A 72,089-nucleotide genomic window follows, 5' to 3' on the forward strand; every position below is an offset into this window, starting at 1 on the left:
ACAAAATTGCACTATTGAAAAAAGGTTATGTTATTATCTGCAGGGATTTCAATTGCACATTGAACCCAGAACTAGACATTAATTGAGAACTAAATAAGAACCCCAGTCATATTTAAACTTTATTAGCAAAGAGATTAGCAAAATTATTTTATATGCATGATTTATATGACACCTGGCGCAGTTTATACCCAACAGCAAGCGAGTTCTCGTTTTTTTCTCCGGTCCACCTAACATATTCACGTATTGATATATGCGTGGTGGATGAAAACACAATTAAAATATATCATTAACGTCAATATAGGCAGTAGAACCTGGTCAGATCATGCGCTGATAAAAAATTTAAATCACTTTATTCATCTCGTGGGAGAGGTAAATGGCGCCTAAACGAGGCACTACGAGATGATCTAATAAATCATCAAAGAACAAAAGGAAATGATAGAACTATACTTTCAGAAAAATTTAATAAGCCCAATCTCAGTAACGCCGCAGTGGATAGCTCATAATACTGTAATTAGAGGCATTTTGATTCAAATTGGTTCCTTGAATAAAAGGAAAATAGAAACGGCTCGGTCACGACTGTTGCAAGAATTTTCCATCTGAGAATCTCAAAATAAATTGAATACCTCAAAAAAAAAAAAAAAAAAGCTATCTAAAAGGATAGGAAATATTAAAAAACAATTACAGATATTTTTCTTTACAAGACACTGAGAAACACATGCAGTCTTTAAAACAAACACATTACAGCTATGATAACAAAGTGGGAATTATTCTAGCTTTAGTGACCGAATAATCTAAATTTTATTAACGACAGGAGGCGAATATTTGCTTGTCTTTCTTTACTGAACCTCCCAACAGCAAAGAAATCGTTAACAATGTAAAAAGATTAACCAATCAGAGTGTACAACAATATCATAATGTCATCAAGCTCCTCCCAAATCCTCTTTCTTGCTGTAGCCGAGTGTGGCAGAGATCAACCATGTAAACAGTATAACCACATGAACAATGGACGAAACTGCAGGTCCTGCGCTTTGGTCAACCGAGAACTGAGTTGCCGACTCACTTTATAACAACCGTAGATGTTCTTCACACTAAAAGGAAACGCATATAGTGAACAGAAATCCCCAGGATAGTTCATATTAAATATTAATGAGAGCGTGGTAAATTCTTGGACATAATACTAGAGTGTCTATGGCAGATGGTGTGTATATTTCACGTTGGAATAGAGAAACTATAATTTACCTAATAACTTACCTCAAAGGGCAGGAGTAAACTATACAAAGAAAAGAGGGGGGGGGGGGATATTCCCCTCCTGGTGTTAATAAAATTTGATTCTTTAGTCACTAAAGCTAGAATAACCCTAGGCTTCATATTTGCTGTTTTAACGCTCCTGTATGATAGATGATACAGCATGTGGCATATGTTTAAAATAGAAGGTACGAAATGTTGATTCTCGGGACCAATCCGCAGATAATAGGATGTCGGAGAGGGAACTGCCTGCATGCAAGGCAGAGGATGCAGCTGCTTGGGCAAGTATCCACCTGATCCACCGTGCAACCAGCAGGGGTCCCGTAGAGGAACGCAGTGTAGCCGTATTTATATAGGGTCGAACACAGCGCGCCACGCAAAGTGACGGTCTGTTTGGAAAGTAAGGGTAGAAAACTGAGGAGGAATTAGTCTTTGTACGTCTGGTGATATTAAATGTAACTCCCCCGGGCATGAAAACTACAGCATAGTAATCAAACACTCAGATATCGGAAACCCTACAGAAGGATACCAGACAGAGAAGTAATGCCAGCTTGGCAGAAAGTTGTCGTAACGTCAAAGTCTCATTAGAAGGCCAAGATTCCAAACAGGAAAAAACCTGGATGACATCCCAGAAGTTGGAATATTTTGGTTGAGGGGGTCTGTCCAAGCGAATCCCCCATAAGAGTTGACAAACAGAAGGGTGTTTCTATTGATGAACTGTCAATAGAGTTGTGAGCTGTGGAAATAGAGGATTGAAACACATTAATCGACCTATAGGATTTGCCTTGATCAAAAAGGGTAAATAGAAAATTTAGGATGGCTGTGAGAGGTGCTGAAAAGGGATCGATATCCCTTTCCAAACACCAGCTGACCCATGTCTGCTATGCAGAGAGGTAAGCGCGTCTAGTGCCTGGTGCCCAGGAATCCAATATGAGAGCCTGAGCTGTTGTCGGAAGTCCTGAGACATTCCAAGATCCCCTGAAACAGTCCAAGTTACCAGCTGGAGCCGTTCTAGAAGGGCGAGTGGATGACAGTCCACCGGTGGATTCTTGAGGATGTCAGGGAATTGAGGCAATAGAATTGGGTAATTCACTGATAGTTCCAGAAGAGTTGGAAACCAGGTCTGGGCCCTCCATAAAGGGGTTACAATGACGTCACTACCAGAGCTTTGACCCGATAAAGGGTGCGTTGGATCATGGAGAAGCTCCTGTCTCTGGCCAAGGGTGTAGAAAAATATTGACTGCCCGGGATTGGGGATCTGGGAGCCAGCTGAAAAAGGCCTCCATCTGGCGGTTCAACCAAGACGCGAAGAGATCTAGCGTTAGGGGTCCACGAAGGCAATGAATCTGATGAAACAGAAGGGGGTCTAGTTGCCAGTCGCAGACGTCCCTCCAATGGCGGGAGAACCAATGGCGGGAGAATTTGCGACTAGATTGTCCGTACCCGGAAGATAGTCCGCTCGTATGGATAGATTCCTCTCTAGGCAGAATTGATAGAGGTCCTTCGTAAGGTCTGGCAGCAATTTGGATCGGGATCCTCCCAACCGATTCACATGGCGTACTACAGAGACAGTACCAGTGAACAATTGAAGAAGTCTTTTGCGAAACTGCGGATTGCAAAGGATCCTGCGATTAATTCTAGGCAGTTGATGTGTTAGGCCTGTTCCGAGGGGGACCATAGTCCCCCGGCGGACTTATCCTAACTCGTTGCGCCCCACCCGAGGAGGTTGGCATCGGATTCTAGAACGAAGTCTGGCTGCGATCCGAATAGTTGCCATTCCAGGCTTCCATGTTGTGAAGCTACCAGTGGAGTTCTATATGGACTTCGTCTGCAAGATAAATCAACTGGTCGTAGGAAGTGGACCAGTTTAGGTAATACGTTTTAAGCCGTTGTATGGCTCAGTAGTGTAAGGGTCCTAGATAAATAGCTTGGATAGAGGCTGACAGGAGACCTATAGTGTGTGCCAGATCATGTAAGCAAATCTGTTGGGCTGACAGCAATTTTCGAATGTCTCTCTTTATAGATTTGATCTTTGTGGAAGGTAATTGTAAAATCGCCTGTTTCGAATTTATTATAAATACAAGGAATTTAACCGTCTGAGAGGGTTCCAAATCCGATTTCTGGAAAAGCTCTCCTTTGTTGAGTAAAAATAAAGTGTACAACAGATTGGTATTTAGTTTGATCTGGAAAGGAACAGATAAGGTAAAATGAGTGAGAACTCTAAGAGAATAGTAGCACAATAAATGTACTAAAAAAAGTAAATTAGTACTTACCAAATCCGGTGGGAAAGCCTGGGGAATTCTGCTGAATTCCGTGTACCGAAAAGGCGGGAAAAAGACAGTCGGAAGATGGCCGCCGTCACTCAGAAGGGCGGGAATGGAAACGCGTCACAGAAGAGACGCGAGTGGGCGGGAAGCCGAAAAGGGAGGGAAATGGTTATTAGCCGCGGGCTCATGGGAAATAGAGTCCGCGGCGATTAAGGGAGTGAATGAGGAGGGATGGGCCGCAGTCTCTTACTGAGGAGAGAGCCGCGGCCACTAAATATAAGAAAACGTCCGTGTGAAAAAAACGGTGGTCGCGCTTAAAGAGATAGTTTCACTTAAAATTATTTGGAATTAAAGCAATAAAAGTTTTAAACATTGTGACAAAGGGTTTATAGAGAAATATAAAGGAGTGAGAAAAGGCAGGAAATATCAATATAAAATTGATACATCCACTTAGAAAGTTACATAGTTACATAGACGAAAAGAGACTTGCGTCCATCAAGTTCAGCCTTCCTTACAAAGTTAATATAGGATGAGTAATAGATCTAGTAAAATATAATATTAATTGTTGATAGATAATACAGTTAATATATTTATCAAAAAGGTAATATAATTGGAATAGACTCGCCTGGGAGGCAAGCAGCAAATAGAAATTATATGATATTGTTGTACACTCTGATTGTTAATCCTTTTACATCATTGTTAAAGGAACACTATAGTCACCTAAATGACTTTTGCTAAATAAAGCAGTTTTAGTGTATAGATCATTCCCCTGCAATTTCACTGCTCAATTCACTGTCATTTAGGAGTTAAATCACTTTGTTTCTGTTTATGCAGCCCTAGTCACACCTCCCCTGGCTATGATTGACAGAGCCTGCATGAAAAAAATAAACTGGTTTCACTTTCAAACAGATGTAATTTACCTTAATAATTGTATCTCAATCTCTAAATTGAACTTTAATCACATACAGGAGGCTCTTGCAGGGGCTAGCAAGCTATTAACATAGCAGGGGATAAGAAAATCGTAATTAAACAGAACTTGCAATAAAGAAAGCCTAAATAGGGCTCTTTACAGGAAGTGTTTTTGGAAGGCTGTGCAAGTCACATGCAGGGAGGTGTGACTAGGGTTCATAAACAAAGGGATTTAACTCCTAAATGGCAGAGGATTGAGCAGTGAGGCTGCAGGGGCATGTTCTATACACCAAAACTGCTCCATTAAGCTAGTCAGGTGACTATAGTGTCCCTTTAACTATTTATTTGCGGCTGGGTAGTTCAGTAAAGAAAGATAAGCAAATACGAAGCCTCCTGTCTTGCCATAAAATTAAAAGCTAACTATTTACAAACTAAAATCCCATAAATTATTTCTGCCTAGAATGTGAAACTTTACAACCCAAAGGATATTGTAGAGGGGTTAGCTTTGTACTATAGTAAACTGTATATTTTAAAAGGGTATGTAGAAACATCGCCTACACCAGAGGAAATGAACGGTTTTCTAGATGAAGTTCCTTTGTCGGAAATAAATTTGGAACAAAAAAGGTCTTTAAAAAATCAATTTACAGAAGAGTAAAGAGAAGTGCGCAAGGCAATCTTTTATCTATATATCTTATATTAAAATGGAATCCATTCTAACACCTCACCTTACTGTACTTTTTAATTTTATAAAGAAAATATACCAAAAGAAACGCTGGAAGCATATGTAGTGACGTTGCCGAAACCAGGGAAACCATCCATTGAGGGTGCAAACTTAAGGCGTATAGCGCTTTTAAATGTGGATATAAAACGATATGCCAAATTATTAGCTATGAGCATTAAACCCTTATTAGATGACTTAGTTTCCATAGAACAAGCTGGGTTTGTGCCAAATATGCAGGTAGGTGATAACACTAGATATTTAATTGATCGAATTGAATGGGCACATAAGAGTAAACAGCAAATTATAATTATTGCATTAGACGTTGAAAAAGCGTTTGATCGTTTACATTGGAAGTATATGACTATACCCTGAGCAAGTTGGGGGTTCCCTATAGAGTTTATGAAAAGCACGTTAGCATTTTACTCAAATCCTTCAGCAAAGGTATTTCATATGGGCTTTTTATCTAGCCTGTGATATTAAGGTAAATAGGGTACTTACAAACCCAGAGCCATCCACATCGGCTCTGATCCAATAGCATATGTGGTTAAAGACCACAATCCTTCTTTAAAAATAGCAGGAAAATGCCAATAGTGATTATAAAAGATATATAAACTTTATTGTACTATTATCAATAAAATATAAAAAAAATATATCAAATAACACTATATAGGCATAAAAGTCCAGTATTCCAAAGTCTGTTCCTCACAGTATTCCCAGGACGCGTTTCGCTGTGAAGGCTTCCTCAGCTGGATGTGAAAAAGACTCTCTCTGGGTCTGTAAGTACCCTATTAACCTTACTTATCCCAAGACATAAGACCTACGTTATTGTACCATATGTGCTCTTCCTTATCTATTATAGAATACAAGAGAGAGAAGAACACATATTAAATAAGGGATAAGGGTCGCCTTTACGAACCCCGAAAGAGATTCTATTGAGCTATATATATATTTAGCTCCTAAAAGTGTGAGTGGGAAATTTATATTCTCCTTTGTATATACCTACCTTTGTACCATAGTTTGCACTGTTTTGTTTTTTTTGTTCATGTTTTTTTAGGGAACTGCATATGAACCATTGTGATTTATAGGAGACAAGTTAAGGTATTTTTGAATTATCTCTCTGCTCTTCACTGCACGGAACACTTTCTATTTTTGGTTTTACCCATATAAAATATAGCGCTTCACCTTCACACTGGCTATACTTTGTTGTTGAAAGATAAGACCTAGGTGATCTAGCAACTGACCATTAGTTGGATTATTATACTGTTGAATTTGAATATTGTCAGAATATTAGAGCTGGTACCTTCCCCTGTTTTTAAATAATTATTTTAAGTTTAGAACCTTTAGTGAGGAAGATTAAAGGAACACTATAGTCACCTAAATTACTTTAGCTAAATAAAGCAGTTTTAGTGTATAGATCATTCCCCTGCAATTTCACTGCTCAATTCACTGTCATTTAGGAGTTAAATCACTTTGTTTCTGTTTATGCAGCCCTAGCTCACTCACCTGGCTATGATTGACAGAGCCTGCATGAAAACAAAAAACTGGATTCACTTTCAAACAGATGTAATTTACCTTAAATAATTGTATCTCAATCTCTAAATTGAACTTGAATCACATACAGGAGGCTCTTGCAGGGTCTAGCAAGCTATTAACATAGCAGGGGATAAGAAAATCTTAATTAAACAGAACTTGCAATAAAGAAAGCCTAAATAGGGCTCTCTTTACAGGAAGTGTTTATGGAAGGCTGTGCAAGTCACATGCAGGGAGGTGTGACTGGGGTTCATAAACAAAGGGATTTTACTCCTAAATGGCAGAGGATTGAGCAGTGAGGCTGCAGGGACATGTTCTATACATCAAAACCGCTTCATTAAGCTAAAGTTGTTCAGGTGACTATAGTGTCCCTTTAAGTAAAATTGAGATATTTGTTGCTTGGCTACACCTGCAGGAGAACAGAAATTAGCCCTATTTGCGGATGGTGTGTTGTTATTTCTAACTCAGCCAGTAAAGGCTATTGCTTCTTTGATCACATTCCTTGAAAGATATGGTCGAATCTCATATTCTAAATTCTTTTTTAAAAAAAAGGTTTTACCAAATCAGAAAGTACAACTTTTAAAGGAGATATATAAATATGACTGGCATAAAACATCTCAAGTACTTCGGTATTAACCTGGCTAAAACCAATAGCCTCCTAATTCAGGAAAATCATAAGAAAATTAAGTATAAATCAGAACAACAAATGGAGAAATGGAGGGGTAGGGAGTTGACATTATTAGGCAGCGTAAATGTAGATGAAGATACCATATATGCTATATCTTTTTCGCACAATATCCATAACATTACCTAATAGTATAGTAAGAAAATTTCAGTTCATTATAAATAACTACATTTGGAAAAAGAGACCTCCACGGATAGCTTATTATTCAGCAAGGAAACCCTATGCTCAGGGAGAGTTAGTTATACAAACGTATTACAAAGCATTAATACGTACACAGGGATTAACATCTGTTTTAAGTTCTAAACCACCAATATGGCTTATTTTGGAAAAAGCTAATATGGCCTACCTTTTCCAGGCATGCAGCCACCATTGAAGTTTGAATTTCAGCGTTGAGAGGTATCCGTAGGTCTTAGGACAGGCCTGAGCAGAGATAGTGCTCTTTCAGACGGTGCATGGGGCTGTAGTGTAAGGGATCTGGTAAATGGTCTGGATCGATGCAGTCAGGAGACCTACCACTCGAGCGATGAGACGGAGTGGGATGCTATCCATCCAAAGTATCTTCCAGATCTTCTTCAGGATGGCCACAATCTTCTAGAGTGGCATGCATGAGAATGAGTCTGTCTCGAACCCCAGGAACTTAACAGTCTTAGAGTGTTTGAGTGCTCACTTCTCTCTGTTCACCACAAATCCCAGGGATTCGAGGAAGCCTACGACAAAGTTTGTCTGAGACATAAGCAGAGCCGAAGAAGATAAGCAAGTTATCTAGGTAGAACAAACATGCCCAGGGACAAATTTGCATTTTTCAATGAGTCAATAGGTCACGACCCACCACCATCTCTGCCAAGAACCACACTATGTACTCCAAGGTGCTTCTCACCTTCGATTTAAAGGACTCATTCAAAGTAAAAATGTATAATCTCCAAGTCAACAGAATGTTTTTGGCAATGATTTCATTGCTTAAAGTTGTTAGCCAATCCATTTTAAATAGAAACTGAAGTTTAGTGTAAGGTGGGAGCTCCAGGCTGGTTCCAGACCTGGAGGATAGTTGTTAGCCAATCGATAGCAATCGTAAGTTCAACCCTCCACTGGTCACTCATCACAGCCACCAGCGCCCTACGAACTCCCGCTTGCCTACCTCGCACATATACAGCAAAGCACTATCACTTTAATGGTTTAGTTTTGAAACTTGTTTAATTGCATTTATCATATTCATTTTGCATTCTATAGATTCACAACGCTCTTACAACAAATTATGTAAATCTACTTCACCTTATTTAGCACTAGCACTATTTGATTTGTCTCACACATTGGAATTAGTTTGGGATACTGCAAAGTACTGATGGGCTTAACATAATATAGCCATATAGTAGAACTGAATCCCCATATTTATTTGCGGAGATGGGCAATTTTAAGTAGCCTTAAAGAATTTAGAAATGTATTTTTAGGAGTGTGCTGTTCATTAATCTGTATTTTCACTCTATACACCGTGTCACGAGCGCACCCTACTTTAAGAGTGCGTGATGTAGTTGTGGTGGTGAAAGGGTTAAAGTCCACTATGTCTGCACTAGACCGGAAATAATAATAAAATCCCCCTTAACACCACCCACACTTAAGCATAATAATATAACTATTACTATTTTAACACTGCCACCACCAAGACAATTTATAAATGGGGTGCCTTGGTTCCCCGGGTAACTTAATAATAGGAAACCCACCAAATGTAACTTATCTATGTAATTGTAAAATACTAATTAGTCTCTTCAGGTAACGTGATTCTGCACCAGACAAAAGGCATACCTTAATAAAGGAATATTTATTATGAGCAAAAAATAGTCACAGTGCATACAAAAATATAGATGACAATCAAATTAGTTACACCAACTACAGATAACAAAAAAAAAAGGATACAACAACAGAAGTCCTAATCATTTACTCATATTTTCAAAGTAAAACTTCTGCCCCAGGGGCTCTCTGGTAAGAAAGATGGTGACTCACTTAGAATAAGATCCTGGCCCCTCAAGCAAGTACCAAGACACATTTCAGAATCATTTGACATATACCCTGTGGATTACCAAGCCCCGCCCAGAGGTGGAGATAAGGCTAAGTGACCACCCCCTTGTGCTCCAGACCAACATCAATCCAAATGAAAACATTTGGCTCTATCTCCTCTTTTGTACTTGTCACAGAAATAATAATTGCATCTATGAATTGGTTACCATTTTCCCAATCCATAGATATGTCACACTTCTTACTTGTGACCCAATACAGCAGACATCATAATCCCTTCCCCTATGGTTAAGTTACACAAATCATGTTTGGGCTTGATTAGAAGATTGTGCTGGTAACATTCCAAATAGAACAAAAATGAGGCTTAATTATTATTCTGTGGGAAAATATTAATGTTTCTTTCTTTTATATATGATACTGGAACACAAGGCTTGTTTTCTTGAAAGCTAATGATCATTAACATATCAAAGAAACCCACTCATCAATTAAAAGGCAGATGCCATATGGCTGAAGTCAGCTAGTTTACATTGGAGATAGACTTCCAGGCCACTTATGTGGGACTTCTCACACCTTACAGAAATGATTAATCAAAGGATCAATGCATATGTTAAACCATCTGCTCCCTTTCACATTCCTATGCAATTCACACTACCCCTTCTGTCATCTGATCTTTACCAAGTGGTCAAATCATATATGCACTACACAAATTACATTAATAATCTATTGTGCAACAATGAATTATGCACCCTTGGCGTGACACACTGGACAAGTGGCTCATCTGTTGTCCTTTAACATGTCTTGGAATAGTCAGGTTTAAACTTACTTTTCCTGTAGTAAGAACAAGTAAACATAGCAGAACATAAGTGTTTCAATTTAAACAAATAAGAACCATTTATTTTGTTTTCGATCAACAAACTTTAATATTTCAAATATCAATTGTAAAAACACACGGATTAAACCCTTTACCCTGTAAACCAAGTAACTTTTCACATTTTGTTCAAGCTGGTTTTAGTATCAAACAAACAATTTCAAAATATTTTTAACAGAGAAAAGCTATTTGAAAGAAACAAGTTGACATGTTTACACATATCTGCTGCAATGTAGGTGAGAAATAGTTTTCTTTATATTTCTTATATATTACTGGATTTTAAAAATAGATTTATTTATTTTTAAATCAAATATAGAAAAATAAATGTAAATAACTTTATCTAGGTAGTTCTCGTGTGCATTACTGTATATAATCTCAAAAGGGAATCTACCATAAAATAGAGTAGCCATACAGATAACAGATTTTTCTTACACATCATAAAAATAAAAAACATGCACACTTTTTAGGGCTTTCCGGTGACAATTTCTGCAGTCAGGTTTGAAACAATTAGGGGAAGTTTTTAATCTTTCTTGTTATAACTGCAAAGCCACAGATTTGCTAGTCATCATTAGCAGATTACAATAACACATGGTAAGCATGATGGAACCACTTTAAGGGACACATCTGAATTAAGTTGTTATGGTGCCAGGTGTCCCCCAGGCGCTCTCTTACCATAAAGGGTTAAACCATTCACTAATCCAATCAGTAACTTTCCACTCGTAAGAGTGCGCCAGGGGGCCTCCTGGAACCATAACTTAATTTAGATTAAGTTGTTATGGTGACCGAAATGTACCTTTAAAATACTACAATTAAAATCAACAACAGAAGATAGACATACAATCAAAATACATTAAACCTCAGTCTATAAAACATTAATTTCAATGTGTGAAAAAGCTAACAATATATGGCTCATAAACAGGTATCACATTGTCAACCCAGAAACAGCACCTAATACAATGTAAAGAATACAAATTCTCGCACTATAAACTTTCTTTATTCCACACTATCTTTACTAGCTATTATTGGTGATGTGTAATAAAAACAATGGGCGATAATTATCAAAACAAAAGCTGTTTGGCAGCTGGTAAGGTAGTGGCTCATTCCCTTTTACTTTTTTTGCACCACTTTTTAGCACAGAACACGTGCATAAATCACCCCATTGTGCGCATCCCTCAAATGCTGGTGCTTTTGTTTTTAATGCCTACTATGGAGGCTTGTGAAACTCCTTGACAGTAGCAACATGTATATGATTACACTGTATCAGATTGTAATACAACAATTAGTCAAATCCAATAGCAGTAAATTCTCAGTAAATGGCAATTAAAAGGGCACTATAGTCACCAAAACAACTTCAACTTAATGAAGCCGTTTTAGTGTGTAGATCATGCCCCTGCAGTCTGGTTGCTCAATTTTCTGCCATTTAGTAGTTAATTCACTTTGTTTATACAGTCCTACTCACACATCCCTACAGATGACTGGCACAGCCTTCCTAAATACTTCCTGTAAAGTGAGATCTACACTTACTTTATTGCAAATTATGTTTAATTTTGAATGTATTATCTCCTGCACTGTTAACAGCTTGCTAGACCCTGCAGGAGGCTCCTGTATGTGACTAAAGTTCAATTTACAGAGCAGGAGATAAAAACTTTTAAAGCAACATCTGATTGAAAATGAAACCATTTTGTTTTCATACAAGCTGTGCCTGTCACTGCCACGGGAGGTGTGGCTAAGGCTGCATTGGCAGAAACAAAAGTGCTTTAACTCCTAAATGGCAGGGAATAAAGTAGTGAGCTCTATACACAAATTGCTCCATTAAGTTAAAGATAAATTGGTGACTATAGTATAATTTTAAGTAATCAATCTTTTACAAAATTATTTTATAGAGCTTCTTTGGAGAGAGAAAGAAAAGAAAAAAAAACATATATAAATCACCAGACGAACAATGCACAGCAATATGCTCTGTATGGTTATTCTAATTATATTAAAATGTTATATTTGCTTTCCTTAAATATATTATAATTTATCCCAATAAATGTGAAATTACAGTCACAGGTGTGCTCTAAAAGTGAATGACATCAAATTACAAATTATTTTACTTTTGGATATACTGTATTGTTTGGCTCAATCGCTTTTTTTAGCCTCTGTTTTTTGCGCACGTTCACTGATCTTGGCACTGAGCTTCTCTACTGGTTTCTTGGAAGTCTCTGCTTTGGCATCTGCAGAGGTGGTGACCTTTTCGTTTACTGGAGTTTGAGCCTGATGACAAGAGAACAGCAGGCGACACAGTGCAGCCTCAATAGGTTGGAATGGAGAAGTTGAGGAATGTGTCAGCATCATTTGGACCTAGACAGAGTGAAGATGGAAAGAAGACATTTAGTTACACCCAAAAATAACCCAATATTCAGTTTAACCTATAGGGTATATAAAGTAAACAAAAAATGAATAAAATCCTAGCAATGACAAAACTGAAGAGACACAAATGAAGCAACCATTTAAAGGGACAGTATAGTCATCAAAACAACTTTAGCTTATCAGGGCAGTTTTGGTGTATAGATCATGCTCCCGCAGACTCACTACTCAATTCACTGCCATTTAGGAGTTAAATATCTTTGTTTATGTAGCCCAAGGCACACTCCCTGCATTTAACTTGTACAAACTTCCTAAACACTTTCAGTAAAGGGAGATCTAATGTTTATACTTCCTTTATTGCACAATCTGTTTCATTTTGGAATTTCTTATCTCCTACACGGTTAACAGCTTGCTAGACCTTGCAGTATTCTCCGGTGTGTATTTAGAATTTAATTCACATAGCAGAAGATTAAAAGGTAAGTTAATGTCTGAAAATGAAGCCATTTTCATGCAGTCTGTGTGAGTCACATGCAGGGGAGGTGTGGATATTGTTGCAAAACAGAAACAAAGGTGATTTAACTCCTAAATGGCAGAGAATTGTACAGTGAGACTTCAGAGACAGGTTCTTTATAGAAAAACTGCTTTATTAAACTAAAGTGGTTTTTGTGACTATAGTGTGCCTTTAATTATTTCAACTAAAATGTGTAAGCCAAAAGGAAAACTGTAGAGCCAGAAAAACAACGTTTTTTTTTCTTGGCACTATCTCTCTCCCCCCCGCCTCCCTGTGGTGCAGAACGGGTTAAAAACTATTTCTGTCACTTACAAGATGACCCTTGGCGCTGGCTCATGGTCTGCCTTTGCACGTCGGCGGGGGAGACCTAATGCGCATGAGCAGCAATGGTCACACTCGCATTAGAACAGCTACTTAGGAAAGCTTTACATGTTTTTCTATGGGGTTTCGCATCATGCTGAATGTCCTCATGCATAGTGTGAGAACGTCCAGTGCCACGCGACTTGGACCATAAAGTCCCTCTATCTATTGGACAGCCACTAGAGGTGGGGTTAACCCATAAGGGTAATTATTGCAGTTAATTAAAAACTGCAATAATTACCTTTCCAGGGCTAAGGGACCTGAGACACTGCACCCAGACCACCTCAATGAGCTGAAATGGTCTGGGTGCCTATAGAGTCCCTTTAATTGTGGCATTGCACAAGCTATTTTATGCTTTAAATAAAATGGTTAAATATCGTCTACTTCTAAATCAGACCTTCTGTAATCCTAGTTAATCGTTCCTTCCTGCATTAATTGTTATTCCATTCTGGTTTATTGTACTTATGCCACATTCTCAAGACATGATATTTAGTGTCATTGGTTTAGTCTTCTTGGTATCTTAAAATTTTGTACCATCAGTTAAACAATGACAAGCTATATAAACTACTTCTTGGTTTTATTTAGCACAAAACTGTATCAATTCACAATAATTCTGCTTGTACGATCCTTTGTGCCATCCTTTCTCTGGGCCAGAATGATTACAAACTGAAATATTACCCAACATTACTGGGGTTTAATAAGGCGACTAGCAGGGTTTTACCTTTATAGCGACCAGAAACAAGGTGTAGAATAACATGAGGTTGTTTCTTGAAAGAGGAAGATGCTGAGCTTGCTGCAACGTAAACAGAACAGCTCCAACCAAACTCACCTTCACAGGGCTGCAAAGAAAGCAGTTTTAGAGATTTGGTACAGAATTTCAGTGGATCTCATGATATCCTTTAACCCCTTAAGGAACAAACTTCTGGAATAAAAGGGAATCATGACATGTCAAACATGTCATGTGTCCTTAAGGGGTTAAAAGGGACCATTCAATGGACAACCTTAATATTAATGACTTCCAGCAAATCAATAACAGGTAAAATTCTTGACCTATTTCAGCATTGCCTGAAAAAAACATTAACCACTGAACATATTGTGTGTGTGTATATATATATATATATATATATATATATATATATATATATATATATATATATATATATATATATATATATATATATATATATATATATATATATATACACACACACAATATGTTCAGTGGTTAATGTTTTTTTCAGGCAATGCTGAAATAGGTCAAGAATTTTACCTGTTATTGATTTGCTGGAAGTCATTAATATTAAGGTTGTCCATTGAATGGTCCCTTTTAACCCCTTAAGGACACATGAATTTACTATGAATCTCAATCTGTCCACCTGCTTCTTTTTAAATTTTCTTTTTTTTTATCTGTGATATCAAGTAAATAAAGTCTCTGTAGTGATGGTGTGTGTGTGTATATATATATATATATATATATATATATATATATATATATATATATATATATATATATATATATATATATATATATATATATATATATATATATATATACACACACACACACACACACACACACACCATCACTACAGAGACTTTATTTACTTGATATCACAGATAAAAAAAAAGAAAATTTAAAAAGAAGCAGGTGGACAGATTGAGATTCATAGTAAATTCATTTTTTTTTTATCAAATACATATGTCTAAAAAAATCTCAACTGGATATAGATAGTGTGCCATCAATAAAAAAAATGTGTTACATTCAAATATTGTTACAATTAGCTGATGAAGAATGCTGATGCTTAAATGGCAATTAAAAAGAGTAAAAATCTAATGTATCACCCCTATAGAGCTACTCATGATTGCACATCATGTTTGTATTTCACAGTAAATGCAATTACAAAAAATAAAAGATAAACAAACATTCTTGTATTTAAACCCCTTAACCCCTTAAGGACTGAGCCAAATGTACACATTGTGATCAAAACAAAAAACTTGAATTTGCGCTATATGTCTGTTCAGGCGTATTTCACCTCTTTCATATTATGTGCACCCACACTTATTATACATCATTTTATGCAGGGGAAACAGGGCTTTCGTTTAACATCAAATATTTAGGTATAAAACAATTTAATATGAATAGTATATTAAAAAAAAAGGAGAGAAAATAAGAATTTTAAAAACATGTTTTAGTTCTATGTGACATTCTAACTGTGAATGTCATAATACGGTTTGCTTTTACTACACAGCGATGTCTCACATGTAAAATAGTACCCCCTATGTACAGGTTTTAAGGTGTTTTGGGAAGTTACATGGTCAAATATAGCATGTTACATTTTTCAGTTTTTTCACATTGAAATTCGCCAGATTGGTTACGTTGCCTTTGAGACCGTTTGGTAGCCATAGGAGACAACCCAAGGTATTGCAAATGGGGTATGTCCAGTCTTTTTTAGTAACCACTTGGTCACAAACACTGGCTAAAGTTAGTGGTCATATTTGTTTGTGTGTGAAAAATGCAAAAAACGAATTTAAACGACAATTTTGGCTACTAAAAAAGACTGGACATACCCCATTAGCAATACCTTGGGTTGTCTACTTTTGCAAATGGTATGCCATCATGGGGGTAATTCTCATTCCTGGGCAACCATACGGTCTCGAAGGCATTGTTTTGAAACACTAATATTTGTGTTTAGCGAAGTCTCCCAGGTAAAACAATACCCCATGTACAGGTTTTATGGTGTATTGGAAAGTTACAGGGTTAAATATAGTGCTAGCAAATTAAATTCCCTGGACTTTCTGCCTGGGTTGTCAGGCAGGTCCCGCAAATTGTAATTAATAAAATAACCTAATTATGTAAAAATGTTACATAAATATATACGTAGAATTATTATTCCCTGAATAACCCTTCACATGTATATATTTTTTTAAAAGTAGACAACATAAGGTATTAAACTATATTTAATTTATTATGACTCTTTTCATGCAACCATTTTACCACCAATCTATGCCAAATTTAAAAATAAATAAATAATAATTTGAAATAAAACAATTTGACACACATAGCAATTTAAGAATACATGTACGGAGAACTTTAAGGGTTACTGCCAAAGAACACCCCAATATGTGTTCAGCAACATCTCCGGAGTACAGTGATAACCCCCATGTATCAGTGTGTCAGGTTATCTGGGGGCTAAAAGACCTTATTTGGAGGGTGCGCATTCCAGTTTTCCAACTTGGAATTTTCACAGCTGGTCATCATGCAGCCGTGTCCTATTTGGGACATTTTTGAAGTTGGCCAATGTAATTTACACTCATCAAACCATATATTTTTGAAAAGTAGACACCCTAGGGTATTTCAAATAGTGGTATTTTAACACTTGCCATGCACTAATTCTTCCACCAGTCTGTGTCAAACATTTGGGTAATCATTTTTTTTTGTCAATCTTTCTTTTATTATGGCATTTGCGTTATGGGGTACAGAATGAAGAGAGGAGGCGGTATGGGGTAATACAGTTGGTGGAAACAAGATGGTACATAATACACTCCTTCGAAGGACTGCCATATATTTTTTGTTTTTTAAAACGTTGAGTAAACATTGTTTTACAAGCAATTGTTAAAGACATGTGTAAAAGTTAACAGGTTAGTCATGCTACATGTTAAGCAGCACTGACTCTCGCTCAGTACATGTCAACATGGTAAAGGTAGCTTACGGCGTGACAGGTCAAACGCTCTGGGAAAAGTAACTGGATTCTGCCACAAATTAATAACATTAAACATACTCATATTCACACGGGCTAAACTCCGCTGTAGCATGCTATAGTGATAGATTACTGCTCCTATTCTAAGGCACGATGGAGAAGAGGCTAGCTTAGTGCATCATGTGTATAGCAAGTTAGGTATTCATCTACAGTGTCTGCGATCTATAAGCAGGCTTGTGTTGCCCTAGAAAATAGTACAAGCTAGCAATCCATAACAAGCGTGTTAGGGATGTCAGATGCGTTGTGCAAGATAACATGTAGTAAGGCATAAACATACTGTGCACTCTGGATATAAGGCATAGTTAACAGGTTAGGCTGGCTGTCGGTTTAGGCAGCTTTAGGATACATTGCATGCCTGGTAAAGACAAAAAGGGATCCTCATAGAAATCTAAAATGCTAAATGCTAAAATGCTAGGGCACGCTTATGGATGCTTGGCAAAAAAAAAATTAACAATAAAAATTAAGTAAGAGGTCAGGCCTAGGTAGCGAAATTAAAAAGGCAAACATGACTCTAGGCTTACAGTCTATCATAGTAGTTAGGGAGCGTCCAAAGTCCTGTTCTGTGTCCAAGCCGGTGGTTGGGCTGCGTTCTTTCACCCTATACCTGGGCGTGTTGTTGTATGAGGTAATCTGCTCTGCGGTCTTGCATGATGATCATGTAGGTGTTTCATGGGCCGCGTCAGCTCCCACTCCAGCCCCAGGCCTCATGGAAGGTCTGCATCTGTATTCCACAGACTCCGACATGTCGTGTAGCCGGGTCTTCCCCTTCATGGGCGCTGCGGAGGACCCCGATGTTGCGCCGCCGCCAGCGGTGGGTGGGTCTCCGGCGTCGTGGGTGATGCTGTGGGGGTTTACCCCTCTTGGCCTTCGGCCCAGGTAGGCAGGGAGCCTGGGTGGTGTGTGCTCCAGGCTGGGGTCTGCCCGAGTGGGACACGCTCGGCCTTTTCATCTCGGCTTCTCTCACCTCCCGCGGAGGCTTCGGTGCTTGCTGCGCCATACGCTGCTCCAATTGCTGCCAGAAGCGCTGGAATGCTGGAATGCCCTCTATGCGTCGGAGGGAGCGCTTGATCATGTCGTCGCCATGGCCCGCATCTACAAGCGCCATTCGTGTCGCGGCGTGCATGCTAGGCCCGCATTGTGTAGGGCCTGTGTCTGCGCTGGCTTTTAGGGTGTGAGCGAGAACCTGCTGTCCGTCGATGGGGACCGGGATTACCCCCGCCGGTCCAAATGGGGGGGGAACAAGGGCCCAGTATCGAGTGTCCAGGCGAGTATGGCTTCGGAGGAGCGGCCGTCTCCTCCGCGCCGGCCATGCTTGTAGGCCGCATACGGTACACGGGCGATTCTCGCATCAATTGTGGCATGTTTAGTACCCGTCGATTCGCCCGGGTGTCACCAGTAGCTCAGTGGCCCTTGTGAGTCCCATTTTTTTGTGTAATTTTTCCTGTTCTGTGTAACTGACAAAGAACACCCCAATATGTGTTCAGCAACATCTCCCGAGTACAATTGTGCCCCCAATGTTGCCTATGAGACCGTATAGCATCCCAGGAATGAAAATTAACCTCATCATGGCATACCATTTGTAAAAGTAGATAACCCACAGTATTCAATGTGGGGTATATCCGGTCTTTTGTAGTAGCCACAAACGCTTGCCAAAGTTAGTGTTCATATTGTTTTTTGTTTTTTTTTTACAAAAACTGCACTTTTACTGATGGCTTCATCGTCGTGATAAGTTTTACTGTCGTAAACACTCATATTTGTGTTCAGCGAAGTCTCCCGAATATAACAATACCCCCGAGGGAGATATATATATATACACACAAAAATAAATCTTGGCACGATCTTGAAAAAGACCCTGATACGGGTCGAAACGTTGATTGGACATTTTTTGGATGTGATGCACAAATAAAAAAAGTTTAAAAGGAACAGAGACCTTTTGAGTGCACCTGTCTCCAATTTGGTGTATATATATATATATATAATTCTAAGTGTATTTTGATATGAATATATTAACATTAAAATACAGTTTGAATAAAATGACAATTTTGTAAAATTATTTTTACAGTTTATTTAATATATACACATTATATATATATATATATATACACATATACACACACACACACACGTGTACATTTACTCTAAGTGTAGTTTTAATATTTATAAAAAATACACTTAGTATGACGTTATAAGAGATTATATATATATATATATATATATATTTTTTTTTTTATTATTATTTTTTATTTTTTTTAAACTACCGTTTATTTATTTTTGTAACTTTTTTATACTTTATTTTAACTTTTTTCACCAGCAGGGAGACTGCCTGTCAGTTCAGGCATTCCCCCTGCAGGCAGCACTGAGGACGCCTATGGGACGGTCACATGGCCCCTTGGGGTCCTAAACTGCAGAGGGGGGGAACTCACTGGGCTCAGTCCAGAGAGTCCCCCAAAGAAGAAGACTGATCACCGGCAGGGGATGGCAGCGATCAGTAAGTATATGGGGAGGGAGAGGAAGGGTGGGTAGAAAGTTACTTTTTTTGATTTTTTTAAATATATTTTTTTAATTTTATTTTTTACTAATACTGAGTGCCTTGACCCCTGAACGGCTGACTTTAATCAACAGACTCCTTGATGAGACAGTTCACTTTTCCCCTGACGACGGCATTATAATAAGCTGAAAAGCGTGTCGGGCTTCATTTATTTTCAAATTTTATTATGCACTCCTTCACTTGTTATGTAGCACTTCACCTTGTTTTTGAGTTAACTTCTATAGGGTCCTTGGTTCAGGTAGGCATTAGCTGAGTGCGGTGCCGAGGTATTAGCGACAGATGGATATATATTCTCTATGGGGTATGGTGGTTATGGTGGAAAATTTGTTTCCTATTTAGGACCCTCTATTAGATATAGTAGCTGCACAACTTTAGATTCAATAAAGGTTTTTTTATTTGTTGGTTTTGCTACTACTCTATTCCAGGTTGTACTAATTCCCATACACCCATCTCCATTGGAGTGGACGTCTGGGATATTGTTATTTTTTTTTTTCTATTTCTAGTAGTTAGGGTCACCCCATTGTACTAGTACAACCAGGTGTCCCCTCCTTAACAAGGGGTTAGGGTTATAGGTCTACCCTAGCCTATGTCCTTTGGCTGGTGGAAGATCATTTGACCTATCCAAGGGTTAATATATTTTAAGCGGTTACCTAGTAATATATGTATATATTGATTTTAAAAAATGCACTTAGTATGATAGATATATATATATATATATATATATATATATATATATATATATATATATATATATATATATTTTTTTTTACTTTCTACACCAGCAAGGGGACTGCCTGTCAGTTCAGGCAGTCCCCCTGCTGGCAGCACTGTGGACACCTATTGTGGCCATGTGACCGCTCTTTTATTCCTACAGTGCAGAGGGGGGACTGTCTGGGCTGAGGCCAGTCAGTCCCCCCCAAGAAGAAGACTGAACGCTGGTGGGAGAAATGCAGCGATCGGTAAGTACATGGGAAGGAAAAAGGGAGGAAGGGAGGGTAGTGGTTAAAAATGTTCTAACTTTAACTTTAACTAAGTGCCTTGACCTCTCGAGGCCCTCAGTACAGGCAGAGCATCGGAAGCCTGCCTAATGGCTTACGCTGCTCTGCCTCACTGCCAGGCTCCATGTGGCCACCGGCAGTGAGGGGGGTATTGCAGCGATGAATCAACATCGAGGCATCACTGCAATACCATTAGAGCTGCTGGAAGTGATCATGGTACGTCCGCGTTCCTTAAGGACCGTTTTTTGTTGGAAGTACGTGATACATCCATGGTCACTAGGGGTTAAACACCAACACTATACATTTTACTGTAGCGCCAGTATTTGGCACAGCGCTGTACAACCTAGAAATTTGTTTTGACTTGGGGTGCCTTGGAAAAATATTGATATATTAAGGACGTCTTGAACCTAAAAAGTTTGGGAACCACTGCTATATAGGCAGTAATAATGGGAACTTTGATTTTTCCTGATATTCTAAATGTGTCAGAAAACTGGAGGTATTACTTTTCCTGACAGGACACAGAAAGTTAGAATAAATGCTTAATGCCTTATAGAGGCTAAACATGTATCGCTGTAATGTCACAAAATCTACAGCATTGGGGGGCGGTGCCGGGCCGCAGAGCTGAGCGGCCGTAGGAGAGCTCAGCTCCTGCAAAACAAAACCTACAAAGCTTACAAAACGTGATTATGGGAGAAATTACTTGCCTGTAGCTGTGACCCACAAAGAGAACGGGCTGCCTGAGCTGAGGAGAAGCTTTCTCCCGGAGTTCTAGTCCCTCGGAGGGGAGATCCCTGCTGCGCCAGGCGGGACCTCACCTGGCGGTGAGTGGAGTGGATGGCCGCCGCTCCACTATCCTGCCTGATGGAGCCCGACAAACATGTGGACCATCGGCAGACCCGGCCCAAGCCCCGATTTCCCCCCCCCCCCCTCTGGACCAAGCCTCACAGCCACACTCTGAGGCAGTGACAAGGCATCATGCAGGTCCAGAGCCCACGTTAAAGATGGCGGAGGCCATGCACGCAAGTACTGAAACACAGAGCCAAAAACGGATTACAGCTCTCACCTGGCCCAGCGCACAGGGCAACAAGAATCAACAGACCCACACCGGGCAGCAGTCCCCAAGTTTGGAGACATACCGGGCGCATGGCGCATGTAACTCACCACCCACGTGGTTCATGCCGACAGGAAGAAGTTCTGGATTCCGGCGGAACCCTGGGCCCACGATCCTGCTGATGGGATCAATGGCGACAGGGCACGAGCGCCTATTAAGGCCTCAGGCCTCAGGCAAATGGCTCCTGGACGCAGAGACATCACGACAGCGGAAACACCATGGAGGCCCACGCCAGTACTGTCCAATGGAAGACCCGGCGGATGCAGGGACCCTGTGAACCCAGTCAGCAGGGAAAGCACATGGACTAACCTACAGCATTGGAATGGCATACCTACGAGTTAGACCGTATGGCTAAACGACACCTGCCTTCATCCTGCCACAATAAGACAGACCGGTGATTTTTGCAGCCCCTATGACGAACATAGAAACATAGAAACATAGAATGTGACGGCAGATAAGAACCATTCGGCCCATCTAGTCTGCCCAGTTTTCTAAATACTTTCACTAGTCCCTGGCATTATCTTATAGTTAGGATAGCCTTATGCCTGTCCCACGCATGCTTAAACTCCTTTACTGTGTTAACCTCTACCACTTCAGCTGGAAGGCTATTCCATGCATCCACTACCCTCTCAGTAAAGTAATACTTCCTGATATTTTTAAACCTTTGTCCCTCTAATTTAAGACTATGTCCTCTTGTTGTGGTAGTTTTTCTTCTTTTAAATATAGTCTCCTCCTTTACTGTGTTAATTCCCTTTATGTATTTAAATGTTTCTATCATATCCCCCCTGTCTCGTCTTTCCTCCAAGCTATACATGTTAAGATCCTTTAACCTTTCCTGGTAAGTTTTATCCTGCAATCCATGAACCAGTTTAGTAGCCCTTCTTTGAACTCTCTCTAAGGTATCAATATCCTTCTGAAGATATGGTCTCCAGTACTGTGTACAGTACTCCAAATGAGGTCTCACCAGTGTTCTGTACAATGGCATGAGCACTTCCCTCTTTCTACTGCTAATACCTCTCCCTATACAACCCAGCATTCTGCTAGCATTTCCTGCTGCTCTATTACATTGTCTGCCTACCTTTAAGTCATCAGAAATAATCACCCCTAAATCCCTTTCCTCAGATGTTGAGGTTAGGACTCTATCAAATATTCTGTACTCTGCCCTTGGGTTTTTACGTCCAAGATGCATTATCTTGCACTTATCCACATTAAATGTCAGTTGCCACAACTCTGACCATTTTTCTAGTTTACCTAAATCATTTTCCATTTGGTTTATCCCTCCTGGAACATCAACCCTGTTACATATCTTAGTATCATCCGCAAAAAGACACACCTTACCATCAAGACCTTCTGCAATATCACTAATAAAAATATTAAAGAGAATGGGTCCAAGTACAGATCCCTGAGGTACCCCACTGGTGACAAGCCCAAGCTTCGAATATACTCCATTGACTACAACCCTCTGTTGCCTGTCACCCAGCCACTGCCTTACCCATTCAACAGTATTGGAATCCAAACTTAAAGATTGTAGTTTGTTGATAAGCCTTCTATGTGCAACAGTGTCAAAAGCCTTACTGAAATCGAGGTAAGCAATGTCTACTGCACCACCCTGATCTATAATTTTAGTTACCCAATCAAAAAAATCAATAAGATTAGTTTGGCATGATCTCCCTGAAGTAAACCCATGTTGTCTCTGATCTTGAAATCCATGTGTTTTTAGATGTTCAACAATCCTATCCTTTAACATGGTTTCCATCACTTTCCCCACTACTGAAGTTAGGCTTACTGGCCTATAGTTACCCGACTCCTCCCTATTACCTTTCTTGTGAATGGGCACAACATTCGCTAACTTCCAATCTTCTGGGACTACTCCTGTTATCAATGATTGGTTAAATAAATCTGTTAATGGTTTTGCTAGTACACCACTAAGCTCTTTTAATAGCTTTGGGTGTATTCCATCAGGTCCCATTGACTTATTTGTCTTTACTTTTGACAGTTGAAATAGAACATCTTCCTCTGTAAACTCACGTGTAATAAATGACTCATTTATCCTTTTTCTTAACTGAGGTCCCTTTCCTTCATTTTCATCTGTAAATACCGAACAAAAATATTCATTGAGGCAGTCAGCTAGACCTTTATCCTCATCATACATACATACCTTCCTTCTTTTGTTTTTAATCTAACTAATCCTTGTTTTACTTTTCTTTCTCATTTATGTATCTAAAAAAGGTTTTGTCCCCCTTTTTTACTGACTGTGCTATTTTCTCTTCTGTGTGTGATTTGGAAGCTCTTATAACTTGCTTAGCCTCTTTCTGCCTAATCTTATAGGTCATTCTGTCTTCCTCACTCTGGGTTTTTTTATAATTACTAAATGCTAACTTTTTGTTTTTTACTATTTTGGCTACATCTGTGGAGTACCACAGTGGTTTCTTGAATTTTTTGCTTTTACTGACAAGCCTAATGCAATTTTCTGTTGCCTTCAGTAGTGCAACTTTTAAATAATCCCATTTCCTTTGGACTCCATTTAAATTGCTCCAGTCTGATAATGACTCCTTTACACATATTCTAATTTTGGAAAAGTCTGTTTTTCTAAAGTCTAAAACTTTTGTTTTTGTGTGGTGTGACTCAGTCACTGTTCTTATATTAAACCACACTGACTGATGATCACTGGATCCTAAACTTTCACCTACAGTAATATCTGATACCAAATCTCCATTTGTTAACACTAAATCTAGTATGGCCTCTTTACGAGTTGGCTCCTCAACGACTTGTTTTAGAGACAATCCCAGTAGGGAGTTTAGAATATGTGTGCTCCTGGCACAAGTAGCTATTTTTGTTTTCCAATTTACATCAGTTAGATTAAAGTCACCCATGATGATAACTTCCCCCTTCATTGTCATTTTAGCTATTTCTTCAACTAGTAGATTATCTAACTCTTCAATTTGTCCTGGGGGCCTATAAATCACACCTACACGAGTTACTGTGTGATTACCAAATTCTAACGTAACCCAAACTGACTCTATGTTCGCCTCACTAACCTTTATTAGGCTAGATTTTATGCTATTCTTTACATACAGGGCCACCCCTCCCCCTTTCTTGCCTTCCCTGTCTTTTCTATATAAAGAGTACCCTGGTATTGCTATGTCCCAGTCATTTTTCTCGAACTGAGGAGGCTTGATCCCAAGTTACTCATATCACCATGCATATTATGATTATCGTGTACTCTGGCTTGCCTGGCTGCTTGACGAGCACTTGTGCTAATTCAGAATTCAGAGTGCGGTGTAGTGCTCTATCCGAAGTAACCTGAATGTTAGCTAAACAATTGAACTGATGGGCAGGAATTGCTGGTGATAACCTTAAAGATGTATATTTTGGTGTGTTTTCATCTAGCGATGTGGGGAACCTAGCAAGGGGGGTCAGACCATACACGCATCTAGCACATTAGCTACTACAACTAGCTTGCGCTTAACATGACGTGACACACCTACTCGGCTCGCTTAGATATGCCCAGTTGTTCTTGCAATCTCCATTAGTCCGCTCCCCTTAATCAACACGTGAGCGCTCAATGATAGAATGAAACGAGACAAAACTAGCCTATGACAATAGATGACATGCCGCAGCGACATTAACCGAGACAACGCGACTAGCCGGTTTACTGATATAACAATATATTATTATCTAAGCGACGACCTTATCCTGTCCTATAAATTGCTAGCTCAACAGACGTTTGCGACCGTCCATAGTCTTACGTTGTTTTCTCATTAACCCCTTAAGGACACATGACATGTGTGACATGTCATGATTCCCTTTTATTCCAGAAGTTTGGTCCTTAAGGGGTTAAAGTGCCCAGTCAAGCATTGCATCCGAGCGAACCTACATTGTTAGTGCATTACCATAACCACATATGGCGAGCTAATCAGACAAAGCGACATCTCATAAAACATAAAATTAAGCAGACATAAATGTGAATGTGTATCTATGATATAAGCTCTTGCAAATGTATGAAAATTTGCTGATATATCTCATTCATCCGTTTCTTCCCTTCTGTAATGAACATAAAACGCTTCAATAAAACAAAGATTTACAAAAAATAAATAAAAAATCTCCAGCCTTGCATGATCAAGGAAAAATAAGAGCAAATTCAATTACTCTATGCCCATATTAACACGCACTGCGCGGTTGCCTATAGTATTATTCTACTAAATGGCACAAAAAATATTACTTTAACTGTATATAAACAAATAAGTTTTTCTTATCGGTATGTAAATAATGCAGACAGGTGTTATTTAATAAATATAATGCACGTTTTCAACCTCTACAAAAAGGTCTTAATTACAATATTGTACAGCTAGCTTAAAATCACAATAGACTAAACAATAATACTCATTCACATACTAGGACATCTTGAGAAGTTCATTGCTCTCTGGTTTCCAGACACCTCTTACAAGTTGTTCAAAATTGGAGATCAGACCTCCTCCAGCAGCTGAAGACAAAAAGGAGAGAAAAACAGATCTTCTGAATAATTATATACAGAGTTTGTCAAATAAAAAAAAAAAAAAAAAAAGAAACAATCTCAGTAATCAATATAACAAGATAAGTATTGGCGTTTCAAAAGTGACATTTTATGAATGAAGCAAATTTAAAAGCACAATGCAGCCTCACAAATGAAATGGCAGAGTTAATGAACACAACTTTACACTGATAGCCCGGCTGTAGACATTCACACACTTCAAGTGTACCTTTAGTCTTTGCATTTTCATAAAATCTGTATGACCTTGATTTAATATTGTTAAAAAGGATTTTCTAATTATTTCATATTTTTGGAGAAACATTTCAAATTATTATAAAAAAATATTTTAATTTTGTAACATTTTAAAGGGACAGTTTAGGCACCATAACAATTTCCTCTAAATTAAGTTCTTATTTTGCCTTATGGTGCCAAGAAACCCCAAGAGGTTAAATCAATCCAAACTTGCATTGAGCACCGATCTCAACTCCCCCTCCGAGGCAGCATCCAACTTCCAATCTTCAGTTTCAGGAAGCATGGGGTGCCGTGGGGAAGGAGCCCTTGATTGGCTGAGAGAAGTCAGCTTGCGCTATCAGCCAATTGGTGAATCCCCATTTACAAAACTGGCTTCAAAAGGTACTTTTCTTTCCAAGCCAGTTTTGTAAATGCCCTCTGGTACCATAACAACTTAATTTAGATTAAGTCATTATCTATATATATATATATGTAATATGTTGATTAAAAAAATAATTTTAAAAGTTTATCCAAAGATATTAAATGTTTTGGAAAGCTTATCCAATAGTATTAAATCTAGACCCTAGTGTCCAGCTTACGGATCACATATAATTACAAACCACTAGTTAGGAGGAGAAATAAGTGTCAGCAGTTTGTATGGTACAGTGTGAAGTTTGTAGACATCCACAGATTTTCCATAGTACCTTTAGCCCAGCCGATTGTAATCATGACGAGCCAGGCATCCTGAAACCGGCTGTGTGCTTGTGTGACCCCTGATAATATCTTCCAAGTCCTGGTCACCTCCTTCAATGCAGCAACAATGACTCGGATCGGGCGGATGCACGAAAAATTATAGAACAGGTCAGATGGGAAATAATAAACCAAGTACCTAAAAATTGTACACAAAATAAAAGCAAAATAGATTATTACTATCATTACGCTCTACATAATTCATTTTCTGCAGTTTCAGAGTGTAGTGGTGTTGTGGAGAGAGGCACTGAGGCTAGTGGTGTTGTGGAGAGAGGCACTGAGGCTAGTGGTGTTGTGGAGAGAGGCACTGAGGCTAGTGGTGTTGTGGAGAGAGGCACTCAGACTATGGTGTGGCCTAATAGAAAGCAGTTGTTGTTAGGGGATTCCATCATAAGAGGTGTGGAGATGGACAATGGTGGTCTTGTGATGTGTCTTCCCGGAGTTACTGCTCACAGAGACAGGAGACGTATCTGTAATATTGTTAAGCGAGCAAAGCAGGAAGGCGAATTGGATGTACTTGTCCATCTAGGGACAAATGACTTGGCTTGCAATGAGGTTTCAGAGGCTAAGGATGATTTTAGTGTTTTTGCCAATGATATACGGCAGGTTGCTTCCACACTGTCATTCTCTGAAGTTCTGCCTGTGCATAACACTCAGAACGACAGGCGGATGCGTATAAGGGACTTTAACTTGTGGCTTGGTGAATGGTGTCGGGAGCAAGGATTTGACTTTATTTCTCATGGTAGCTCTGTTTGGAATGGAAATAAACTGTACAAAAAAGATGGTTTGCATCTTTCTCAAAAGGGAACAAATGTTCTCAGTGAGCAGTTCAGAGGTTTTGCTATGATGTATTTAAACTAGGAGGGGGGGGCAAAGGGGTGATAAAACATCAATCCAATTGTCCCCTAAAACAAGGACAGAAGGTGCCTGTAGCAAGTGTGTTAACAAAATTATAAGCTTAGAGTCATGTCTACAAATGCTTGCAGTTTAGGGAATAAGATCCATGAACTTGTGGCAATAATGGCAACTGATAGTGTAGATTTACATAGAAACATATAGAAACATAGAATGTGACAGCAGATAAGAACCATTCGGCCCATCTAGTCTGCCCAGTTTTCTAAATACTTTCACTAGTCCCTGGCATTATCTTATAGTTAGGATAGCCTTATGCCTGTCCCACGCATGCTTAAACTCCTTTACTGTGTTAACCTCTACCACTTCAGCTGGAAGGCTATTCCATGCATCCACTACCCTCTCAGTAAAGTAATACTTCCTGATATTATTTTTAAACCTTTGTCCCTCTTGTTGTGGTAGTTTTTCTTCTTTTAAATATAGTCTCCTCCTTTACTGTGTTGATTCCCTTTATGTATTTAAATGTTTCTATCATATCCCCCCTGTCTCGTCTTTCCTCCAAGCTATACATGTTAAGATCCTTTAACCTTTCCTGGTAAGTTTTATCCTGCAATCCATGAACCAGTTTAGTAGCCCTTCTTTGAACTCTCTCTAAGGTATCAATATCCTTCTGAAGATATGGTCTCCAGTACTGTGTACAGTACTCCAAGTGAGGTCTCACCAGTGTTCTGTACAATGGCATGAGCACTTCCCTCTTTCTACTGCTAATACCTCTCCCTATACAACCAAGCATTCTGCTAGCATTTCCTGCTGCTCTATTACATTGTCTGTCTACCTTTAAGTCATCAGAAATAATCACCCCTAAATCCCTTTCCTCAGATGTTGAGGTTAGGACTCTATCAAATATTCTGTACTCGGCCCTTGGGTTTTTACGTCCAAGATGCATTATCTTGCACATATCCACATTAAATGTCAGTTGCCACAACTCTGACCATTTTTCTAGTTTACCTAAATCATTTGCCATTTGGCTTATCCCTCCTGGATACCTAAATCATTTGCCATTTGGCTTATCCCTCGCTGTTACTGAGACATGGTATAATGAGAAAAATGACTGGGACATAGCAATACCAGGGTACTCTTTATATAGAAAAGACGGGGAAGGCAGGAAAGTGGCCCTGTATGTGAAGGATAGCATAAAATCTAGCCTAATAAAAGTTAGTGAGGCAAGTGTTAGTGTGATGTTAGAATTTGGTAATCACACAGTAACTCGTGTAGGTGTGATTTATAGGCCCCCAGGACAAATTGAAGAGTTAGATAATCTACTAGTTGAGGAAATAAGCTAAAATGACAATGAAGAGGGAAGTTATCATCATGGGTGACTTTAATCTTCCTGATGTGAATTGGAAAACAAAAATAGCTGCTTGTGCCAGGAGCACACATATTCTAAACTCCCTACTGGGATTGTCTCTAAAACAGGTCGTTGAGGAGCCAACTCATAAGAGGCCATACTAGATTTAGTGTTAACAAATGGAGATTTGGTATCAGATATTACTGTAGGTGAAAGTTTAGGATCCAGTGATCATCAGTCAGTGTGGTTTAATATAAGAACAGTGACTGAGTCACACCACACAAAAACAAAAGTTTTAGACTTTAGAAAAACAGACTTTTCTAAAATTAGAATATGTGTAAAGGAGTCATTATCAGAATGGAGCAATTTAAATAGAGTCCAAGAGAATTGGGATTATTTAAAAGTTGCACAACTGAAGGCAACAGAAAATTGCATTAGGCTTGTCAGTAAAAGCAAAAAATTCAAGAAACCACTGTGGTACTCCGCAGATGTGGCCAAAATAGTAAAAAACTAAAAGTTAGCATTTAGTAATTATAAAAAAAAACAGAGTGAGGAAGACAGAATTATCTATAAGATTAGGCAGAAAGAGGCTAAGCAAGTTATAAGAGCTTCCAAATCACACACAGAAGAGAAAATAGCACAGTCAGTAAAAAAGAGGGACAAAACTTTTTTTAGATACATAAATTAGAAAAGAAAAGTAAAACAAGGATTAGTTAGATTAAAAACAAAAGAAGGAAGGTATGTAGAAGAGGATAAAGGTCTAGCTGACTGCCTCAATAACTATTTTTGTTCGGTATTTACAGATGAAAATGAAGGAAATGGACCTCAGTTAAGAAAAAGGATAAAGGAGTCATTTATTACACGTGAGTTTACAGAGGAAGAGGTTCTATTTCAACTCTCAAAAGTAAAGACAAATAAGTCAATGGGACCTGATGGAATACACCCAAAGCTATTAAAAGAGCTTAGTGGTGTACTAGCAAAAGCATTAACAGATTTATTTAACCAATCATTGATAACAGGAGTAGTCCCAGAGGATTGGAAGTTGGCGAATGTTGTGCCCATTCACAAGAAAGGTAATAGAGAGGAGTCGGGCAACTATAGGCCAGTAAGTCTTACTTCAGTAGTGGGGAAAGTGATGGAAACCATGTTAAAGGATAGGATTGTTGAACATCTAAAAACACATGGATTTCAAGATCAGAGACAACATGGATTTACTTCAGGGAGATCATGCCAAACTAATCTTATTGGTTTTTTTGATTGGGTAACTAAAATTATAGATCAGGGTGGTGCAGTAGACATTGCTTACCTAGATTTCAGTAAGGCTTTTGACACTGTTGCACATAGAAGGCTTATCAATAAACTACAATCTTTAAGTTTGGATTCCAATACTGTTGAATGGGTAAGGCAGTGGCTAAGTGACAGGCAACAGAGGGTTGTAGTCAATGGAGTATATTCGAAGCTTGGGCTTGTCTTCAGTGGGGTACCTCAGGGATCTGTACTTGGACCCATTCTCTTTAATATTTTTATTAGTGATATTGCAGAAGGTCTTGATGGTAAGGTATGTCTTTTTGCTGATGATACTAAGATATGTAACCGGGTTGATGTTCCAGGAGGGATAAGCCAAATGGATAATGATTTAGGTAAACTAGAAAAATGGTCAGAGTTTTGGCAACTGACATTTAATGTGGATTAATTTAATGTGATTATTTCTGATGACTTAAAGGTAGGCAGACAATGTAATAGAGCAGCAGGAAATGCTAACAGAATGCTTGATTGTATAGGGAGAGGTATTAGCAGTAGAAAGAGGGAAGTGCACATGCCATTGTACAGAACACTGGTGAGACCTCACTTGGAGTATTGTACGCAGTACTGGAGACCGTATCTTCAGAAGGATATTGATACCTTAGAGAAGGGCTACTAAACTGGTTCATGGATTGCAGGATAAAACTTACAAGGAAAGGTTAAAGGATCTTAACATGTATAGGGAATCAACACAGTAAAGGAGGAGACTATATTTAAAAGAAGAAAAACTACCACAACAAGAGGGACAAAGGTTTAAAAATAATATCCGGAAGTATTACTTTACTGAGAGGGTAGTGGATGCATGGAATAGCCTTCCAGCTGACGTGGTAGAGGTTAACACAGTAAAGGAGTTTAAGCATGCATGGGGATAGGCATAAGGCTATCTTACCTATAAGACAAGGCAAAGGACTAATGAAAGAATTTAGAAAATTAGGCAGACTAGATGGGCCGAATGGTTCTTATCTGCCGTCACATTCTATGTTTCTATGTTTCTATATGAAAAACACTTGAAGTTTAGTTGTGTCAGCAGGCAGGGACCACAGCTATTTATTGCTCTTGAAGAAACAAAAATAAGTATTCAAATGCAGACATTGATAGTACAATTTCACTGTCAAATATATAGAACACAGCATAAGGAAGCACTGAACTGGTTTTAAAACAGGGATATGAATGTTCCATGTGATTTGTACACCTGGTAAACTATAATAAAATGGAAAAAATACAATTAATTTTTTAAGTAAAAAAAAACTAGTTTAGACAACTATTAGAAGATTTTGTACTTGTTTTAAATTGATGTGTACTGATATTGTTGTGTATTGTGTAAAATGTTTTAATATTTCAATTGTAGCAGTTACTATGGCAACTAATATTTTCTGTTGTGTCTTTTGAACCTGCCACACACTTCAACATGTTTTCTATTAAATGCTACATTTACAAACTACCAGCAGATGGTGCTAAAGCAACAAATAATGTGAACAAAAGCAGAAAATTCCAACAATTCACTGATATTTGATTAAAAAGACAATATAAAAAGGTGTATTTTATTTTCATTCATGGATTTACAAATTACACTTCTAAAACGAATGGTAAAATTAGTGGGTTATTCCACATCAAATATACAAATGCAGATTGCTTCATATTTTTTTTCTTCTGCAAATTAGGTAGCAATTATTATCCGGTTTCTTGATTAAAACTCCAAATTTTCAAATGATTACTTTTAATGATGTCACGAGGTGCTTGCTCTTTACATGTTGCAACAGTGACAGACAATTCACATTTTCAGAATATTTCTGATTGGCCATAACTTTTGACTAAATGACCTATACAGTTCCAAATGGTGTCCTTGGAAAACGTATTCCTTGTTCTTTTTAAGGGTTTATTTAAGTGCTGTGATTCGTTTGAGCATTTATAACTATGCCTGCCTAAATAAGACCTTTAAAATTCAGTAAATAGACAAGTAACAATTCTTTTTTTTTTTTCTTCAAATTATAAAAATGTTGATAAACCAAAATATGTTGAAGTAGGCAGCTCTTTATATATCTTGATGGAAAACAAAATGCTTTGTTACTCCAAATGGTACAAAATTTATATGGTTTAAAATACGGCAAAACCTGAATCAACACAGATGGTTTAAATGTTATAATTTAGTAGCTAAGTTTTAAATCTTGTTTTTAAGTCTTTTGAGTACCTGCTTCAGCTAAAGAACTAGATTGCAGAAAAATTGAGACAAGCTCTGACTCATATCTGCACTGACGTTACGTGTTCGCTGTAGCGGTTATGTGCTCCATTTGGGAGATTTGAGGATGGGCTTTTGTTGACAGCGTGACGTTTTTGGCCCAATGAGGTGGAAGAATTTTATACTAAACTCATGGCCTAACTCAATTAATATTACCAAGTTTGATTACAGAATGGGTTTCATACCAAAATGTTGATGTACGCAAGTAGGATTGATTAGCTAAAGGTAAGTGAGAATGCATACTTAAAACAGTTTTTAAAAGCAACACTGAAGATTATGGAAATTTGTAATTCGTTTTCTTTCATACATTTTAACTAATTTCAAATGTATTAACATCTTTAAGTTTATCAAAGAGAAGGAAAAAAAAAAAAACTAAACAATTTTTTTTAAACAGAAACGTTGTAACTTAGTTGGTTTAAAACCACCGATTGTCCAAATTTTTAAGTTTTTACATTAAAAACTTTGCATATGAGAGATGTTTGCACTATGCTATGGAAATAAAGTCTACACAACTGGTTTAGCATGTGCACAAACCAGTTTAACTTGTAGTTTTCAGACAGAAATGCATAAATTGAGTTTAAAAAAAAATAAAAAAAATTATATACTATATATATATATTTAATTATTATTATTATTTTATTTATTTTTTGAAGTTGTGCAACTTTTAAAACTACTGACAATCTTACCAGGTTATAGATGCCATTAAGATATTTGTGCCATTTGAGAGGAAAGTCACAGGTGGTTCAGCGAGCATTATGGAAGATAGGATCCCCCCACCAAAGCAATAAAGCATTGCACTGAACCAGCATGCCACAGGACTCTTCTTTGAAACATCCAAAGCTCCTACAGTAAAACAACACTGGATGTTGACTTGGTAAAAGAGAACAGAAACTTAAAACTTCATATATTTTAAAGGTACTCCAGTTCTGATATAAATTTGATAGTGAAACAAGGATCGATAATTCCTTGCTTTTTGGTGTGTGGGTAACTGTAGATGGAAATTTCACTGTCACCACAAAACTATTTTTAATATAATAATGCTTTTATCAAGTATTTAAAGGAAATCCTATATAAATATATATATATTTTTAATAAAGTATATTCATATGAAAAATAAATAAAAACCCATCCCTACCTTTAGTATTTGACAGTAAGATCATGCAACCATATACATGCACCATGAGTCTAATGATGTCACTACACTATGCACAGAGTGAAGCAGGGAACACCAGAGACACTACAAAAGAGATAATTTCAAACGTTGCCTGATCTCAGGTGCATGTATATGACTGCATATACTGTATACATTAAAGGTAAGGTTGTATCTCATTTTTTGCATATTCTTCATTTTGAAATATCTATTTCCTTTCAAAACTTGGTGAAAGGATCATTAAATAAATAAAAAAGAAAGAAAAAAAAGTGTTGATGTGATACTTGTCCTTTAAGGGCTATTCAGAACACTAGGATAACTACCATGCAAAATATAGATATGTACCTAATACACGCATGTACAATATTTGTCTGCATTCTGTAACTAAATATGAAAATATATATTTCTCCTAAGTTTATTCTTTAGCATCCCTCTAAAGTGCAAGCATGATTCGTCCTCACACATTTGGAGCACAGCACGTGTTTCTACTATTCAATCACTGGTTTACATGAGTTAACAGTCTGAGATACCTCTACCACATTCTGATTGAAGTAGAACAAGACAAGAAATCAACAAAACCCTTCTAGACATGTATCACTGAATGCAAATATTTTGCAAATGCAAGGCATTTAAGGATACATAGCTTTTATTGTTATTAGGTTTCAACCGTTAAATGAGAAAAAACAGCAGGAGTGAAATCAGACCGTCAGAGCCCTTTCCGATATACATAAATTTGAAACAACATTTGCATTGGCATGATACACGGAGGACAAATAGTAGAAGAAACATAAACAGGGAAGAAATCACAAAAGTGCTTATTCAAACTGAATTTATAATTTAAGGATGCTTACTAAGAGAGCAACGCTTGCTAAGAGACTTTTTTTTCCAGTTTGGCTTTTTTGACCTTAAATTTGAAATTCACTTTGAATTCTCATTTTAGTGAATAACCCTGTTAAAGTCAAAATCCCCAAACTGTAAAAATTCTATACGCCAGCTAAGCTTCCGGCTTGGTTACTTTGCCTAAAATGTGAACATTCACTTTAAATTATCACTTTAGTGAATAATCCACTGTCACCGAACAGCCCTGCAGACGGCAAGGCGTGGCGGCCCCTTTAAGAGACCTGGCTGGGTTTGAACTCACAGCTCCAGCATCCCAGTCAGGTTCTCTGCCATGACATCCAACAGGGGTCTTCAGTTTCTGTTTGCATTTGTTCTGCATCCTGACCCCTTTGCCTGGATTAAGCAGCACTGATCCACCTGGGGGAGAAGAGGTCACCAGCGCCAAACCCTCACTGCCAAGACACCACCACCAAGAGAGAGAATAAAACATGCTGTTATATTACTTTTGCCGGCACCAAGTAAAAGATGTTTAGAATACAATGATTGGAGAGCAGTGAGCCTGCAGGCCACTGTATGAGTCCAGCAGGCGAACAGCAGGGTAGCTCTGAACTGCACTTTAACTATGAAGTTTAGTCTAAACCACCACAATAACCAAGGGAACGAAGTGAACAAAGTACAATACATAATTAGACAAAACGTTACAAAAGGAGAACTGTGCAGCAAGTCCAAAATCTAACAATTGTTTTATACACAGAAGTACAATGTGAAAAGACCTGTGAGTTCACGATTGTGTAGCAACGCCAGCTGTGGACACGCGTTATCCACGTTCACAGATAGCACTTCCGCCTTGCAGGGGCACGATCTATAGTCTATTCCAGGGGTAGGCAACCTATGGCACGTGTGCCATGCACGGCACTCAAGGCTGCTAGAGCCACACATGCTCTGGCCTATCAGGAGTCCCATTGAAACTTCAGATATCTGCGAATACGAAAAGCTGTTCAAGGACAATCCTCAATATATGAATTGCAGCACATAGAGGTAGTGATCTCAGATCACTTCAGACCAGCACTTGTGAATGGGAATCCACATTGGAGTAGAGAAGCCCTCGGCAGCTATTGCAGCTCCTGTCCCTGACTTGTACCTGGCCAGCCTGATCCCAACTGGAACCCAGGGAAGCCACCCACACTGCTAAATGTACACAGAAATGCAGAATAACCCTCCCCTCATAAAAATAATACCAACAGCCCACACACAATCCGCACTCAAAAACTCAACACCACTGACAATCCACATACATGCACACAACCCCACATGCAGTCTCTCACATGTAATACCCCAAACAGCCCCACATATACACACACTACCAAACACTCAATGTGACATATCTATACACACACACACACACAATTCCACAAGCAGCCCCCATACACAGCCCACATTCGAAGTTATCATACATGATACCACAAACTACTAGTGAACATATACAATATAATAGCTCATATACACACACAAATCTAACGATACAAAGCAACAGCAGTATAAATAAAACAGAATCAGAATACGGCAACATACACACACCTCAATAAAAAAAAAAAAAAAAAAAAAAAAAAAAAAAGAGGATTGGCACGCTACAGGACATCACAATCCTATTCCGGCAGTGCTGTTAAAAGGTTGCCTACCCCTGGTCTATACCAAGTATCATATTCTTTTCAACATCCAGTAAATTTTGTGGCACTGCTCTGTTAAAACTCTGCAATTTGTGAAGAATGAAAGTGTAGAAATACTGGAGGGAATACTATTTTATATTCCACAGGCAGCAAATTCTAGAGGAATGAAACCTTAAAATGTCCATTATGCATTTCAGGTTTACCTACACGGAGTAAATTTTGAGTCAAAAATCTAAACAAACCGGTTTAGGTGTGTACGTAAAGGATGAACAAATTCCTGCTAAAATTATGTTAATCGTCTGTTCCATCTACATAAGAAGAGTGGTTTTGAACAAATCAAGAAAATTGAGGGTGAAATATGATCCTATTAATTTAGTATTGTTTTATGGGCAACTGTAGTTTCAGAACGCTTAGGTTTTAAGTAACAGGATTAGTGGAAATTTGTGAAATTGAGAATTCTGCTGAGGTTTTAAAAACATTACTCTTTAAAACCAGCACTTAATGATTCTCCTGGTATCTCTATTTTTAAAACACTGCAGACCAAAAGTTATAACAAGTGGATGTGGCGAAACCAACCTCGCCACTGGGCCCTGGAGAAGCCTGTTTGCTAGCCTCCTACCTACTGACTATGGCCCCTGGGTTATTTGGGGCATATTGTACTGTATATTGCTGCTACTGGCCCTTTTAACAGCATCTATGGACATATTGGGACTTTTGGGACTACTGTCCCTTTAAGACTGTGAAGCATATTCGAGTGTACTGCCTGTAATATTATATATGTATTTATAGATGTGTTAAGTGTATCCTGGGTGATTTGTATGCAACATTCATCTGATTGTTCGGTAGAATCACTCCATTCAGTATATTGAGTGAAACTACCGAACAACCAGACCACCCAGGAATGAGTGTGCCTCCAATTACCGTTTGCAACAATGTTGCAAACAGGTAATTGGCAATCAGTGCAGTGTGGTCTTTGTCCTCTGGGTGGCCGCCATTCGGGAAACAAACACGTGGCGGCGGCCATCTTAAACTACCGAACAGCGGTGTTTTGCCGTCGAGTGTCTGGAACTAAAATCGGACACTTGACTAGGCAAACACCGCTGAGACCTCCATACTTCCAGAAATTCGTATGGAAACTACCGAATGACCCGCCGTTCGGTAGAAAGAGCCCCATAAACAAGGGAATTCATTCAAACCCTTTCCAGGCTCTATAACACAGGCAATTCGCCTGTTTTCATTCCCTTGTTTGTGACCGACCGCAGGGCCAAAATGCATGGAACTGTTTTCGGATACTTTACCCATGCGGTCGGTCAAATCTTTGGAACCCCATATCTCACGAACCATTCATCCGAATTACCTGAATTTTGGATATGTTGTCCCCCTGAATAAGGGCTATCCAGCGATGCTGGATTTAAAGGTGTACCCCCGGGTTTTGGGGTACATCCAGAACTTGGCTGAAAAAGTGTACCGGATAATTGAGGTTAATGTTATCTGAGGGGAGGGGATGTGTGGGCTGAACCATGTATGTGATTGGTTATTTTATGCCTCCCCTTGGGTGTGGCCTGTATGTGGATTAGTGTAATAAAAGCCAGGCTGGATGAGCCAGTCCAGAGTTCCTGTTTTACCCTCAAAGTGATGTGTCGTCTCATTATTGGGGGAAGGATTTATTGTATGCTGTTCCAGTTGACTGCTAGGAGTACAAGCCTATTCGTATGGTTCCTATTCAATGGTCTACAGCATTCATACACTTGGGAGAATTTAAAGGTTTCTTGGATTCGGTGATTATGGTGTCTGCCAGAGTGCTTGGAGTCCTCAGGAAGCACTAGGAGCATCCATTAACGGAGGTACCAAGTCGGGGTGCCAGGTGATCCGTTACAGTGGAAATGATTATTAGCTTGCAGTATCAGTCAACATAAACTACTGGCTAACTTGATAAAGCCCTGCTTGGGAGAAACGTGTTGTGGATTACTATTTGTTCATTTTAATTTGTAATAAAGGTCTGTTGGCTATTTTAACCTCATCTGTGCCATAAACTTATTTTTTTATTTTTATCATCATCTTCTTATACCTGGCATCGTGTTTTTATTTCTCCAGTGAAGACCTCACCAAGAATTTATGGTGGGGATTATACCACCCACGCTGTATTAACTGAGCAGTTTCCTGCTCAGGAATGTGTGAGTACTTTTTACCTAGCATTACTCCTGGTATTTTTTAATTTACACGGTAATCACTATTGCTGCTTTTATTTCTGTTTCTGGTCCTGCACTCATCCAGTGACAACAACCTCTACATTCCAAGATATCCCATAAGTGGGGGATCAATACTACTGCATGTGCAATACACCAAAGCTAGCTAAAGCGGTCTGCAAACCAAGCATATATAGAGTACTCAATTTTCACCACAATTATTCCTTTTTTGAGTAAACACAATAAATGTTAACCTTGTAACATTGAACTGTACAACAAAATGCATTTCCCTCAAAAACAAAATTAAGCTCTTTTTCCTCTACTTTGTTTATGAGGCTGCATTTTGAAGAGTTATATTAAACAGGCCTTTGACTGTCCTTATTCTGAGTGAGTCAATACATTGTGGCATATGGGCTTACAAGCTCCCATTTACATGCCCAATTCCCTGCTCCCTCTGTAGGCTAAGTCAAAATGTTTCACATGAAGAGATGTGGTACCCCTGTCTGGAACATTTGACTAGCATTTTAATGTGCGTGAGAGGGCTGAGTGTGACAGGGTGACTGTATGTTTGTGGAGTGGGTGGGTGACTGTGTGTATGGGTTCTGAGGATGACAGAGTGACTGTGTGTGAGGTGGGTGTGAATCTTGCTGTGCACAGTGAATCACATTGTAACTCAATATATAAAGAGGGATTCAACAGGTGTAGGATTCTAACCGATTCACGCTGCTCTGCACAGTGTAATGTATCTATATACAAATATTACACACTGCTCAAAGAAATAAAGGGAACACAAAAATAACACATCCTAGATCTGAATGAATTAAATATTCTTCTGAAATACTTTGTTCTTTACATAGTTGAATGTGCTGACAACAAAATCACACAAAAATTTAAAAATGGAAATCAAATTTTTCAACCCATGGAGGACTGGATTTGGAGTCACACTCAAAATTGAAGTGGAAACACACACTACAGGCTGATCCAACTTTGAAGTAGTGTCCTTAAAAAAAGTCAAAATGAGGCTCAGTAGTGTGTATAGCCTCCATGTGCCTGTATGACCTCCCTACAACGTCTGTGCATGCTCCTGATGAGGTGGCGGATGGTCTCCTGAGGGATCTCCTTCCAGACCTGGACTAAAGCATCTGCCAACTCTTGGACAGTCTGTGGTGCAATGTGACGTTGGTGGATGCAGCGAGACATATCCCAGATGTGCTCAATTGGATTCAGGTCTGGGGAACGGGCGGGCCAGTCCATAGCATCAATGCCTTTGTCTTGCAAGAACTGCTGACACACTCCAGCCACATGAGGTCTAGCATTGTCTTGCATTAGGAGGAACCCAGGGCCAACCGCACCAGCATTTGGTCTCACAAAGGGTCTGAGGATCTCATCTCGGTACCTAATGGCAATCAGGCTACCTCTGGCAAGCACATGGAGGGCTGTGTGGCCCCCCAAAGAAATGCCACCCCACACCATTACTGACCCACTGCCAAACCGGTCATGCTGGAGGATGTTGCAGGCAGCAGAACGTTCTTCACGGCGTCTCCAGACTGTCACATGTGCTCAGTGTGAACCTGCTTTCATCTGTGAATAGCACAGTGAGCCAGTGGCGAATTTGCCAATCTTGGTGTTCTCTGGCAAATGCCAAACGTCCTGCACGGTGTTGGTCTGTAAACACAACCCCCACCTGTGGACGTCGGGCCCTCATACCACCCTCATGGAGTCTGTTTCTGACCGTTTGAGCAGACACATGCACATTTGTGGCCTGCTGGAGGTCATTTTGCAGGGCTCTGGCAGTGCTCCTCCTTGCACAAAGGGGGAGGTAGCGGTCCTGCTGTTGGGTTGTTGCCCTACTACGGCCTCCTCCACATCTCCTGATGTACTGGCCTGTCTCCTAGTAGCACCTCCATACTCTGGACACTGCAAACCTTCTTGCCACAGCTCGCATTGATGTGCCATCCTGGGTGAGCAGCACTACCTGAGCCACTTGTGTGGGTTGTAGACTCCGTCTCATGCTACCACTAGAGTGAAAGCACCGCCAGCATTCAAAAGTGACCAAAACATCAGCCAGGAAACATAAGAAATGAGAAGTGGTCGGTGGTCACCACCTGCAGAACCACTCCTTTATTGGGGGTGTCTTGCTAATTGCCTATAATTTCCACCTGTTGTCTATCCCATTTGCACAACAATTGATTGTCACTCACTGTTGCTTCCTAAGTGGACAGTTTGATTTCACAGAAGTGTGATTGACCATTGTGTTGTTTAAGTGTTCCCTTTTTTTTTTTTGAGCAGTGTACAATATACACATTATATAACTTGTTACACTTGCTCTCATTTCTTATCACTATGCATATAATTAGTGTGCCTGTATTGTGTCCATGAGTCTTAGCATCTTTTGTTCGCAAATGTTATGAGAGTTCACATAGTTTCTCATGCATGGCTAGTGCATGTGAAACTAAAAAGGGAGGATATGTGGGTGGGAGAGTGGAGGGCAAGACTGTAGAAACTCCCTTTAGCCAACTTCAGGAAACATGCACAATGTTCAATTGTGACATTTAGTGTCTCCACACTCTGCATGTTCCTCAGATATGCATTGAATTAATGACCAATGCATCTCTATAAGGAGATGTTGAGTGGAGCAGCGCATATGCTATAGCCTGCTAATGCTTTCCTATGGAAAAGCTTTGGATTGGCTGAGATTAAAACGTTTAAAGGAACACTATAGGAATTCCTGACCCTATAGTGTTAAAACCACTATCTAGCCCCCCACCCCCCTCTTGCATCCCTAAATATAGTAAAATCTTACTTGTAAGTCTGGAGCTGCTAGCTCTGGCTCTGAACTGCCTGTCTGCTGACATTATTATTATTATTATTATTATTGCCGCCATTTATATAGCGCCAACAGATTCCGTAGCGCTTAGACATCACCACAAGTGTTGGCCTGAGCCAATCACAATGTTCCCCCATAGGATTCGCTGACACTGTCATGGAGGCAGATCAGGGGCAGAGTCAGCACAATTCAAACACAGCCCTGGCCAATCAGCATCTGCTCATAGAAATGTAATTGAATCAATGCATCTCCATGAGGAAAGTTCAGTATTTGCATGGAGAGGGTGGAGATAACGGAATGTTGTGATGCATTTTAGACAGCAATGACCCAGGAAGGATCTCTAGCAGCCATCTGAGGAGTGGCCAGTGGAGGAATCCCTAGGCTGTAATGCAAACACTGCATTTTCTCTGAAAAGACAGTGTTTACAGCAAAAAGCCTGAAGGGAATGATTTTACTCACCAGAACACATGCGATAAGCTGTAGTTGTTCTGGTGACTATAGTGTCCCTTTAATGATCTCAGCCTAGGGGGCCAAAGCCAGCCACGATCATATCCGTGCGGCGCTGGAAGAAGGTGAATAAAATCACCTTTTTAGCTTCTGATGGGGGGGCGGCCAATTAAACAGCACTCTTAGAATTATACGGTCAGGAATACATGTTTGTATTCCCAACACTATAGTGTTACTGTAACATCAAAGAAAGAACACATTTTGTACTGTATGGTAGTAACCTAAACATTCACTCACTTTTCCCCCACTTTACAAAGTTATTGTTTTACTATTTTGCAATGTACACTGTAATGATCACCTCAAAACTGTCAATATTTTGTTAAGACGTACAACTGAAATTGTCTGCTATCAGCAGAAATGGCCCATATATCTGAAAGTTTTGAAGACCATCAAAGTTTGGTAACTTATTTACAGAAGTTAGAAGCCAATACAATTGTTTTGTTAGGAGATTGTGACAAAGCTCAGTCTTTAGTGATCTTTTCACAACCAAAATAACTTTGCTCTAATATTTTTTTTATATCGTGGCTCCCAGGCTTGTGGAATTTGTCCAAACAAAAGTACGTTCAGGATGGATTGAGTACATGATGAATCCTTTTATGGAAGCAGAAAGGATGTCTATCAGTGTAACACTGTTGTACGCCTACACCTCTAGTCAAATTTATAGGTTGCCCAGATAATTTAGATACATAGCAAAATATTACCGCTGAATACATATTTTAAGGGAAGAACACTTTTTTTCCCCTTTTTCTATTTGAGTGCTTTTCAATTCAGATCTAGTTGGTAAGTTATTAATTGGTATTTTCACTGTGACAATTACTGCCATTATTCCAGAAAGGTGGCACTGTGCAGCATTTTCCTCCTATATAGATATTGCTTTTCAACAGAGACTTACAATTTGTGTGTGTGTGTGTATATATATATTGTAACAGAGCTCCGTGTACTCCGACCGAGTACCCTCCGTTGAGGGACGCTTCCTAGTTTGCGCCGAGGACCACAAGCACCGCACTGGACACCACAACCGCCGTAGCTTAACTGGAGCTTCGCCGTCTTCCTTCCACCCTGGATTGGATTCTGTCCTCCAGGACCGTGTGGGGAAGACCTCTCCTCCAGGAGAGCGTATCCGGAACAAGCTCTTAGAAGAGCTAAGTGATTAAGCTCAGGGGAATATGCAGAGCATAGCAATCCCCAGTGTGATACAGCAATTCCCTCCAATAACGAGACGAGGTTACGTTTTGAAGGGTCAAGAAGAACTGAGGACTGGGACACCCAGCCTGCTTTTTATTACAAAAAGGTACACACAGGACACTCCCAGGGGGAGGTTGAAATTAACCAATCACATACATGGTACCACCCCCACGTCTCCTCCCCTCAGATAAACATATAACATAATTATAGCATACAGTAAAAAATACAGTTTTCCCACATACACTGTAACTTTAAAACTATACATTCAATCTCCTTCAATAAAAATTACATATTTGAACTCAGCACACTTCAAACATAAACACTTCCAAAAATCAGCCAAATCCCTCCAGCGGATCAAAAGTTAGCTGGAGGTCCCTTTATGACCGACCGCAAGCACAATTTCCTGCCCAAAACAGTTCCATAGATTTGAAAAACGAAGTGTAAGAGAAGGTAAGGTTCAGCGGTGTTCGGTAAAATGTGTAGCCGATTTCAGTTCCATGAATTTGGCTACACATACCGCTGACCTCGTTCGAATGAACAAAGATGGCCGCCGCCACGTGTTCGTTTGTCGAATGGCGGCCACTTCGAATACTTCGGCTGCATCCGAAGTGCCCATTTAAAGCTGCAGCACTTTTCCAAATTATTTAAAGGGACAGTCTTATAAAATCCAATCTGCTAAAAGAGTCTTTAACAGGTAATACCTTCCAGGGGCCATAGTCTTAAAGGGTATTGTTACCCAAAGTCTCAATATGGCCCCAGACAGTTCTTAAAGGGCCAGCAGCAGCCCAATATAGGTTAATAAGTTTTCAGGGGCACAATCTTCCAGGGGCCATAGTCATGAGGAAGGAGGCTGGCAAATAGGCTTCTCCACAATCCAGGGAAGCAGGGCAATTTTCCATTTAAAGGGCCAGTTACAAATAGCGATTTGTAACATTATATATATATATATATATATATATTTTTTTTTTTTTTTTTTTTTTTTCTGGTTCTCTTATTGACAGGGCTTTAAAGCAAAGCTATAAATTCCACTTTAAAGTCCTATTTTGTCAGTTTGAGAAATTAAACAAAAAGCTGCAGGGGTTGTAGACTGGCAGTACAACAAATGCAATAAGTTGAAGAGGTTATGATGCCAAGAGTATCCTTTTAAAGAGAAAATATGATGTAAAAGTGACCCACTATTTCTAATGCATTATGAAGATACTGCAAACAAACTGCTCACAAAATTATTATTATTTCTTTTTTTTTTTAAAATGAAGATTAAAAACTAAATAAAAATGTATAAAGGCTATATCTTCAAAGCAGATGCAGGTAGAATTGCATAGCCTCTCCTCGTTGATGCAGGTTAATGTCTGAAGCTACTGTCTGGTTATCCAAGCTAAAAGGTTTCAGGATCCTGTAAATTATTTTTTGTATTTAAATGTTGCCATTATTTTTTTTAAAGCTTGTACACTATTATAGGGATGCTATAAGGAACATAACTACTACAGCACTCTGTAGTGCCTATGGTGCCAGGCAGGAGTCTCTTGTAATGATGGCTGGGAACAGGGGTCATGTCCTGGGGAAAAAAGTGTAGGAACTCACCCAAGATCCACCTCACCCTCCTAAAAAAAATAAAAAAATAAAAAATGTATACGCTTGTATGCATATATATAGCTGGGTGAAGGGGAGAGTGACAGGGTGCGTGTATAGGGGAGAGTGACAGGGTGCGTGTATAGGGGAGAGTGACAGGGTGCGTGTATAGGGGAGAGTGACGGTGTGTGGGGAGACAGGGTGGGGATGGCTGTAACAAGGTTTGGGTAGGAAGGCTGTGAGAGGGTAGGGGGTCTGTGAGAAGGTAAGGGGACTCACTGATAATTTTTTTAAATCCTACATTTGTGAGAGCTGGGTGGATTTTTTACCTGGTGTCCAGTGGGGCTGCTGGTCGGTCTGTGCGGGCAGGAAGGCAGGCATGCAGGCGGTTAAACTCAAGGCGGGCGGCAAGGGAGCTGCATCACTGCGGCGTGCTTACAGATCAGCACTCCCTTGCCGCCAGGGCTCGAGTCCTGCAGAAACGCATGGGAACAGCGTTCCTGCACTTTTTCCACAGCAGGAACGCTGCTCCCGTTTGTGGTCCTGCAGGACTTGTTTGCCCACGAGGCAACAAGGCTTTTGCCTTGTTAGCCTCGGGGCAGGCGAGGGAGCGCTGATCTGTAAGCTCTCCCTGCTCAGCTCCCTCGCACGCTGCAGAGTGATGCCGGGAGCCTGAATATGACAGAGTTCAGAGGTCAGCGCTCCCTCGCCGCCCACCTGGAGTTTAACAGCCCGCCTGCCATTCTGCCCGCACATACCGGCCAGCAGGTAAAAAAAAAAATCCACCCAGCTCTCCCAGATGTAGGGTGGATTTTAAAAAATAATCTGTGAGTGTTTGGGGGAAGTGTGTGTGGATGTGGATGATGTGTGTGTCGGGCTGTCAGTGAGTCTGTGTGTGTGTCTCTGTCTGTCAGTGAGCCCCCCTACCAAAACCTTGTCACAGCCATCCCCACCCTGACTCCCCACACACCATCACAGCCTCCCCACAAACCATGTCACAGCCCCCTCACACACCCTGCCACTCCCCCCCATACACGCACCCTGTCACCCATACACTATCATCCCCATACACACACTGACACCCCCCCCATACAATATCACCATCCCCAATTACTTTCTGCCTCAACACCCTGTCACCCCTTCACTCAGCTATATATATGCATACGAGCATATATTTTTTTAGGGGGGGAGGGGGGAAAGAAAGAGTTGGATCTTGGGTGAGTTTCCACACTATTTTTTATTCCCCAGGACTTGACCCCTGCTCGCCACCCGCCTGCCCCCAGGCTAACAAGGCAAATGCCTTGTTTGCCTCACGGACAAACAAGACCTGCAGGATCACAGATGGGAACGGCGTTCCTGCTGTGGAAAAAGTGCAGGACTGCTTTTCCCATGCGTTCCTGCAGGACTCGAGCCCTGGCTGGGGAGTGAGTGTCAGCCAATTAATACATTTCTAAACTTGGTATGCTAATCCAGAAACATGAACCAACTGCTCATGTAACTACAAACAGTAAGAAACGTGGGCACCAGGTAAGTACACCAAACTTACATTTAACTACAGTGTTTAACCAGGGGACTTCTGGCACAACAACCACTACAGTGCACTTAGAGTATCCATTTAAGAAAAGAAAACAACTACAAAATACTGACAGCTCAAAATAATGCAGGAAAGGGTAGAAAGCAAGCACTATCCACAGCCAAGAAAAATGTCATAATTAAAAGAACAATCCAGTAAAAAAATTAAACACTAATAAAATAAATTAAAATGGGCTATGTGTTTAAATTATTGATCCTCTCTCTCCTCCCCTCCCTCCATTACAGCATTAAAAGAGTTGAAAATCAAGTGAACATCTTTCTTCCAATGCATTAGGGAAATGGAGTATAGGTTTCAAGAATCTGATGGAGAGGTTGAGGTCAACACCAAAACATTACTACTAATAGTCATAAAGTATACACTGTACTAAATACACACACGTAAATAGTACTTTGATCACTGTAGTATAGAATTAAAACACTGCCACAATCCCATCAACATCCACAATGCTTCTAACCAGCAAAGTGAACAGTGAAGCTGATCATAAATATAAACAAACAACATATGAAAGCGCTAGGCAGGAAAAATATTACAAAAAAAAAAAACAAGTTAAATGAATCTATGTTATGTTCTACAGATGCCCTAGGCTAGCTGTGTAAAAAGTATGACAGTAAAAATACTTTTAAAAGTTGTAATAAGTTATTTCTAATTACTGACACAATGACTGTGACCCTACTATACAATGGACCCTAAGGAGTTAGGAGAGTTGACTACAGCCATAAAAAGATAACTAGAGGATAAATTGCTAAAAATCTCACCCACAAAAACCACACACCAAATTACCATACCAATAATGCCTTCATTGAACTTTACAATACAGTTTATTGTTCCCATGCAATATTGCAGTGTCTGTCATTCGGTATGAGCATAGATCCCATCAGACCCCCCTGTCCCCTTACCCTCATGCAGGTGAAGCCATAACCCCTCCACTCACCTGGCTGCTCTCTGGCTGACATCACTGAGGCCCAATAATGAGCCGCATCAAATAATGGAAACATGGATAACTGGGAGAACTGCAGTGACAGCTCGGACAGGGACTCCATGACGAACGCTATGTGTTCCTATTCCAGCAGGACAGCTTTTTAAACCCCACTATTCCCAGCCACCTGTAACACTGCTCTCTGCTCACACTGTCAGATACTGAACAGAGTACTTCCTCAGACACCAAACACTGAGTCCCCCGGTATCTCTATATGTCAGCCATGCAGCCTGTGCTGGGCTCGGTGTCTGTACACACGGTAAGTGTTCTGTTATAGAATGTTCATTTAACTCATGTTCTAACACCTGTCAGATGGAGAGCCCGCCCACCGGCCTACAACTTCCTCACCCAGCCCTCACAGCATGTATGTGGGTGTGTGCCATGCAGTGTGGCTGTGAATGCAAGTCAACGTGCAGCGGATTTGACCGCACTCGTGACGTCACAGCTGAGCCGTGTGCGACTCTAGCTATAGCTCATAGCTGTGATAGAGCTGGCTCGCTTTATCCGCTCAGTGGTCACGTGGTGTCCGGCACCTAATACCCATTGGCTGCATGGTGAACTGCTCGGGTAGGGGGCTGTCGCCTCTGCCGTGCGCCTCCATTTGTATGGTGGCAATATTACCTTTATAGAAAAGCAGCATGTTCTTAAATAGAATCATGTATGGGTCAACAACAAGATTTGTGTGTAAAGTGCTTTTAAAGGGGTCATATAGTAAGTGTGATAATTAAATCATAGATAGAACGTTTTCTTCTCGGAGTATTCCTCTGTCCCTCTCTGTTAGAAGGCTGGGTTATGAGTGTTCCATAGAGAGTAACTGCAATAGAACTGTTATGTATATAAGGTCTTGCTGAACTGATCTTGCAGTTGTACCCGTTCAGGGCCCAACCTCACTGTCCTGGGACATTCCTTGGTGTCTTGTTTTCCTGCTTCTGAGTCACTGCGTAAAATCACTTAAAGGACAACTGTCACCAGAATATATATTTTTATTATTATAAAATCCTTGCAGCATATAATAAAAAATTCTGGTATCTTTTTTAAATGACGTGCAAAAATGGCTGAAAATCTCTCCCCTACTTTCACAAAACACTAAGTCCCTCTGCCATAATTATAAACCTTCGGTCGGTAGAATCCAGCCGTTAGGCTCCTGTTTCACTCCCTGCACAGAGCTGTGATGTCGTCAGCCATCGCCATGTGTGCTCTGCCTGGTACTAACTCCGACCGCATTGGCAATTTTCATATTTCCTAAAGCCAAGTGCGGTCAGAATTAGTTTGGACATACACATTTTGTAACATTGCTTCGAAATCAATGTTTTTCCGAATCAATTGCCATCACTGGAATCCAAACTTATCAATCACTTGCTATTTGCAAGTATAACTTCCATAACAACAATATGGCCAGGCATCATAAACAGCCTGTGGTGATGAAGGTGCTTAGAATGCACAGAGAATCCAGCCCCCAAAATAACTACAGATGCAGTTGTTTTAAAGGTGGAGTGTAATATGGTTTGTAAGTCTTTAACTACTCCTCTAATGACCATGGATTTACTATAATGCAGTTAAAGTTTATGTGCTTATGCAGTGAATGTCACAGAAACTTTGTGTTACTAGTGAATCACAATCTTAAATACCAGCTGTTATAATTCTATAACTTGGAAGCAGGGCCAGCACAGGCGGCGCTGACTGACATAAATCTCCCTCACTGGCCCAGTCCACCTACTGGAGACAAGGAAGGCTCAGAGCGCATCTGTTTTTCACCCTGTACAGTGTGCAGACCTGGTGTATGGCACTATGGATTGTGGCCAATTTAGAGCCTTGCCATGGCTTACCACAGCAATGCCCTTATTATCAAAGCTTGCGAGAGACATATACCAGGTCTGCACCCGGCTGTGATTTGTTTTTGCTGTGGAGCTCTGTTATACACTTACTGTTCCTTCTCTGTCCTTTGTTCCTTTTTCTTTCTTTTTTAAAAAAAATGTAATTCTTTATTGAAATATTAATATTACAAAAATAGAGGAATAAAAGTTGACATTATTTGTTTAAGAATATCAATAATACATCATATTTGTATTTTTTTTATAATCTTACCTACATACAATTCTATTAGCATTCATACTGACATGAGGGGATGGCAGGAGGGCAATGTCGTAAAGTTGCATTTTATCCTATACCATGTTCTCTATTATTTGGCTTTCCATTATAATAATCTTATTAGAAGTGCCCATCTCTTTTAGCAAAGGAAGATGTTTGCCATGTGTCCCATATTTTTGAATATAGACTCCCTTGATTGTTCATTAAATAGTATCCTTCTCCATTGAGCATTGATAATTTATTTGATTTATTATTTTATTCCAATTTTAATGTCCTTGCTTTTTCCAATTTCTCGCTATACAAATTCTTACTGCCAATATAATATGAATCATTAAATAAGTGTTGTAGAATTATTAAAACCTTTATTAAATTTCCCCATTAACTCCATTAACTTCATTATATGACAGATTTTCCTAACAGCATTTAGAATATTAGCAAGAGAATGCATTTTCTAGAAGGATATGAGTAACACCGGAATTGTCAAGTTCCTGTAATATGTAACAATGTATGCCATAGTTAGATCATGAGAACTGTACTAATGAAATGTCCATTCACTAAAAAGCCTTGAACCTGACCTCGAATCTAACATCACTAACTACTCAAAATGGCGCCTAAAGCCCCCCTCCCATCGAGTAAAGCCTCGTGCTAGCAAGATGGCGCCTGGGCCATCGTGTCCACTCCTGTGTCCAAGATGACGCCACCTCTCGGTGGGAGGTCATGTAGCCGGCCACTTAACACTTAAGCCAATTAATAATATTGATGGATGGGTATTGACATAGCCACTTAACACCTAACCCAATTAATGATGTTTATTTGTTGTTATCTTGATATTCTATGATGATGTAATATTGCTCTTATAAGGGTCTGCAAGCCCGCTTTTTAACCAGATGCCATTAAATTTTCTCGAAGTTCTTTTAACCTGAACTCCGTGTGTCAGTGTGAATTTACTTCTGCGTATACGCAATTTAATCATCTCAGATTTGGACAGGAACAGATAGTCATTCAAACATATTTGTTTGCTTAAAATAATCTATATCAATTGGCGTATCCAACGTGGGGCACCGGGTTATGGCCTTTGGCCGGTAAGCCGTCCCAGAAGACGCTGCTGGACGGAGGAATCCTGGGGGAAGGAAAGGAGACTGATCACCTCCCAGTACACGGTAGAGACTGCTGCAGAGCCTAGCCGGTATGTTCCAGCCTCTTTGATTGACCCGTCCCAGTGTCTGTGACTGCTACCGGGAGGACATCAAAGTCAGGTAATAACTTGCCCGGTGCCTTATTGTTACCCACCTGTTTACCTGCATTTTGCCTATCTGTTGCCTGGGTGTGTTTGTATTGGTCTGTCTTTAGCTTAAGTGCCCGGGTAGAGTGTTTGCCTGTTTACCCCTTTTGGGATAAAGGGGGGTGGACCTGTGGTAGTTTTCCTGAGGGTCCTCTGTTGCCTGTTTACCCCTTTTAGGAGCCACGTGGCTGTGGCTGTAAGGAAAAAGGGGGGTGGACCTGTGGAAGTTTTCCTGGGGGTCTTCTTTTGCCTGTTTACCTCTTTTAGGTGCTGGGTAGCTGCAGCAGTAAAGAAAAAGAGGAGGGGGGAATCTGTGGAGGGGTGTAGACTCACTGCTTCCTGGGGATTCCCCATGGTGTCACTTTGATAGCCTAGCTAGCCTCATTGTGCACGTTGCTCTGCTTGCAGAGAGGTGGTACCCTCCAGCCTCGAGCGCTGAGGCTGGTGGCATTCCAATTTTTATTTGTGGCGCGTGGATTCGGGCAGGCATTGCTGTCTCCATCACCACGTGGTAGTGAGACTTACGGGTGGGTCCGTAGGGGCGCTACGGGAGTGAGGGAAGTGGTGGTCACGGTTACCGGTCCACTTTAACGGGGGAGGCTTACGGATCTCGGGCCGGTGTTAGCTGTTTTCCGTAGCCGCTGGTAGTGAGACTTGAGGAAGTCATTCTCCGAGCGGGGACACTACGAGGTTGAGGGAGGTGGCTTTGGCCACATGAGTAAAGGAAAGGGATTACTGTTGAATTTATTTGAACTGTGATGCATGCACTGTATTTCAATTGAAATGTTGTCTTAATTGGGAGTCATTCAAACTCCTGTGTCTGTCTCTACTTTCACTTTTTACTTTTACTCTACTTCCTGTGTTATTTACACTTTCCCCTCCTATTTCTCTTTGTGAGAGAAGTGATTGGTCACACACTTCTTACCTCGCTCCAATCCGTGGCTACCTCGGGTAGGCGGAATAAGTGACTAGTCTACGTTTTGGGAAGACGCACGTAGGGACCCACCCTTTACGTGGCAGTCGAGCATTGTAGACACTCTGTTTAATTTTCTTCCTCTTTATCTGGGACGCCTTTTATAGGGGGGAATGGGACAGGGGTTAGATAAGCACAGTAAGGGCTGGTTAGCATGTGATCTAGTTGAAGACAGAGAGGGTGGAGAGATGGTTAAGGGAGTTGAAAAGATTGCTAAAGTGTGTAAAATTGCTGTACCTTCATGTGGTAGATTACAGCCAGAGAGCTGGCGCAGATTACTGACAGAGAAGAAAGGCAAGCTTACAGATAATGGTTTGCTTCGTACAGCAGAAGCCTGGTACAGAGTAGCAAGAGCTATTCAGCAGGAAGGTTGGGTTGAGGAAGAAATTGATCACAAAGGTTTAAAACTGTATGTATATCATAATAATTATGTTGCTGGGGGGTTCCCTCAGCCAGCGCCCCAAAATGGCGCCCAGGGGATGTCCATTCCCAAGGTTCAGTCAGCAATGAGTGACATTCAGCTGACCATGTTCCCAACCCCTAACTCTCCCATCACCCATCCCGTCATCGCCCCTGTTTGCCCGGTCCTGAATTCTGATGGATCTTTATTCTCCCCCCCATCATCCCTACAACTACCATCACCCTCATCCATCCCTGCACTTACTTCCCTGTCTAATCCAACTATTTCATCCATCATTCCTTCTCTACGCTCTCTCTCCGTCAATAATCCTACCCTCCCACTTGCATCCACCCAGTCCACTAACCCCTCCTCACTTGCTATTTGTCACGTCTAAACATTTGTTATGAAGGAACACAACTGCAGATTTCGTATAGTTTGAATATTTATTATAAAAAGTAAAAGGTATTGACTTTAATTCCAATTTACAGGTACTGTAGCTTTAAGTAATAAACGATAACTGAAGTCCACAATTATAGGCACTGTAGCTTTAAGTAGTAAACGATAACTGAAGTCCACAATTATATGCACTGTAGCTTTAAGTAGTAAACGATAACTGAAGTCCACAATTATATGCACTGTAGCTTTAAGTGGTAAACGATAACTGAAGTCCACAATTATATGCACTGTAGCTTTAAGTAGTAAACGATGACTGAATCAGAAAGAGTCCTTTAGTAGTATTAATTAATTAGGTGATAAGAAGTTACAATAGCTGTTCCATAGACTTTAACTGAAGTAAGACAGATGCAGCTAACTGAGACAAAGTATGAGTTGAAGTTAGCTGTAACGGTTTTGTTTTAACGAAGGACTTTGGAGACAGGAAATAACAGCTTTGAGATGCAACGCTTATCACAGAGGTTTTACTTAGCTTCCGGCACATAGAACACTGGTTCCCGAGATCTCCTCAGAGGCGGTTTATCCTGAATGGTGAGAGTTCAGCTTTAGTCGTGGATGAGGAAAGGTGAAGGGAACTTGAAGTCTTCCAGTCCGGTCCGGTAACAGAGGGCTTTCACAACGATGTTGCAGCCGGTTCGTGAGTACGGAACGTAGTTCAATAATCCAGCGTCGATCAGCTGGTGCGGTCAGATTAAATAGGGAGACCGTGTCATAAAGAGGTGTGGCTAAGCTCCGTGGAACCAGGAAGTAAGAGGATATCATAATTAAGGCATGACAGTATCCCCTCCTTAATGAGCAACCTCTGGGTGCTATTGACTTGGCTTAGAAGGGTAACGTTTGTGAAATTTGGAAATTAATTTGTCAGCATGAACGACAGAGGAGTTTTCCCATGTATCTTCATCAATTCCATATCCTTTCCATCTGATGAGGTATTGTAAGGAGCCACGATGGATCCTTGAATCCAGTATACTTTGAATTTCGTATTCTTCTTCACCCTGGACCAATATGGGATCAGGAGAAGTAGTGACATTTCTTTGGAAAGGGTCAGGATGATGAGGCTTCAACAAGGACACATGAAAAACAGGATGTAGCTTTAAAGTTGGTGGAAGTTTCAATTTAACAACATTACGGTTGATAACCGATATTATCGGAAAAGGACCAAGAAAAAGAGAACTTAACTTCTTTGATGGACGATTTGTAGAGATGTTCTTTGAGGAAAGCCAGACAAGATCACCGATTTTATAAGAAGGTGAAGGTTGTCTTTTTGTATCAAAAAACTTCTTTTGATTGGAGGAGGCCAATTCTAGATTCTCATGCAATTTCTTGAATAAAGAGGACATATGAGAGATTTGATTCGAATCGGAGAGATTAGATGAAGAAACTGTCTGAGCAGGAAATGAGGAAGGATGAAATCCATAATTGGATAGAAATGGAGTCATTTTACTGCTGGTATGAAAAGAGTTATTGTATGCGAATTCTGCCATAGGTAACCAAGTTATCCAATCGTCTTGTAAGTGAGAGCAATAACATCGTAGATATTGTTCTAAGCATTGGTTGACTCTTTCAGTTTGTCCATCTGTTTGAGGATGATATGCAGATGATAGTTTACGTTGGATATGAAGAGTGGCACATAATGCATTCCAGAATTTGGAGGTAAATTGAGTTCCTCGGTCTGAAATGATTTCGTCTGGCAGTCCGTGAAGTTTAACTATGTTATCAAGAAATATTTTCGAAAGTTCAGAGGATGAGGGTAACTTCTTTAAAGGAATGAAATGAGACATTTTCGTGAAGCGGTCTACTACCACTAAAATGGTGGTATGATGATGAGAAGGAGGTAATTCTACCAAGAAATCCATAGAAATGGATTGCCAAGGTCGTTCAGGAACTGGTAAATTCAATAATTGACCAAATGGTTGATGATGGACATGTTTTGATCTTTGGCATACAGAACAAGATTTGACATAAGATTCAATAGTTTGGTCTTGACGAGGCCACCAATAGTATCTTTTAGACAATTCAAGGGTCTTTTTTATACCTGGATGACCTGCCAGAGGAGAATCATGAATAAATTCGAGTACTTTAATTCTGAAAGAGGGAGGTACGTAAATCCGGTCTTTGAAATAGTAGAGTCAAATGGGTCTGGTATGCCTAATGCAACACACAGGGATGAGGGAGTCTGACTTGAAGTGAAGAGCTCAAAAACTGGATATAGACAGAAATTTCACCTAAAACTGTCTGAAATACGAAGTATTGTAATTAACACTGTAAGTCCCGTGTAATGAATCCAGGAGCTGGTTCACTTAAAAAGGCTTTGTTAAAATTCAGGATGAAAACATGGAATTTGTATATATGGTGTGTATACCTTTAAATCTGTCTCAAATGAGATAAAATTAGGTGCACGCCAAATACTATACTTTTAACAAACAGGAAATTAAAATCACCTTCCAGTATAGGAAACTGTTTCCTGTGATATAATAAATCAGTGTAACACTGATACGTAGTGACACAATAATATATGGTGTGTGTGTCTTTAAATTTATGATCTATAAGTGGACAGAATATATACCAAGTGGTGTATTTAGAAGTACGGATATATTATTTGGTGGAAATATGATGAAGATGACTATATTTCATATAAATGGTTAAAAATCAATAAAATCCAATGAATTCCAAATGAAGTTTAAAAATAATTCAAAATTTATTAGAAAAAAGGCGCCTATATCAGGGCTTTCAAAGTGATAGAGTATAAAAATATAAAACTACATAAAAATGAATAAATATAAGTCAGGGACGTTTTGCAAGATTGTTACCAGCACATCTGTGTAGGTTGTTCCGTTTTTGTAGTGAGGACCAGTTAGGATGGATGTGGATAGTTTGTTGCTCTTTCTGCCGGCTGTTTGTGAGGTTGGCGTGCGTCCCAGACCTCACTCTGGATGATGCACGCTGTTAGCCGGCGGGTCCCCAGATCTCGGAACACTCTACGTTTGATGGAAAAATGCTGCAGCTGGATTCCTGGTCTGCGTCCGTACCCTGCTTACTTCTTTGTGGTCTGTGGTCTAACGCGTTTCGTGGGTGTCAGCCCCACTTCCTCAGAGACGTGATGAGGATTCTTCAGTACACCACGATTTTTATATAGTTCTAATTGGTGTTAATTACATTGATTGTCACTTTACTTTGCCAATTAAAACTTTGCATTTAAGCTGGTGTTTAGTAAACACACTGAAAAAAACTTAAATTGGAACATATGTTTGTGGTGTACACAGTTATTACGGCTAATAAACAAATAATGGAAAACATTGGAAATAACATAAAAAAGTGTATAAAATATATAAAATATATCGGAAACATCAGAAAATACATCAGGAATACATTAAGAGTACCTTAAAAGTGCATTAAAAATGCAATAGAAAAATGTAATGTCATGTAATAATAAAACATAAAAATGCAATACAATACAATAAAAATGCATTATAAATGTAATAAAAAGACTAAAAAGAGGAACATATATATTTAAGGAGTATCTCTAAATGTTAATAACGGACCATATTGGGTATAATAAATGAATAAACGGATAAACACAGAATTGGAAAGAATTACACAATTGTGGTATGGAATTCATATACAATGAATGATGAATGATGCATAAATGGATGAACAAATAGATGGACTGTATGAAGTCTGATACAATTCTAATGTCAAAAGTGATAGTGTACAATTTATTAAGGAAAGCATTGAGTTGCTAGTTGTAACATACAGCTAGAGCTTAAATAAAGCTGTGGGATTAACAGTGTAAGGACTGTGTGAAATTGAGTATAGTTCTAGTGTTAGAAAGTGACAAAAAGTGATATTACGCAATTGTTTATAGGAGGAGAGAACTACATTCTATAACTAGTGGTGACATACAGCTAGAGGGAGAATGGAAGAACTCGTGTATATCTATATATGAAACTGAAGATATAGTATACATATATAGAATGTATCTGGATACAAGAGAAAATAAATTAGTGTAAGGTTGAAATGTGAAATTATAATATATAGATTGTATCCATCAGGTATCCTATCGGAGCCGTGCTTAATTAGAGACATAGTACATTAATAAGTGCTGGGTTTATACTAGAGGGTCTAATGATGTGGTTCTAGAATTGAAAAAAAGGAAAAAAGGGAGAAGAGAAGGAATGTATAACTAATACCTGTGATGTGTATAAGTGCCTAAGTGGCAATAATATTAATACTATTAATAAAAATGGATGATTAAATGGATATGTATCTATGGATAGATGGAGAGATGTATACATGGAAGGGCGTGTGCTTCTTATGGATATATATATATGAGTGTGTATATGCAGTACCATCTGTATCCCTTGGATGGGTAAGTGAAGAGGTGGACAATAGTAAAAATAAAAAATATAAAATACATATAATAAAAAATGATGATGATAAATAGGTGAAAGGGGGGTAAAAAAAGGGGGAGATAAAAAAGAGAGGTAAAAAATTGAGGTTGAAAGTCCGCCATCTATGTGTCAAAAAAAACACATATCTATAGAAAAGCATTCAGTTCATAGTCTATGTTCAAGCCTTTAGGTGCTAAGGTCTCTAAGTTGAATATCCATTTGGCCTCGGTTTGGTCAAGATTTCTCTCCATATCCCCACCTCTCCAGTGTACATTTACTTTTTCAATGGGTAAGAATCTTAAACTCGTGGGATCTCCTCTGTGGAATTCTTGGAAGTGTTTGGAGAGGTTGTGTGTCTGTAGTCCTCTCTTAATATTGCGTATGTGTTCCGCTATTCTGGTCTTCAGGGATCTTTTTGTTCGTCCCACATATTGTTTGGGACAAGGGCATGTAATAAGATAGATGACTCCTACTGTGTCACAGCTCATATTGGTGTGTAGGTTATATTCTTCCGAGTTTGTTGTGGATTTGAATTTGGTCGTCTCCAGTTCTAAGGAGGGATTGTTCCTGCATGCTATGCATTTGGTGCATCTTTTGAAGCCTCTGGTTTCTGTTCTGTCATGGGCATCATGAGAGGATTTTAAAGTAGGTGCTAGCATAAGTTGTAGGTTTGGTGCCTTTGTAAAGATAATCCGTGGTTTGGGATCAAGGATGTCGGTGAGTGTAGGATCACTCCTCAGTATGTTCCAATGTCTGTTTAAAATCTTCTCTATCGTACGAGATTGATGGTTGAACTTGGTTATAAAAGCAGGGGTCAGATGTTGTGTGTCTGTAGTCTTCTTCTTGTTTTTTAAAGTGTCTTCTCTTGGAGTTATTAGAGCTGTCTTTTTAGCGTCAGACAGTAGTGTTGTGGGATATCCTTTAGCCAAAAATCTCTGTTCCATTTCCTCCATTTGTTCTTCACATGTTTCCAGTTTGGAACAGTTTTTTCTGATTCTCCTGAACTGGTTGTGTGGGATATTTTTCAACCAGGTGTGTTTGTGGTGACTGTTAAAAGGAATAAAACTATTACAGTCTACGGATTTCTTAAAAGTTTTGGTGTGTATTCTTTCTTCTTCAATATAGATGTTTAAATCTAGAAATTCAATCTGTTGTTGAGAGTGGTTAAAAGTGAATTCCAGATTATACGGGTTGTTGTTGAGGTAGTTCTTGAATGAGTCCAGAGATTCTAAGTCCCCCTTCCAGATGAAGAAACAGTCATCTATATATCTTCTCCACAGGGACAGATTTGCGCCAAAGGGGCAGTTGTTCCATATAAATTCTTCCTCCCATTTGCCCATGAAGAGGTTCGCGTAACTTGGCGCAAATCGTGTCCCCATGGCGGTGCCTTCTAACTGGAGGTAGAATTGGTCATTGCACCAGAAGTAGTTGTGAGTAAGGATGAACGCGATGCATTGGATCAGGAAGTCAATTTGGTCGTTCGGTAATTCTGAATACACTGCTAGTGAATATTGTGTAGCTTCACAACCTTGTAGGTGTTCTATCACCGTGTATAGTGAGGTGACGTCTGCTGTGACTAAAAACATGTCCTCTGTCCAATTAAAATCAGATAAAATGTTTAAAATCTGCGTGGAATCTCTTAGGTAGGACTTAAGCTGAGGTACCAAATTTTGTAGGAACTGGTCAACGTATTCGGAGAGATTGGCTGTGAGAGATCCAATTCCAGAGATGATGGGTCTGCCTGGTGGTTTTGTTAATCGCTTATGGATTTTGGGTAAATGGTAAAAAATTGGTATCCTTGGAAACTTTATGGATAAATATTGATATTCTCTGTTGTTGATGATTCCTCTCTCTTTACCCTGGTTCAGTATCTCATTAAGTCTTTCCTTGAATTGCACAGTAGGGTCTTGTTCTAGTTTTAAGTAGGTTGAGGTATCTGCCAATAGTCTTTGGTTTTCATCCACGTAGTCCCCAGTGTTCAGGATGACTAATCCGCCGCCTTTGTCTGCGGCTTTAAAGGTTATATCCTCCAACTTCATTAATTGTTTGAGTGAGTTTCTCTCTTTTCTTGTTAAGTTGTCTTTTTTGATCTTGTTTGTAATCTCCTTTCTGAAATCTTTCTCCACCATTTTCTCGAATACTTTGATTGAGTCGGTCTTCATATATTGGGGATAAAAGGTGGAGGCAGGATGTAGTCCTGTGTGTGTGTATTCTTGTATTGTATCAGTTGTTATTGGGTCCTTGTCGGTGAAGAATTTCTTAATAGTGACCTTCCGTATAAACTTATGTAAGTCTATGCAGGCATTGAAGTTGGAACTTTTTGAGGTAGGTGCAAATTTCAAACCTTTTTTCAGAAGTGATAGTTCATCTGGGTCGAGGATTCTGGTGGATAGATTGAATATATTTATCTCCGCCTCTTCTGTTGGATTGGATCTTCTTGTGGTTCTAGCTCTCCTTCTGTTTCTCTTATTGACCTTTTCTTTCTTTTGTCTGGAGACTTGAAGTCCTCCATGTTGAATGGTTTGGGGGGAATCCCCCTCCGAATACGTTGACCAGTTCCTACAAAATTTGGTACCTCAGCTTAAGTCCTACCTAAGAGATTCCACGCAGATTTTAAACATTTTATCTGATTTTAATTGGACAGAGGACATGTTTTTAGTCACAGCAGACGTCACCTCACTATACACGGTGATAGAACACCTACAAGGTTGTGAAGCTACACAATATTCACTAGCAGTGTATTCAGAATTACCGAACGACCAAATTGACTTCCTGATCCAATGCATCGCGTTCATCCTTACTCACAACTACTTCTGGTGCAATGACCAATTCTACCTCCAGTTAGAAGGCACCGCCATGGGGACACGATTTGCGCCAAGTTACGCGAACCTCTTCATGGGCAAATGGGAGGAAGAATTTATATGGAACAACTGCCCCTTTGGCGCAAATCTGTCCCTGTGGAGAAGATATATAGATGACTGTTTCTTCATCTGGAAGGGGGATTTAGAATCTCTGGACTCATTCAAGAACTACCTCAACAACAACCCGTATAATCTGGAATTCACTTTTAACCACTCTCAACAACAGATTGAATTTCTAGATTTAAACATCTATATTGAAGAAGAAAGAATACACACCAAAACTTTTAAGAAATCCGTAGACTGTAATAGTTTTATTCCTTTTAACAGTCACCACAAACACACCTGGTTGAAAAATATCCCACACAACCAGTTCAGGAGAATCAGAAAAAACTGTTCCAAACTGGAAACATGTGAAGAACAAATGGAGGAAATGGAACAGAGATTTTTGGCTAAAGGATATCCCACAACACTACTGTCTGACGCTAAAAAGACAGCTCTAATAACTCCAAGAGAAGACACTTTAAAAAACAAGAAGAAGACTACAGACACACAACATCTGACCCCTGCTTTTATAACCAAGTTCAACCATCAATCTCGTACGATAGAGAAGATTTTAAACAGACATTGGAACATACTGAGGAGTGATCCTACACTCACCGACATCCTTGATCCCAAACCACGGATTATCTTTACAAAGGCACCAAACCTACAACTTATGCTAGCACCTACTTTAAAATCCTCTCATGATGCCCATGACAGAACAGAAACCAGAGGCTTCAAAAGATGCACCAAATGCATAGCATGCAGGAACAATCCCTCCTTAGAACTGGAGACGACCAAATTCAAATCCACAACAAACTCGGAAGAATATAACCTACACACCAATATGAGCTGTGACACAGTAGGAGTCATCTATCTTATTACATGCCCTTGTCCCAAACAATATGTGGGACGAACAAAAAGATCCCTGAAGACCAGAATAGCGGAACACATACGCAATATTAAGAGAGGACTACAGACACACAACCTCTCCAAACACTTCCAAGAATTCCACAGAGGAGATCCCACGAGTTTAAGATTCTTACCCATTGAAAAAGTAAATGTACACTGGAGAGGTGGGGATATGGAGAGAAATCTTGACCAAACCGAGGCCAAATGGATATTCAACTTAGAGACCTTAGCACCTAAAGGCTTGAACATAGACTATGAACTGAATGCTTTTCTATAGATATGTGTTTTTTTTGACACATAGATGGCGGACTTTCAACCTCAATTTTTTACCTCTCTTTTTTATCTCCCCCTTTTTTTACCCCCCTTTCACCTATTTATCATCATCATTTTTTATTATATGTATTTTATATTTTTTATTTTTACTATTGTCCACCTCTTCACTTACCCATCCAAGGGATACAGATGGTACTGCATATACACACTCATATATATATATCCATAAGAAGCACACGCCCTTCCATGTATACATCTCTCCATCTATCCATAGATACATATCCATTTAATCATCCATTTTTATTAATAGTATTAATATTATTGCCACTTAGGCACTTATACACATCACAGGTATTAGTTATACATTCCTTCTCTTCTCCCTTTTTTCATTTTTTTCAATTCTAGAACCACATCATTAGACCCTCTAGTATAAACCCAGCACTTATTAATGTACTATGTCTCTAATTAAGCACGGCTCCGATAGGATACCTGATGGATACAATCTATATATTATAATTTCACATTTCAACCTTACACTAATTTATTTTCTCTTGTATCCAGATACATTCTATATATGTATACTATATCTTCAGTTTCATATATAGATATACACGAGTTCTTCCATTCTCCCTCTAGCTGTATGTCACCACTAGTTATAGAATGTAGTTCTCTCCTCCTATAAACAATTGCGCAATATCACTTTTTGTCACTTTCTAACACTAGAACTATACTCAATTTCACACAGTCCTTACACTGTTAATCCCACAGCTTTATTTAAGCTCTAGCTGTATGTTACAACTAGCAACTCAATGCTTTCCTTAATAAATTGTACACTATCACTTTTGACATTAGAATTGTATCAGACTTCATACAGTCCATCTATTTGTTCATCCATTTATGCATCATTCATCATTCATTGTATATGAATTCCATACCACAATTGTGTAATTCTTTCCAATTCTGTGTTTATCCGTTTATTCATTTATTATACCCAATATGGTCCGTTATTAACATTTAGAGATACTCCTTAAATATATATGTTCCTCTTTTTAGTCTTTTTATTACATTTATAATGCATTTTTATTGTATTGTATTGCATTTTTATGTTTTATTATTACATGACATTACATTTTTCTATTGCATTTTTAATGCACTTTTAAGGTACTCTTAATGTATTCCTGATGTATTTTCTGATGTTTCCGATATATTTTATATATTTTATACACTTTTTTATGTTATTTCCAATGTTTTCCATTATTTGTTTATTAGCCGTAATAACTGTGTATACCACAAACATATGTTCCAATTTAAGTTTTTTTCAGTGTGTTTACTAAACACCAGCTTAAATGCAAAGTTTTAATTGGCAAAGTAAAGTGACAATCAATGTAATTAACACCAATTAGAACTATATAAAAATCGTGGTGTACTGAAGAATCCTCATCACGTCTCTGAGGAAGTGGGGCTGACACCCACGAAACGCGTTAGACCACAGACCACAAAGAAGTAAGCAGGGTACGGACGCAGACCAGGAATCCAGCTGCAGCATTTTTCCATCAAACGTAGAGTGTTCCGAGATCTGGGGACCCGCCGGCTAACAGCGTGCATCATCCAGAGTGAGGTCTGGGACGCACGCCAACCTCACAAACAGCCGGCAGAAAGAGCAACAAACTATCCACATCCATCCTAACTGGTCCTCACTACAAAAACGGAACAACCTACACAGATGTGCTGGTAACAATCTTGCAAAACGTCCCTGACTTATATTTATTCATTTTTATGTCGTTTTATATTTTTATACTCTATCACTTTGAAAGCCCTGATATAGGCGCCTTTTTTCTAATAAATTTTGAATTATTTTTAAACTTCATTTGGAATTCATTGGATTTTATTGATTTTTAACCATTTATATGAAATATAGTCATCTTCATCATATTTCCACCAAATAATATATCCGTACTTCTAAATACACCACTTGGTATATATTCTGTCCACTTATAGATCATAAATTTAAAGACACACACACCATATATTATTGTGTCACTACGTATCAGTGTTACACTGATTTATTATATCACAGGAAACAGTTTCCTATACTGGAAGGTGATTTTAATTTCCTGTTTGTTAAAAGTATAGTATTTGGCGTGCACCTAATTTTATCTCATTTGAGACAGATTTAAAGGTATACACACCATATATACAAATTCCATGTTTTCATCCTGAATTTTAACAAAGCCTTTTTAAGTGAACCAGCTCCTGGATTCATTACACGGGACTTACAGTGTTAATTACAATACTTTGAAATAGTAGAGACCGTTTTTCTTGGATAATTTAATTGATTTAGGAAGTTCGAGAGCATCTTCACTGAGATCTTTAATGTCATCAATAAGAGAAGATAAGATTCCAATGACTTTAGGAGAAGGAGGTTCAATTTTAGTGTCTTTATGGATCCTGGAAAGGGCATCAGCCTTTTTGTTTCTAGACCCAGGTCTAAAGACGATTTGGAAGTTGAACCGGGAAAAAAAGAGATTCCATCTTACTTGTCGAGCAGACAGTGTTTTATTGGAGTGAAGATATTCGAGATTTTTATGGTCAGTATAAATGATTAAAGAGTTCTGAGCGCCTTCAAGAAGGTGTCTCCAGGTTTCTAAAGCCACTTTGATACTTAATAATTCTTTTTCTCCTGTAGGATAATTCTTTTCGGCAGGAGATAATGATCGTGAGAAGAAGGCGACAGGATGAAGAGGTTCTTGAGGAGTCTTGTGTTGAGAAAGGACAGCTCCAATTGCAATTTCCGAAGCATCCGTTTCAAGGACATAAAGATATGAAGGATTTGGAAGTTGAAGAATAGGAGCTGTTGTAAACTTTCTCTTTAATTCAGTGAAGGCAGTTTGAGCCTTCTCGTTCCAATTGAAGGGATGTTTTTTTACTGTTAAGTTGATTGAGTGGGTGAGCTATCTCAGAGTAGTTTTTAATAAATTTTCTGTAGAAGTTGGCGAACCCTAGAAATCGCTGTAATTCTTTTACTGTAGAGGGAACAGGCCAGTTGATGATACAATCGACTTTTGAATTATCCATACCTATTGAATGAGGGGAGATGACATAACCTAAGAAGGTTATTTCTTTGACGTGAAAAATACATTTTTCGGGTTTAGCGAATAATTTGTGAGTTCTGAGTCTTGATAACACCCATCTGACATGTTTTCTATGTTCCTCAGGAGTGTTGGAGTATATGAGAATATCATCTAAATAAATGATGACACAGACGTCCAATAGGTCTCTAAAGATATCATTTATGAAATGTTGAAAAGTTGCAGGGGCGTTGCAGAGGCCAAAAGGCATCACCAGATATTCGAAGAGGCCATATCTTGTTCGGAAAGCAGTTTTCCATTCATCATTAGCCTTTATCCTGATGAGATGATATGCCCCGCGAAGGTCAAGCTTAGTGTAGATGGTAGCAGTTTTCAATCGTTCAACCAGTTCATTGATGAGGGGAAGAGGATAACGATTTTTAACTGTTATTTTGTTTAAAGCTCTGTAATCAATGATAGGACGTATAGTCTGGTCTTTGTTTCTTACAAAAAACATACTTGAGGCAGCAGGTAAACTAGAGGGTCTAATGAACCCTTTCCGTAGATTTTCATCTAGATATTCTTTGAGAATTTGCAATTCAGCCTCAGAGAGAGGGTAGATGTGCCCAAAAGGTACTGGGGCACCAGGTATGAGGTCTATAGGACAATCGTAGGAACGATGAGGTGGGAGCGTTTCAGCTTCTTTTTTACTGAAGACATCTGAAAAGTCTGAATAACAAGAAGGTATGGTTGGTTCTTTGGAGATCTGAAGAATAGGAATTTGCTGTAAACATGTGTCTTTACAATAATGTGAGTTAAAGGTGAGAGAGAAAGGAGACCAAGAGATTTGAGGGTTGTGGTTCCTTAACCAGTTGATCCCTATTATAACGGGATAGAGAGGTGATGGAATAACATCAAATACTAGAAATTCAGTATGAATATGATTGGTGGTTACCTTTAGAGGGATGGTTTCATGAAGAATCGGTCCCGAGGAGATAAAGGAGCCATCAATCACTTTAATAGGAACAGAAATGGTTTTTCTAACACAAGGAATTTTATTCTTTGTTACAAAGGTTGAATCGATGAATACTCCATTTGCACCTGAATCGATGATAGCTTCAGTAACAATTCTCACCTTATCCCACTGTATTACAAGGGATATAGGTGTGAACGGAGTGGTCGGTGTTGAGGGGAGTGCACTGAAGATCGCAGAGGTATAGGCTTGTCTACCGGCCTTTGTCCGTTTTAATAAGGGACAATCAGAGACCAGATGATCTTGAGAGGCACAATACATGCATAGGTTTAATTGACGTCTTCGGTTCTTCTCTGCAGGAGTGAGAGGACTTCTTATTACCCCTATTTCCATAGGTTCACTTGGTAAGGAAGTCTTTTCTGGAGCTTTTGAGGGAGTAAAAGGTTTACGGTCTTTAGAATGAAAGAGGGCTTTTTCGGCCTTTCTTTCTCTTAATCTTCTGTCAATGTTAATTGATAAGTGCATTAGAGCGTTCAAAGTAGTAGGGAGTTCTGTTCTAGATAGTTCATCTTTTACAGCTTCAGATAAACCAATTCGAAATTGGTTGCGCAATGTGATGTCATTCCATTGCGTTTCTACAGCCCATCTTTTAAATTCAGCAATGTAATCTTCAACGGGTCTATTTCTTTGTTGTAGAGTTCTGATTGTTAAATCAGCTGTAGCTTGTTTGTTAGGATCTTCATAGAGAAGAGACATGGCTTCAAAAAATTCATCCAGTGAGTCTAAGATGGGGTCATCGTTTTCCAGAAAGGAATGGGCCCATGACATAGGTTCACCTCTTAGAAAGGAAATAACCGAACACACTTTAGTTCTTTCTGTAGGATAAGATCTAGGTTTCAAAGCAATTAATAATTTGCAGGTGTTGAGGAACTCCCTGTATTTTGAACGATCTCCAGAGAACTTTTCTGGGTTACATACAGCAGGATCACTAGCCGAGTGCAGAATAGTATGAGGAGTATGAGTTTGTAGATCTCTGACATACGTGAGAATTCTTTCGTTAGTAACTTGCAGGTCTTGCACACCTTGGGCTAGTGTATCAACTCTTTGATTCAGCGTAGTTATAGTAGAATCGAAATCTGCTGGATCCATTACAATGGCTGGATTATTCTGTCACGTCTAAACATTTGTTATGAAGGAACACAACTGCAAATTTCGTATAGTTTGAATATTTATTATAAAAAGTAAAAGGTATTGACTTTAATTCCAATTTACAGGTACTGTAGCTTTAAGTAATAAACGATAACTGAAGTCCACAATTATAGGCACTGTAGCTTTAAGTAGTAAACGATAACTGAAGTCCACAATTATATGCACTGTAGCTTTAAGTAGTAAACGATAACTGAAGTCCACAATTCTATGCACTGTAGCTTTAAGTGGTAAACGATAACTGAAGTCCACAATTATATGCACTGTAGCTTTAAGTAGTAAACGATGACTGAATCAGAAAGAGTCCTTTAGTAGTATTAATTAATTAGGTGATAAGAAGTTACAATAGCTGTTCCATAGACTTTAACTGAAGTAAGACAGATGCAGCTAACTGAGACAAAGTATGAGTTGAAGTTAGCTGTAACGGTTTTGTTTTAACGAAGGACTTTGGAGACAGGAAATAACAGCTTTGAGATGCAACGCTTATCACAGAGGTTTTACTTAGCTTCCGGCACATAGAACACTGGTTCCCGAGATCTCCTCAGAGGCGGTTTATCCTGAATGGTGAGAGTTCAGCTTTAGTCGTGGATGAGGAAAGGTGAAGGGAACTTGAAGTCTTCCAGTCCGGTCCGGTAACAGAGGGCTTTCACAACGATGTTGCAGCCGGTTCGTGAGTACGGAACGTAGTTCAATAATCCAGCGTCGATCAGCTGGTGCGGTCAGATTAAATAGGGAGACCGTGTCATAAAGAGGTGTGGCTAAGCTCCGTGGAACCAGGAAGTAAGAGGATATCATAATTAAGGCATGACACTATTACCCATCCTACTACACCCGCTTCGGTCCCTCCTACTACACCTGCCTCTGCTAATCTCTCTCCGTCCTCCCTTCTGCTAATCTCTCTCCGTCCTCCCGCCTCCCCACCTTCACTTCCCTACCCCGGATATCCCACCTCCCTTCCTAATCCTTGCCCAGCTATCCCGCCCTCCCCAGGTTCCGCCTTAGCCCCTGCCCAGATGGCCTACCCCTACCCCGTGACCCTGTCCTATCCAAACAATCCCTTTCCCTAGCCACACCCCAGGCCCCGTTCACGCCCATCCCGATACAGTCTGCCCCGGATGTGCCCACATCCAACATGGCCGCCACTACCTCTCTTGACCCTAACGCAGCTTCCTTTCACGCCTCCAATATGGCGGCCCCCAGTAATCCAGCACCCCTAATGCCTGTACTTCCTAATGATTTCCCACCCCGAGCTCATAACCCACTGGCCACTCCGGCATCCGGGATCCCCTCATATCCCCCGGTCCTGACACCTCAAGCAGCTCCACTTCCCAGAGGGGTCCAGGTCACATACGAAGTTGAGTATGAAGAGGCTGGCTCTCATGGTTACCAGGGCTCACCGGATGCCATAGAGCCTCAGCCTCGCTGTTCCCTCGATGATCCCTTCGGACATATGGGCCGGGGAGAGCAGGCCCCTCCTAAATATGTTTCTTTTAATCCCACTCAAGCTAGTGCTCTGATGAAATCACTCCCTGACCCAGAAAAGCAACCAATGCCTTTTTACCGAGGGATAGCTCAGATTCAAAAGACCTATTCCGCCGCATGGCGTGATTTACTAAGCATTTGTGCCATTAAGGCCGGAGATGCATACTGGCCTAGCATAGCCCGCCACCTCAGCACAAATTTGCTTGAGACTGATATTGATTACTCTTCAGGAATAGCATTCTGCAACCAGCTAAAGGACTGGGCTAAGGATAAACTTGCGGATCAGGCTGCTGGCCTTACTGATATTGTACAAGAAAAAGGAGAATCAGTGGAAAGGTTTCATGCAAGACTGTTTCAAGTGTTCACAGATTTGGGATTTGATCTTACTAATAAGATTCATTCTCAAATGCTGTCCGGTGCCTTTGTCCTAGGCATTAAAGACTCTATACGCAAGGGGATCATTGCTGCACGCCCTGAATTTAGAGTGGTTCCTCTGGATACATTACTCCAAGTTGCTAGGGGACTAGAATCTGCTCAGACTCCAAGAAAGCCCAATTCAGCTCCCCTTATGGTGTCACGTCCTGGCACAGTTCCCAGAGCAACCAGACCCGAGGATGGATTCTGCTTCAATTGCAAAGCAAAAGGGCACTTTAAAAATGAGTGCCCAGAACCCAAGAAAGTGATCAAGTCTGCTCCTGCCCCCAAGGCCCAAAAAGCCATTCCACTTGTTGAGGAGCCAGATGATTAGGAAATTGGCAAGCCTGTGTCATTAACCCCTGTCATGGCAGTGTCTTCAGGGGATCAAGGGGGGGCACTTGCCACTGTGACCCTACCCATTGAAGGACAACCTACTACATTTCTTGTTGACACAGGTGCAGCTCGAAGTGTTCTACGAGAACAAGACCTGCCAGACCCATCATTTCTGTCAAAAATGTATGTCTCTTGTGTAGGAGTGGATGGTCTACCAAGACAAAGTCCTTTAACAACTCCCTTACGGGTTGCCAACTATCCTAGCTTGCTTGCTCGTTTTGTGGTGTCCTCCACATGCCCCATTAACCTGTTAGGCGCTGATGTTCTTTCACGCCTGCAGGCATCTATCATCTTCACTCCAGATGGACAAGTAGAATTATCTACCCCTCTATCTGTTTCTGACACCTCGGCCTTGTGCTCCCTGCCTCTGATGCTACATCTTGAAGAGCCCCATGGGGATGCAAAGGAACTGAGGTCTAATTTCCCTGATTCACTAAAGACAGATGTTCCTGCAAAACTGTGGTCCACAGGCCCAGAGGACATAGGTCATCTAAAAGTCCCACCTGTGATGGTAAAACTCATTCCAGGAGCAAAGTTACCAAGGAAATCACAGTACCCTTTGAAACCAGCACAAGCTGCAGCTATCACATTTCAAATCCAAGCACTCCTGGAGAAGGGTGCTCTTGTCAAATGTGAATCACCATGCAACACCCCGTTGTTTCCTGTGAAGAAAAAGACACCCAAAGGAGAACCAGAGAAGTACAGAATGGTCCAGGATCTCCGTGCAGTGAATGAAGCAACAGTCCTGGACACCCCTATTGTGCCAAACCCACACACTCTGCTCTCTGGAGTTCCACCTTCTGCAAAGTACTTCACAATCATTGATCTGGCCAATGCCTTCTTCAGTGTACCCCTGGATCCAGTCTGTCAGTACCTGTTTGCCTTCACACATGAAAAACAACAGTATACATGGACTGTCATGCCCCAAGGGGCACAAAATTCTCCAAGTCAATTTGCAAAGGCCATGTGTTCTATTCTTGATCCATGGCAATCTGACCATCCAGAGGTTGTCTTGCTTCAGTATGTGGATGATTTGCTGCTCTGTGGAGATGACATACCCACAACAGAAGAATGCTCAATTAATCTCCTTTGCTATTTAGCAGAACAAGGATGTAAAGCTTCACGTCTCAAGCTTCAATTCTGTCAACCTACTGTTATCTTCCTTGGCCATTGCCTATCTCAGGGTACTAGACATCTCACCCGTGACCGAGTTAGAGCAGTACTGGATATTCCACCTCCAAGGACTTCAAAGTCTCTACATGCCTTTCTAGGCCTCATTTCTTACTGCCGTGCCTGGATCCCAGAAGCTTCTCTGCTCATGCAACCACTCTATGATACCCTCAAGTCAGACCCATTCTGCTTGACCACAGAAGCCCATGACAACTTCTGCACTCTAAAACGTGCTATTGCATCTGCTCCTGCCCTTGGCCTACCAGACTATACCAAACCCTTCAAGTTATTTGTCTCTGAAAGACAGGGCCATGCTACAGGAGTTCTTACCCAAGCACATGAATCTAGAGGACGACAAAGGCCTATTGGATTTTTCTCCTGCCAGCTGGATCTTGGGGCCAGAGGAGCCCCTTCTTGCCTTCGGGCCGTTTTTGCAGCCAGAGAACTAATTGAAAGAACTGCAGACCTGGTCCTTGGCCACCCTCTAGTTGTTTTGGCCCCTCATGACATTTCTGCCATCATCAACCAAGTACAACTCAAGCATGTCTCTCCTGCCAGACACCTCCGTCTTCAATGTCATCTTCTGTTACCTGACAACATCACCCTACAAAGATGTCAGGTTCTCAATCCGCCCACCCTTCTCCCACTTCCTGAGGGGGGTATCTACTATGGGTTTATCATGGATGAAACCTATATTTTCCTTCTTACTGGCACCATCAAGAAGATGCATCCCAATTTATCCTTCTATGACGGACAAACACCTCTCTGTGATGGAGCAGGATATGCCTTCTGTACCATGTGGTACAAGCCAAACATCACTCCTGAACCTTGCTATGAAGATGAGCTCTATCATCTGGTAGAGGTGAAACTTACTTCACAAGACTTCTACTGTGACTCTGAAGGCAACAGCATGGTCTTGATTCATCTACCTTCAGAACTCAAACATTTGTATCGTCATTGGGACATTGCCATTCCACATGTCCCTGTCACCAAGTTAAAGACAAGATCATGGAATGATCTTGGGCCCATGGCAAAATTATGGGCCACTATGAATGAATCACAGCTACAGGAAAATGGCGTTGTCAAATACCCAGCAACTGACTATCTAGAAGCATGGCCACGCCACTTCCTGGAAAATGAATTTCAAGATCTGGTCATAGTAAATGACTATGACCCAGAGACACCTCATGACTGTTTTGAACAGATGAAAATGGAGACAACACATTTACCAACTGTGCATGAGGATCCACTAGTAGATCCTGATCTCACTCTGTTTCTGGACGGTTCAAGGTATGCTGATGAAGAAGGAAAATACCACACAGGATATGCCGTAACCACAACAGATGAAATTATCAAGTCATCATCTTTACCACCAACAATGTCTGCACAAGAAGCCGAATTGCAAGCCCTGACTTCAGCGTGCAAGATCTCTGAAGGAAAGCGCGCCAACATCTACACTGATTCAAGATATGCATTGGGCGTGGCACATGACTTCGGATTAATTTGGAAAACAAGAGGATTTCTTACCACTGCCGGTACGCCAGTCAAACACAGTTCTGCAATCAAGGAACTAATGGATGCCCTCCTACTCCCAGAAGAAGTGGCCATTCTGAAAGTGAAGGCACACGGGAAATTGGATACAGATGAAGCAAAGGGCAACCATTTAGCTGATCAGGCTGCTAAGCAAGCGGCAAGAGAATTGCAGGAAGTGGATGAAGGAGTGTCCGGACACAAAGAAATTCCTATTTTTACCTTGCAGACTCTTCCTACTGACCTAAGAATCCTACGGGAACAACAAGCTGCAATTGCCCCTGAGGAAATACAGAAATGGAAGAAGAAAGGAGCAGTCCTAAAAGATGGGGTATACTAGAACAATCTTAGATTCTGCCTCCCTAAGAATTTATACCCTGCAGTCGTCCAATGGGCACATGGACCTGCACATCTGTCAAAAGACCTAATGGCTGCTCTCATACAGAAGTATTATGAAGCACCTGGAATTACTACACTGGTCAACAACTTTTGCAAGGCCTGTGTTATTTGCGCAAAGTGCAACCCAGGAAAACCAACCAAAGTGCCCTTGAAACACCTGGCTAAACCTATGTACCCATTCC

At 39.9% G+C, this 72,089-nt stretch overlaps 1 protein-coding gene across 1 annotated transcript; it reads right to left on the bottom strand.

The window, feature by feature from the left end:
* Positions 1 to 12,164: 12,164 nt before the first annotated feature.
* Positions 12,165 to 48,011, bottom strand: TMEM38B (transmembrane protein 38B). Its single transcript, XM_063455206.1, has 6 exons — positions 47,553 to 48,011; positions 33,783 to 33,939; positions 27,313 to 27,497; positions 26,263 to 26,350; positions 14,174 to 14,291; positions 12,165 to 12,575 (listed from the first exon to the last, which is right to left on the bottom strand). The coding sequence occupies exons 1-6, from the start codon at positions 47,659 to 47,661 to the stop codon at positions 12,354 to 12,356; spliced, it is 879 nt and encodes a 292-aa protein (XP_063311276.1). The 5' UTR covers positions 47,662 to 48,011; the 3' UTR covers positions 12,165 to 12,353.
* Positions 48,012 to 72,089: the final 24,078 nt, after the last annotated feature.

The sequence above is a fragment of the Pelobates fuscus genome, chromosome 5 (genome assembly GCF_036172605.1).
Source record: "Pelobates fuscus isolate aPelFus1 chromosome 5, aPelFus1.pri, whole genome shotgun sequence".
Taxonomy (NCBI): Eukaryota; Metazoa; Chordata; class Amphibia; order Anura; family Pelobatidae; genus Pelobates; species Pelobates fuscus.

What these genes read in the sequence shown, in the direction of transcription:
- TMEM38B (XM_063455206.1), bottom strand. Translation starts at nt 47,661, where the DNA reads ATGGAGTCCCTGTCCGAGCTGTCACTGCAGTTCTCCCAGTTATCCATG. An exon ending in TACAATCGGCTGGGCTAAAG is followed by an intron (nt 26,351 to 27,312) that starts GTACTATGGAAA and finishes TTTTGTCTTCAG; the next exon opens with CTGCTGGAGGAGGTCTGATC. An exon ending in GAACTTCTCAAGATGTCCTA is followed by an intron (nt 14,292 to 26,262) that starts GTATGTGAATGA and finishes CTTTCTTTGCAG; the next exon opens with CCCTGTGAAGGTGAGTTTGG.